Source organism: Marmota flaviventris, chromosome 4 (genome assembly GCF_047511675.1).
Source record: "Marmota flaviventris isolate mMarFla1 chromosome 4, mMarFla1.hap1, whole genome shotgun sequence".
Classification (NCBI taxonomy): Eukaryota; Metazoa; Chordata; class Mammalia; order Rodentia; family Sciuridae; genus Marmota; species Marmota flaviventris.
The window spans coordinates 151,868,075-151,940,163 of record NC_092501.1 but is presented as its reverse complement, the minus strand read 5'-3'; the positions used below and the strand labels follow the sequence as shown (position 1 = coordinate 151,940,163).

Sequence of the window (72,089 nt, the reverse complement as noted above, 5' to 3'; positions counted from 1 at the left end):
AAGATCTCAGGCAGTCACTCCATAACTGGGCCACCAAATTAGGAAGTGTTTCTTAATGGTAGCTAAATCGGGTCTCTGTAAACTTCCACCTGGTGGTCTCCAGCCTTCCTTCTCAAAACACCCAATCCTAACTCCCACCCTTCAAACAGCCCTTCTCGTTTGGAAGAAAGTCTTCTTGTTTCTCCTGAGTTTTTCTCCTCCATTTTGAAATTAATTTAAAACACATCAAGCTGTTCCATTTTTGTTACAACACTGAGATTCTTGATACAATTTAAGGTATTTCATTCCTTCTTTGCTTTTTTCTTTCTCCCTTTTCCCTCCTTCCTTCCATTCCCCAATTCTTTTCCCAATGCTGGATAAAAGGATTTCAAATACATAATAGAATGGAATCGATCAATAGTGTCCACATTGCTGAGACAAGTTGGTTACTTGTTCACCTTCCCCAGGGCTCCATGGAACCCACTCAGCTCTTTCTCTGAAGCCAGATAGTACTAGTGAATGCATTTGCTGACTCATCTCTTCATAGAGCTATTGAAGGAATGAAATAAATAATCCATAAAGTGTTCTGCTTGGTGCCAGGTGTGTAGTCAGAATAACATTGTAGTTATTACGACAAATAATTAGGGCAACAATAGACAGTTTTTACCACCAAGATACTACATAATGATTAACAGTAATCACTTTTTCCTAATGTCACGAATTGCAGCATGTTTTGTATGCCATGGACATATTTGCCGATAAGTGAGGTTTGACTGTCTGTCATGTGAAAACATTAAAATGTGACAGAAGAGAAGTAGGGCCCTTGATGAGCCCATTTATTCTTTGTTTATGATTCAGATGAGCATTCCTTCACTTAGGATGTGAAGGACAGACACTAAAATTTGTAGATTCTTGACTCTGTAAACTAGAAGGGATTAATTACAACTGAGTTAATGTCTTACAGAAGTTTAAATAAAAATAGTCAATGTGGCAGAGATGCAAACTCCACTTTTCAAAAGCAGGAAGTCTTTTGATATGGGTTGATAGATCTCTACTAAGGAGGGACTTTTCTGTAGCTTATATCAAAGGAAAGGTAAAGTTCAAAGGCCACCAGGATTCCATTCTTAGAATATCAGATTTTTCTTATTTTTAATAACTTTAGACTTGCAGAATAGTAACAAAAATGTAGAGACTTCCTATCTACTCTTCATCCCAAGCTTCCACTTCAGTTAATACTTTACATGATCATAGTATAATCACCAAAGCTAGGAATTATACTGATACAATGATATAAGCTAATCTGGAGATTTTACCTGAGTTTCACCAGTTTTCCATCAATGTCCCTCTTCTGATCCCAGATGACAGTGAATTTTCATGTTTCTATAGTCTCCTCTGATTCTTGCAGCCCTTAATCTTTCTTTGTCTTCCATGACTTTGACACTTTTAAAGAATGCTGGCAGTCCAACCCCCACTTTTTTCTACGTAAAGAAACCCAGACTCAGAGAGTCCCATACACTAAGATCATAGGAGCACACTTAATGTGTATCTGATGTCTTTTTTTTTCATAAGATAGAAGTTAAGCATTTTTGCAAAAACACTAACTACCAAAATGATGCTGTGCTCCTCTTAGCGCATGATATCAGGAGGTACGTGATGTTGGTATATTCTGTGTTATCATTGGTTACGTTAAATTTAATCACTTGCTCAAGGTAGTATCTTACAGTTTTTTCTACTTTTTAGAAATGATTTCTCTCTTTGTAATTAATAAGTATCTTCTAAGAAAATATTTTGGAACTATGCAAAAGCACTCTTTCATCATGCAAAAATGATAACTGTGGGATTTGTCTAATGGTTGTTTTTTATTTGCATGGTGTGTTTATTAATTAAATTCTGGAGTCTCAGATCTCCCCCTTACTTATCTATTTAGTTATTTCTTAATGGTAGTATGGACTCATAATTATTTATTTTATTCTGATGGGTTATAATCCTTGACTATCATTATTTATTTTCTTGCTGAAATTATTTCAGATTTGACCACTGGGGTTTCCCTCAAGTTGGTTCCTGTGTCCCTTTATTTCGGGGAGCATTTCCTTACTCTCTGGCACCATAAAATGTTGCAGGCTCTTCTTCTCTTTTTTTTTTTTTTTTCACTAACCCTGGATTCAACGATTTCCTCAAGAGCCCTGGTTTGTTTTAAAGGAGAATGGAATTTGGAAATAAAGATTTGGATGCTAGGTGACCAGATGGAGTTTAAATCCATAAAGTAAACACCAGAAGGGAGACAAAAGGCAGTCACTTGTGTTTAGACTCTGTGATGGCAGATAACAGATGGTCTGTGAATTTCTTAGTACCAAGTGTATTAGTTATCTATTGCTGTGTAATAATGCACCCCCACATCTAGCAGCTTAAAACACCACACATTCATGATCTCACGGTGTCTATAAGCAAGGAATCCAAGTATGGCTGAGCTGGATTCTCTACTTCAGGGTCTAACAGGCAGCAGTCAGGTTGGCTGGGCTGTATCATCTTAAGGCTCAATTGGGAATGGTTTGCTTTCAAGCTCACATGACTGTTGGCAAAATTTGGCTCCTTCTGGGCTACTGGACTGAGGGTCTTAGTTCCTTGTTGGCTGACAATTGAATTCTGCTCTCAATTTTTTGCCACCAGGGTCTCTTCCACAAGTCAAATTGTTCCAACCTAGAAGGCGATAGAGAGAGTTGGCTAGCAACTAGAAACCATAGCCTTTTTTGTAGAAATCACAGTGACATTCCACCCTGACATCTCTTCTTCCACTCTTTGTCATGCCGAGTCTCTTTCTACTCTCATTATAAGAACAGACCTTGCTGTCCTCACTTTCTTCCTACAGCCAACAAGAAAAATATGCTACCATGGAAACCAAGATGCACAGCTCACATAGCTTATGTTCTTGAGTTAGGTACATGCATTTTTCTGTAACGCAGTTTCCACAAATCGATGTTAGACCAATTCTAGATTCTGATATTGAATGAGATAATAACTGCTGTTAGAGCATTAATCAAAAATTCAGAAATTGTTTGCACTTGACAATAGGGTGATGATGTCTAAATCTTGTTGTACTATTATTTCCATTTTTCAAGAAAGTAGAATTTTCAAAGCTGAAAGAGACCTTAGGATAATGCAGCTTAAAACCTAACTCCTTCCACCTTCCAGATGAAGAACCCAAGACCTGGTAAGATAATGATAGATCCTAAGTCAAGAACCCTAGGCCAGGATACCAAATCCTGTGTTCTCTCAGCAAGATTATACCAAAGCCCACAGGACAACAAAAGGGATAATTTTGTGTGAACTTTTCTAAACTTCTTGGCTTACCATGCTTTCCTTCACTCATCAAACCTAATAGAGCTCACACTGTGTTCCTACACTATGCCACAATGAATGAAGTGTCTTCCCTGTTCTAATATAATATGGGAAGATGCACATAGGAGCACACATATCCTGATGAAAACAAGATACAAGAGACTTACGCATAAGGTGCCTCAGATACAGAGAGAATACCAGTCACTTTTTTAATATTTATTTTTTAGTGTAGCTGACACAATACCTTTATTTTTATTTATTTATTTTTATGTGGTGCTGAGGATTGAACCCAGGCCCTCGCGCATGCCAAGCCAGCGCTCTACTGCTGAGCCACAACCTTAGCCCTACAAGTCACTTTTGATTGTTTTTCAATCACCTAGTGGCAAATGGTATCACCTTGCCATGTCACAAATGTTGCAATGGAAGGCCTTACCACCATTTTTCACAGTGGTGCTTTGGGGCATTTTGGGTGGGACCATTCTGGCTCCTGTCTGTTGAATGCCAGGAGCAAGTACCTTGCTGGATCAAAAGCCATACCCCAGCTCTGCCCAGGCAGGGCTCTGCATTGGTTGAGAAGCTCTATCTGTGCTCATAGACAGCAAGAATCTCCCTGCAGTCAAGCTGCTGAGCTCACCCTGAGAAGCAAATAGAAGCAGTATGCAGCTTTCCAAACATTTTGAAGCATTCAGAAAATAGCATGAATTTGGAACATATGATTTTAGCTGAAGATTAATTACATCTCGCTTATCAAACATGAGCATCACATTCTGTAAAATAGTTAGGATTGCGCCATTTTACAGCAGCATCTTATTAATTTCGCTTCTTGCAGATTTGGCTTTGGATTAGGATGGACTAATGTTTATTTTATCCTTGACTATGATAAATGAGCTCACCAAGCAAAGACCATTACCAAGAGAGAAAGAAAATGTTTACCTCACTTATGCACAACCAACACGTTTCATTTTATAGGTAAACAACAAACAGGTTGTTCATCAATAACTCTAATTGTTTTGAAAGCCAGGGCCTCTGCTTGATAATTATATGAACAATTTTTAAAAAGAGAATAATGGATTTTTTTCTGTATTCGTTTCCTAGGACTGCTGTAGCAAATTACCATACACTACATGGTTCAGAACAATGAGAATTTTTCTCTCACATTGTGGAGGTCAGAAGCCTGAAGTCAACGTGCAGGCCGACCTCACTGTCTCCAGAGACTCCAGGGAGAATCGTTCCTTCTCTCTTCCAGTTTCTGCTGGCTCCATGTTTTTGTTCGCTTGTGGTAGCATCACTTCAGTCTCCATCTTCACATGGTCTTCTTCCTGCGTCCCTCTTGTTTTTTTAAGGTACCAGGGCTTGAACTCAGGGGTACTCAGCCACTGAGCCACATCCCCAGCACCATTTTGTATTTTATTTAGAGACAGGCTTTCACTGAGTTGCTTAAAGCCTTGCTAAATTGCTGAGGCTGGCTTTGAACTCATGATCCTCTGCCTCAGCCTCCAGAGCTGCTGGGGTTACAGGCATGCGCCACTGCGCCCAGCCTGTTCTTCTTATTGAAGGATGCTAGTCATTGGCTTTAGGCCCATCCATATCCATCATCTCAAGATCCTCAGTTACATCTATAAATACCCTGTTTCCAAATAAGGTCACATTCAGAGGGAACAGGGCTTAAGACTTGGGCATATTTATTTGGCGGACACTATTTGACCCACTTCAGTGTTTTTTAAAAGTCTTCAAGGAATCAATCTTTTCATTAATTAAGCTAAGCTTTCCTTCCTGTAAGCCTAACTTTGGGAGGTCTCACTGGATCTCTATGGCAGTGGGAATTTGAGGAAACTGGTCTTTGCGGCAGCTGGTTCACCACAGTTGGAAGTTGGATCATTGGTCTGCAAGAGCAGAGATGGGCTGGGACTCAGGTTTAGGGGACAGTGCAATGAGGACAGGAAAGGACAGACACAGCGAAGGGTTGGTAGATGAGAAAGGACTATAAAGATGACTGAGGAATATTAAAACAGAAGGGGGAAGGGAGAAGAACGAGGTAGCCAGTGACCCAGGAAGGAGGGTACATTAAGAAGGGTAAGACGGGTCAAGAAACTGCAAAGCGAAGGGTGGCCAAGTCCTCTGTGTTCCATCACAATGAGTGTGTCGGCCTCTGGCAGTTGAGTGTTGAGGATGGAGGCCTGAGCCCAGAGGCAGGAGGTTAAGGAGTGAATGGAAAGGAAGTGGAGGCTGGGAGTGTAGACACTCTCTCAAGAAGTCTGGCTGGGAAAGGGCGTGAGGGACATGACAGTACTCATTGGAGGAAGTCAGTCCCTGTCCTTCCCCATGGTAAAGTAAAATGAAAATGGCAGAGATAAGACATAGTGTCAAGAGAAAGATTTCCCAACGTCAAACTAAAGAGCATTTATGAGACACAAGTTGGTTCCATTCTCAACAGGTTCCTCATGGGTCTCAAAGGAGGCCCCAGCCTTGGGTAGCGATGGTGGCAGCACTGAGATGTGCATCTCCCCTGGTTCTGGTCCTGGTACAGAAGCAGATTGCCAGCTGCTATTGTGGGTTTCCTGCAGTGAACATGCAGGCGGGTGCCCCTGGGTCTGCACAATGCACAGATCTACTTCTGAGGCTCATGTGTGTTTATGTGAGGTATAGGGTCTCTTATGGCAGGAGTGGGCTATGGAAAGTGGACATTGTTGTCTGAAGGGAGTGGCATTTGCCCCAAAGTGCTACAGGGAAACCAAAATAGAATCTCACCAAACTGAGGAAAGCAAAGAGATGGAAATCAATCTACAATCTCAGGGTTAGATATTTTACTGGGGTCCCTCAATAATTGTGCTTTTCATATGGAAAAAAGAATGAAAAACCTCAATATCACAAACGCAAAGACTAGAAGTACCACCCGGATGGGCTCAAGAAAGCAATCTGCATAGAAATCACATGACTAACAATTTAGAGGAAAAGAGTGTCTCCCAGCAAAGAGCCACGCGTTGTTTGTCAAGGACTCCAAGAGCCCCGTGCTTCATGAGACTGGAACACGTCCTCAAAACAATAGTATATTACTTGACAGTCTTAGAAATAAAGCCACAAGACATGCATTTAAAAAGACCAACTCCTTAGTTTCTTGTAGAAGAAAATGTTGTACTTTATATGAGTATAGATAAGGAATTCAGCTGACTAGGTTTAGAAAATCTAAATAAGAACTTCCTAAATGATGTTTTGATTCTAAATTTTATCAATCTAGCTTAAGATGTCAGCTTATAGTAGGGGACAGTAATTTTTACTCAACTAACCTGGTTTATTGTTCACTTTTTTTTTTTTTTGAATACCAAGGATTGAACAGGGACACTCAACTACTGAGCCACATGCCCAGCCCTATTTTGTATTTTATTTAGAGACAGGGTCTCCCTGAGTTGCTTAGCACCTCACTGTTGCTGAGGCTGGCTTTGAACTCTCAGTCCTCCTGCCTCAGCCTCCAGAGCTGCTGGGATTACAGGTATGCACCACTGTGCCTGGCTAATATTCACTTTTGACAGAGACTGTTTCAAGCTAAACAAATATTCCACAAACAGGAAACAGACACAAAGAGAGGAATGGAAAATGTAGGGAGATCAATACCTTCTTCTCTGGGCTCCCATGGAACTTTCCCAGGTGCCTCTTCTTTAGGATTTTGCTATCTCACTTTCGTAGTGTTTGTGTGTTTTGGTCGGTCCTCAGACTTCACACAGTGTGTAGCCCATAGCAGACTCTCAGAATATGTTTGTTAAATGAATAACCAGGAAGAAAGCCAAATTGTGATCAAAACAGGACAAAGCTCTGCTGAATCCTGAGAAAGAAGCCAATAGATGATCTTTACTTTTCTTCTAGCTTAGCAGTAGGACTTTGGTTCTATATAGATAATTGTCAACCAGATATTCATACATTTTGCAATCTTGGTGCTTTAGCAGTTAAAAGGGAAAGCTCAGCATATTGAGCCTAAAATACACCTCACATAAATATCTTCTCTCCTCCACACCTCATGTTTCTCTGCCTTAGCACATCCAAATTATATGCCTTACCATCAGCCTATATTTGAAGAAGATCAACATGCCACTGTGAAGTCTCTGAGATGGGTGGACATGTTGGTAACCTGCCAGAATCTGTTCCAAAAACAACTTGTATAGAAAGTTCCTTTTAAGCTCTGAGTTGATTAATCTGGATTGTAAAGTACAGGGTTCAGAATGAGGTCAGAAGGGTGGGTAGGGTAACAGCAACGTGCCCTGAAGATAAGTGGATGTTGATGTCAGAGTGAATAGGGTATGGAAAGGCAGAGAGAAGCGCCACTTGTCAGTGACTGGAGGCATGCAGGTGTAATGCTTCTTGCTGGGAAGGGCCATCCTGGACTGTCATTTATACAACAGCCTTCACATGCAGCTTCCCTAGTCCTGTAGGGTCATCTTTGCAGGAATTCTGAGATGGTGCCATGTCAAATTATTTATAACCAGATTTAAAATAAAGACCTCATAATTGAAATATGTTACACTCACTGCTCCAGAAAGTTTCATACAGTTAAACCTTGTCTCCTTCTCCCTTATAATATCCTCTGTCATCTACAATTGTGGAGTGATTTACAGAGTTACAGTGGGTGACAATGAACTCTTAACTGAAAGTCTATACAATTAGTGCCATGACCTCTTCCAAAAAGGACCTGTGTTCTAGTCTTAGTTTCTCTTCACATTTTTGCACCTTATATTTTGACAAGTGCTGCCAAACTCACTAAAATGTACACTCTGATGATATGTGGAATGCATGGTTTTTAGAATAGTTTCACTGCCCTAAATCTCCCCTGTGCTCTGCCTATCCACCCTTTCCTTCCCTTCACCCCTGATTCTCCCCACCAGTTCCCAGGCAGCTACTGGTCTCTACTGTCTCCATGGTTGTGACACTTCCAGGATGTCCTTGGAATCATATGGTACCCAGCCTTTTCAGACTGGCTTCTTTTGCTTCGCAATATACATTTAGATCCCTTCATGCCATTTCACACGTGTTAGCTCATTTCTTTTTATCCTGACTTAATATTCCACTGGAGGAATGTAGCACAGTTTATTTACTTGTCTAGTAAAGAATAGCTTGGTTGCTTCTTGCTCCTTTTTGTCCCCCATAATTGATGTACAATAAATTGCACACATTTCAAGTCTACAACTTGGTGACTGTTCACATAGGATTACACAAGTTAAACCATCACCACAATCAAGATAATGAATACACCTACCACGTTCCTCACAGCCCTGCCTGCCACCCTTTCCCCAGGCAAACGCTTGCCAGCTTTCTGTCACTTGAGGTTAATTTGCATTTTTTAGAGTTTTATATCAGTGGAATCATATGGTATATATTCTTTTTGTCTGCCATCTTTCACTCAGCATAAGCATTTCCACTAGATTGCATACACTTGGAGAAGCTGGTAAATCTCCTTGGGATGGTAACGAATAATAAAGGTCAGAGATTCACCCTTGTTGAGAGCCACAGCCGAAGGGGCCACAGCCGAAGAGGCCCCAGCAAACTTCCAGCTGCCAGCAAACTTCCAGCTGCCGGCTGATGATTGGCTCACAGCGGCCCCAGCAACATCTAGCTGATTGGCTCCTCTGCAGTGATGCTCATTGGGCTGTTTCCCTGCCCTTTCAGACCACGGAGCTGCTCATTGGGGGACTTTTTTGGCTCCGCCCACATGACCCAGCCAATCGGCCTCAAGAGCAGGAGGATTGTGGGAGGTGGGGAGAGAGGCTTGGTTTGGAGAGAGAGGCTTGTGGAAAGCCGGTGGTGGCAGTTGGGGCTCTGAGGGTTTTTCCTGAGAGGCTGTTTTGTTTGGCGTGTGTGGTTCTAAAAATAAAGTTCATTTCTTTTGACAAGTGGCTCCTGATTGTGCCCAGCCAGACTGCGGCATTTGGTGGCTCGCACGGGGAGCGACTGAGGGTAAGTGATAAGGTAAACTGCTTGCCCCTGAGGGCAGGGCGAGAGGATGGGTAGCCATTTTAAGATTCCTCTTTTGTTTTGCTTCACTTTTGTTTTAAGTTGCCTGTCCCTGGAGATGAGTGAGATGGAAGAAAAACCGCTCACATCTGAGGAAAAACTATTTGCATCTGAGGAACAGATAGGGAGAAAGGTTATAATGATTTTTTGTTGTTCCATTTTTATTTCATTCTATCTCGGTTTTGTTTGGTGTTATCTTGTTGGGTTGTATTATAGTAGAAATATGGGATCAGAAATTAGTAAAAAACAAACCGAAAGAGTGTTAAGTAAATTGTTAGAGGAAGGAGGCATCCCAGTAAAATCAAGAGCAGTCAGGGCATACGTTGATACAATACAAAAATGTAGCCCATGGCTTTTAAAGGAGGAGTTGTTAAATATATCACAATGGAACCATCATGGTGAAGATTTTAAAAGAATAGAAAAGAAAAGCCCAGGGACTCTGCCAGTTGGCACATTGCCATTGTGGACGTTCATATCTTGGTTGCTTAGTTCAAAGCCTTCAGTTCAGACAATGGTAGAGGAAGGAGAAGACATATTGATTCAAGTAAAAGAGAAGGTCTCTCAAGTTAGTCAGACAGAGGAAAAGATTCAAGTAAAAGAGAAGGTCTCTCAAACTAGTCAGACAGAGGAAAAAATTCAAGTAAAAGAGAAGGCCTCTCAAGCTAGTCAGACAGAGAAAGAAAGTGTAAAACAGAAAAAGCCATCAGGGGGAAAATTACAACAGAAGACTGCTACTAACACCTTTCTATCACCAGAGGACATAAGTGTCCAACTAACAAGGCCACCTCCATATGCTGGGAGGCCCCCAACCCCTGCAGTTGATAGTTGGGATCCTGAGACAAGATCTCAAATATTAACATGCCCTGTATTTGAGGCAGGAGGGCAGCGATTTTACCAAGTTTTAAATTTCAAAACAGTGAAGCAGCTAAAAGAGGCTGTAACAACCTATGGTCCTCAAGCACCCTTCACTGTAAGCATGGTCGAATCCATTAACAACTTGAACATGACGCCAGCAGATTGGGCTAATATGTGTAAAGCTGTGCTAAATGGAGGACAATACCTGTTATGGAAGGTTGCCAATGAGGAATTTTGCAAGGAGACGGCTAGGCGAAATGCAGCAGCTGGTTATCCTCAGAGAAATCTAGATATGTTGTTAGGAAAGGGACCTTATGAGGATCAGCAGCAACAAATTGCATATGATCCTGGTGTGTATGCACAAATTGCTGTAGATGCAATTAAGGCATGGAAGACTTTACAAGGACATGGAGGTTTACAAGGTCAATTATCAAAGGTAATACAAGGAGCTAATGAACCTTATGCTGAATTTGTAGATAGGCTTATTCAAACAGCTACCAGAGTTTTTGGGAATACAGAACAAGCAATGCCATTACTAAAACACCTGGCTTATGAGCAAGCGAATTGTTGGTGCAGAGATATCATTAGACCATGGAAACATGAAGATTTAAACACATATATTAAATTATGTAGAGACATTAATGAACAAGAGCAAGTCGTGGCAGCTGCAGTAAAACAGGCTTTAGATGCCAGAGACATTAATGAACAAGGGCAAATTGTGGCAGCTGCAGTAAAACAGGCTTTAGATGCCAGGCCAAGAACATGCTACAATTGTGAACAAACAGGACATTTTAAAAGGAATTGCCCCATTGGAGGAGGGTTTAACAAAACTAGGTATCAAAGGAGTAGAATACCAGGTATTTGCCCACGATGCCGTAGAGGGAGACATTGGGCTAATGAATGCCGTTCTCAAACCACCATAGAGGGTACTCCATTATCAAAAAATGAACAAGGACCAGGTGTTTATCCACGATATCGTGGAGAAAGGCATCAGGCTCCGTTGCCAAAAAATGGACAGGGGGGCCCAATGCTCCGGGGCCCAAAACCACAAATATACGGAGCACTGGAGGAACCCAGCAACACCATCAGGGTAGTTCCCAGGACACATTGTCCATCAGATCCCTCATCAGACAAACCAGAGGGAGCGCAGGGTTGGACATCTGCGCCTCCGCCAGAGCAGTACTAACTCCAGAGATGGGAGTTCAAATCATTCCCACAGGGGTGAAAGGACCTCTTCCCAAAGGAACAGTAGGCTTATTATTAGGACACAGCTCTTCTACTCTAAAAGGACTTATGATAAGTCCTGGGGTAATTGATCCCGATTATGAAGGTGAAATAAAAATTATAGCCAGTTCTCCAAAGGGTATATCAGTAATTTCACCAGGAGATAGAATAGCACAGTTACTAATAATACCCAGCCTACATGATAAATTTTCCAGTCATACTGTAGAAAGAGTTTCCAAGGGATTAGGCTCCACAGGTGTAGATTGGGCTATGCTTTCTTTAAATTTAGATTCTTGCCCCATGCTAAAACTAAATATTCAAGGACATGAATTTAATGGGCTACTGGATACAGGTGCAGACCTTAGCATCATCTCTCATCAAGAATGGCCAAAACATTGGCCATTACAACAAGCCACTCAAACGCTTCGAGGCCTAGGAGTGGCGACTAATCCCCATAGAAGTGCAATGGTATTAGATTGGAAGGATCCTGAAGGATGTGAAGGAACTATACAGCCATATGTATTGGATCATCTTCCCGTAAATTTATGGGGATGAGATGTCCTAGACCAATTAGGTTTGACATTAACAAATAACATCAACCAAAATGCACCCACTATTATGACTAGACAAGGTTTTAGGAAAGGAAAAAGATTAGAAAAACAAGAACAAGGTATAGCAGCACCAATACAAATAGATCAAGGAACAGACAGACATGGGTTGGATTTTCAGAAAGGGCCACTGAGACAATAAAAATTACTTGGAAATCAGAAAGACCAATATGGGTTCCTCAGTGGCCCCTGACTAAAGAAAAGATACAAGCAGCCCATGACCTGGTCAAACAACAATTAGCAGAAGGACATATACAACCTTCTGTATCTCCCCATAATACTCCCATTTTTGTCATCAAAAAGAAATCTGGTAAATGGAGATTATTGCAAGATTTAAGAGCCATTAATAATGAGATGGTTATTATGGGACCTGTTCAATCAGGGATTCCTCAATTGTCTGCTTTGCCAAAAACCTGGTATGTTTTAGTTATAGATATTAAAGATTTTTTTTTTCAATTCCAATTCATCCTGAGGATAGTCCACGTTTTGCATTTACTATCCCTGCACTGAATCATGAAGGTCCTGATCAGAGATATGAATGGAAAGTACTCCCTCAATAAAACAGCCCAACTATGTGTCAAATTTATGTTAACAAAGTAATCCAGCCACTTAGAAATCAAAATCCTGAACTACAAATATTTCACTATATGGATGATGTATTATTAGCACACAAAGCTAAAAACACATTGCTAGAATGTTATGCCATACTTACAAACTTATTAAAAAATATAATCTAGAGATAGCAATAGATAAAGTACAATTAAATTTTCCAATTAATTATTTAGGAGTTCTATTATCCTCAACCATGGTCCGTCCACCAAAAATTCAAATACGAGTAGATCAACTCAAATCACTTAACGACTTTCAAAAGTTATTAGGAGACATAAATTGGATAAGGCCTTATTTAGGTATACCAACAGGAGAGTTGGGACCTTTATTTGATATCCTAAAAGGTCCATCAGATCCAAATTCACCCCGCATGTTAACGCCTGAAGCAAGAAAGGCATTAAAAATCATTGAAACATATATGGAAAATATGCATTTGGACAGAATTGATATAAGTTTGCCTTTATTATTTATTGTACTACCAACAAAAAATATTCCTACAGGAGTATTTTGGCAAGAAGGTCCATTATTATGGATACATTTATCTTATTCTCCTAATACTATTCTTACTAGGTATCCTGAGGCTGTAGGACAATTAATACTCAAAGGAATAAAAGCAGCAAAGGGAGTGTTTGGAATTTCTCCCAATAAAATTATTACTCCATATACTATGAATCAAATTGATGAGTTAGCTAATGAGTTAAATACTTGGGCAATAATCATGTGCAAATCTAATGTTTCATTTGATAACCACTTACCATCTAATCCTTTATTGTCCTTTTGGTCATCGCATCCTGTAATTTTTCCAAAAATGACAAGAAAAACACCTATCATGAATGCTCCAAATATATTCACTGATGGATCAAATAATGGTACAGCAGCAATAGTTACACCTGATCAAACTTTTACATTTTTAGTACCCAAACAATCAGCTCAAAAGGTAGAGCTTAATGCAGTATTACAAGCTTTTGTGATGTTTAAAGATTCTGTATTTAATTTATTTTCCGATAGTCAGTATATAGTTAACGCTATAGTATCCCTTGAAGATGCTGGTAGGATTTCCCCTTCCTCTACTGTTTTCTATTTGCTTTCCACTATACAAAGTCTAATCTGGGACAGAAAAGATCCATTCTTTATAGGACATATCAGGGCACATACAGGATTGCCTGGAGCCCTTAGTTTGGGCAATGATTTAGCAGATAAAACTACACATGACATACATATTTTCTCTACACTTGAAGAAGCTATAAATTTTCACAAACGGTTCCATGTCAATGCTAATACTTTACAAAAGCATTTTAAAATAACTAAGGAACAAGCTAGACAAATAATAAAACAATGTCAAAATTGTGTGACCTTTTTACCACAAGTTAATCTTGGAGTCAATCCTAGAGGATTGATACCTAACCATATTTGGCAGATGGACGTCACACACTTGCCAGAATTTGGAAAATTAAAATATTTGCATGTTACAGTTGATACTTCTTCTGGATTTTTGATGAGCTCCCTTCATGCCGGAGAAAAAACTAAAGATGTTATAGCTCATTGCTTACAAAATTTTGCCACTGTGGGTGTTCCAAAACAGCTAAAAACAGATAATGCCCCTGGTTATACTTCTACCTCTTTTAAACAATTTTGCTCAACATTTGGCATTACTCATATAACAGGAATCCCATACAATCCACAGGGACAAGGCATAGTTGAAAGAGCTCATCAAACTATTAAAATGTACTTATTAAAGCAAAAAGACGGAATTGGGAAGGGGTACATATTCCCCAAAGATAAACTTAAAATAACGCTTTTTACTCTAAACTTTTTAAATTTGGATTCATCAGGACTTAGTGCTGCGGAAAGGCATATGTGTCCAAAAAATGTGCATAAGCCCAAGGTACTTTGGAAGGATATTCTAACAGGACAATGGAAAGGTCCTTACCCAGTGATTGTCTGGAGTCGGGGGTCTGTTTGTGTGTTTCCACAGGGAGAACAGCAGCCGATTTGGATTCCAGAGAGATTAACCAAGGTCCTGACCCAGTGATTGTCTGGAGTCGGGGGCCTATTTGTGTGTTTCCACAGGGAGAACAGCAGCCGATTTGGATTCCAGAGAGATTAACTAAAGCGATTTCTACAGACCAAAAAGAAGATGATTTGACTCAAGTCCATAACAGCTGATATCCAAAACTCCAGTTTGGCTATCCTTACATCTGCGATAGAACCAGGATGCTTTTTTCAATATCAATTTTATTATTGCCCTTTCCCACATTCTATTTTGTTTTTTGAGCTCATACAGACCTAGGTTAATGTTTTGCTGATCAGTTCTATTTTTTGACTATAGAGTTTTTAAACATTGCAATGGAAATTTCACCTGTAAAAAGTTATAAGGCCTTTACTATTAGGTTATGTGTTGTATGTATTATATGTGTGCACACTTGTGTTTTGTGTTATATGTTTGAATGTACGTATGTCCATATATCATATATGATGAGCGCTCATGAAAAAATGGATCCAAATATATATACTTTTTTATTCACGTGATTTAAATGGTTTAATTTAAATTGGGTAAACAACTGTTGAGGATTGTTTTAATATGTAAACAAAAAAGGAGGTTAACAGATCTGTTTGTTTACTTTCACCTTTCCTTTTCATTATATTTAATAATTCTCTTAAAGACAATGTAAATTGTTAAGAAAATTGTTTTCTTTTAGTGCCTTCTGTAATGTTACATAATTTTTTCTTTAGCCATTATTGCCAGAATTCCTATCTTCATCCCAGTGCTGGTGAAGTCAAAGATAAAACCAATCTACAGCTTCTGCAATAGTCATCACTGAACTGCTTGCAGAACTTGCCTGGACACATTGTGAACTCACCTGTATGCATTGTGAACTATCTGTTGGTGCAGCGAGTTGTGGTAGTGTTGGGGTATTTTTGCTGATGATGTCATCAGTGGTACAATTTTTCCAAAAGGAGCCGTCAATTGGCTTGGTGTATCTTCCTCCCTTCTGCTTGTCATGATCGTCCAGCTAAAATTTGGGGGCCAACAGAGGTGAGGCTAAGAACCTCACCCCCCCGCTGGTACAAAGACCTCTCCACAGGTGTGGCTGTACTGGACCGGTAGTCAGTGACGGGTAAGATCCAATTGCAATGGTACCAACCTAACGGGTAAGGACCATATGTACTATTGGACAACCTAAGGCAGGCACGGTCCCTAAGCCACATGCTTTTTGTTTAAACAGAGAGGGGGAGATGTTGAGAGCCACAGCCGAAGGGGCCACAGCCGAAGGGGCCTCAGCAAACTTCCAGCTGCCAGCAAACTTCCAGCTGCCGGCTGATGATTGGCTCACAGCGGCCCCAGCAACATCTAGCTGATTGGCTCCTCTGCGGTGATGCTCATTGGGCTGTTTCCCTGCCCTTTCAGACCACGGAGCTGCTCATTGGGGGACTTTTTTGGCTCCGCCCACGTGACCCAGCCAATCGGCCTCAAGAGCAGGAGGATTGTGGGAGGTGGAGAGAGAGGCTTGTGGAAAGCCGGTGGTGGCAGTTGGGGCTCTGAGGGTTTTTCCTGAGAGGCTGTTTTGTTTGGCGTGTGTGGTTCTAAAAATAAAGTTAGTTTCTTTTGACAAGTGGCTCCTGATTGTGCCCAGCCAGACTGCGGCATCACCCTGTTATCAAAGACCCCTTTATAAAGTATACTAATTCTGAAAAGAGTCAAAAGTGTTATTTTCTCCAGTGTCATGATGCAAATGGAGTGTCCACTTCTGAGTACAGATATGAAGCATTTTCACAGTTTGATATAATGAACCTCTAAGCATGATGCACCCCTTGGATGCTGCCACCTCTGTGATGGCCGTGTTTTGATATGACTGCCATGGTTTTGATTGAGTGCAGGTTGTAGATTTTCTTTGCTCCGAACTTTGCTGCAAATTATGGACATGCACTTTAAGTATATAATTAAACGGTGAGTTAAAACTAGATTATAAAAATATGTATACGTGATGAGCATCCCTGATATGAACATCTGAAATCTAAAGTGCTCCAAATCTGAAACTTCTTGAGTGCTGACATGATACCGAAAAGTGGAAAATTTTACTCCAAGAATTTTTTTTGGTGGGGGCACAAAATTATTTAAAAATGTATAAAATTATCTTCAAGTATTGTGTATAAGGTGTGTAATATAAATTGTGTAGACTTAGGTTTCATCCTCAGTTATCTCATTGTGCATATGCAAATGTTCCCAAATCTTCTTCTTCTTCTTTTTTTTTTTAAAGTGACTTGAAACTTGGTCCCTCTGAGAGTGGGTTCATTTTTTTAATTGATTTTTTAAAAAAACTAAATGACAGTGGAATGCATTACAAGTCTTATTACATGTATACAGCACAATTTTTCATATCTCTGGTTGTTTATAAAGTATGTTGAAACCAATTCGTGTATTTATACATGTACTTTGGATGATGATGTCTATCATATTACACCATCCTTGCTAACCCCCTGCCTTCTCCCTTTCCCTCCCATCTCTCTGTCTTATCAAATCTAAAAAAAAAAAAATCAGAAATCTGAAACCCTTCTGATTTCAAGCATTTCCAATAAGGGATACACAACTAGATTATAATTGTAAGCTTACATTAAAAAATCTATTGAAGGAATGAATAATGCTATTTACCTGGAATGGGAAACACCAAAAGGACAGGGACAATAGGAGGTGAATGCAGTCCCCAGCTACCACCAATCATGCTGCTCTGGAGGACCAGGAGGTGTCCGTATTTCCTGCAAGAAGAGCAGCTGCCACATGAGACTCTAATATTAGAGTTTGGTTCAAAGTAAGAATCTAAGAAGGAAAAAGGAGAAGGTCTAAGTAGAAAGAACCCAACCCACCTCCAACTCAGAAGGAAGCAAAATATCTCTCTGGACCTTTCTGCAGAGGTGGAGGGGCAAGCAAATCCCTAGTACACCTACCTGTACATTCAGTTGAAGAGTTTATCCTTAAAGGCATACAGCTTCTCTGTTCTCATGTACGAGTTCTTTAATAAATAGATATTGTTGAGCACTTATTATCTGTCCACCCCTAACTACTGAGTTGGCAGAAAAATTAGGTAAGAGGGGCTTTCATACAAGAGATACTTGACACAAAGGTGAGAAGGAAAAATAACATCTATATCAAGGAAGAGATGTTCATATTTTACTTGTCCCTGGTTGGCTGACTGATGGATATTGAGGCTCCGTCACTAACTAGCTCTGTGGTCTTGAGTAAGTTAAATGGGCTTTGGTTTTCTGAACCAAGAGTGACACTCTAAATGATCTTTAGCTTCTCCTTTCGATGTAAAATTTATGAGATGATATGGCTCAAAGGGACCATGCATAATACTTACTGGAGAATGCTGACTTGGGGCTCCTGGTACTGGCTGAAGAATGTTAACCTTTACGGAAGTAGATGCTAACCCTTCACCCTTTGGAATTTCAGTAAGATTAGCAGAATTCCTTGTGTCATTAGAAAGCAGCTAAGACTTTCTTCTGTCTCCTCAGTTTTTCTTCTTCATCAATGTGGCCCATACTAACACTCTTTCTAAACCCCCCAAATTTGCAGATGTGTTATGGGTGACATGATTCTGAAGAGAATGAGCTTATGAGCTTTGATGCCCATTTCTACCACTTATCATCCATTACTGGCTGAATTGTGCCCCCTCAAAGTTATATATTGAAGTTTAAACCTCCAGTACCTCAGAACATGATCTTATTTGGAAATAGCATTGTTGTGGATGTAATTAGCTAAGAGGAGGCAATTGTGGAGCAGGATGGTCTCCTCATCCAGTAAACTGGTGTCTTTATAAAACAGAAAATTGGATAGAAATACAAACACAGGAAGAAAGCCATGTGAAGATTCCCCAAGCCAAGGAGCCAGCAGAAGGTGGGGGAGAGTTGGAACACACTTCTTTAGCACCTTCGGAAGGAGCATGGCCTTGCCAACTTCTTATCTAGGACTTGTAGCCTCCAGAACGGTGAGATGATGAGTGATTATCCTTCAGGCTGCTCAGTGGGGGTACGTTGTTATGGCAACCCAGGAAACTAACACACCATCTGTGAGGTCTATCGAAGACATGTAGGGAGACTTATTTATTTATTTTAAAAATGTAGGCATTTTCCTTTACTCTTTAACTCTTCACCCTCTGTGGTCCCCAGTCCCCAAGTGTACCATGACTTTACTCACTCGCCGGCAGCTTCACATTCACTCTGGTCTTTGGTAAGGACAAAATATTTCCGCAAGAGGATGACTGCCCTCCATGATGACTGCACTCCTCTACTAAGTTCTGATCTGGTCTTCAAACCCAAGGTTAAATCCATTTCCATGATATAAACAGACAGTGGACTTTCATAAATTCAATTAATTTCATGACTATAAAAATATGACATCATTCTAAATTTCAATTGAGGGTGAATCAAAATTTCTAGAAATCATCTCGGTTTGGTTTGTACTTACTACTTTTTTGGTTTGTTTTTCTCTTTCACTAGAATCCTTTTTAGAAATGAAAATTTCATAACAAAAGCATTTGCATTTACTAGGCAGCTGTCTGCCATGATTTGTAAGGACATATTTTCTACTGTTTATAAAATGAATTGAAAGTTTAGAGTTGTGTGTGTGTGTGTGTGTGTGTGTGTGTGTGTGTGTATGCTCCACTAAAAGTAACCGAATTAGTGCAGATGAGATTAAATAAGGACTCATTATCAAAGACAATGTCAGACAGACACCATGGTTAGACGCTTTCTGACAGCAGTTATAAAATAATGAGCTTGGTGTAAAAGCATCAGATGCAGGTCAAGAATTTTTTGAAGAAAATGTTCTCTTCTTTTTAATGATAGAATTCATTTTTGTCAGCTCTTGAAATTAATGATTGGTCTCATATGTAGTTTACCCATAGTCTCTGTAACTTACTTAAAGTTTGTCCTCACATATACTTGTTATAACTACTGGTAGAAATTTCTAAGTTCTAAGCCAAATAGAATAGCATCCTTGTAAACATACTGTCATTCAATTAATTCAGCAGAATCTAAGAAAGAAGAATTACTTTCATTTCTGTGTAGAAGTACCATGCTATGGGCAAGAATATTTGAATTATGCTGGAGTTAGAAATAATGATTTAGTTTCCAGAAAGAAAAATATTATAAAAAGTTCTTACAAGTAGATTATAGGATTAGATGTATATATGTGTGTATAAGTGTGTGTGTGTGTGTGTGTGTGTGTGTGTGTGTAAAAGTAAGTTTTCATAGTGGGCGGATTTTTTGATATGCTAGTAGGATTTCCCCACTTCCTGGTTGTCCATTGAAGAGGCAGTTGCTTAAATTGCCTAGAAGGTAATTGTTTCCCATAGGACAAAAATGGTTCGCCAGTGCAGAAATCTGAATAGATTATTAAATGTCTAGAGACCGGTGTAGCCTCTTGAACAGATTATTACCATAGAGTATGGCCATAAGAGTAATTACAGTCACCGTTTGCTGGGTGCCAGTGCTGACTGTCCCACTGTGCCACACGTTCAGCTGGAGAACATAAAAGGTGCCATATTTCATCCTTACCATTAAGCTTTATGAAGCAGAGATTATACTGTGGGGGTTGTAGATGAAGAAACTGAGGATGAGTTTGGCTCCAGGTCATTTGTCTCTCCTTATATACTTTAGAATGAATTTGTCCTTGATTTGGGGTTTCGATCAAAATATACTTTTTTTAGCACTTATATTAACTTTCTCTATTTATGTAATGTTATCTTCACAAATACTCATCATCATAAATTTTTAAAAAATATTTTTAGTTGTAAATGGACACAATACCTTTATTTATTTATGTGGTTCCGAGAATCGAACCCAGGGCCTCACATGTGCTAGGCAAGCTACAGCCCCAGTCCTTGAATTTCTTTTATTAATTTTTTGAGTAACTTCTATACGAACATGGTTCAAAACCAAAAAGTATGAAAGCATGAATTAAAAATGTTTCCCTTCCTTTCTTGTTCCCCATCTTTAAGCCCTCTTCCCAGGAACAGCCACACAACACATTTCTTGTGTTTCTTCTATATATTTACGCATGCAGACAGGCACCAACAGACAGACATGGATATGTTCCCCATCCTATCTCTGTACCAGCAAATGTTAGCATAGTGATCTCATAGTCACATGCCCTATGACAATCTTAATGGCACACTTGGAATCCCTGGCATCTGTGCTAGTACCAAAGTCTAGAGAAAGGTATAGCCTCTTGCAAATGTGTAGGTGGTATGTGCTGGGTTTGACCAGAAGTGGGCAGGAAGGGGAGTTGTTCCCTCCCACAGATCTGTATTCTGAAGGAGGAGCAGCTCTATTACTTATCTCAGGCAGTCATTAAATTATAGGGGGACACATAACAAAAATACAAACTGGATGCCCATGTGCCAGGATGGAGGATAAAAACCAAGAAAATAAAATGGGCACTGGAGGGCACAAGTGTGCTCAACAAAGAACTGAGAGGAATACAAAGACGAGCGATGCAAAATGTGAAATTAAAGGTGCGTTTGATGTATACACACAGTCAGAAGGATCCACTACCCATAAAGTCGTGCAAAAGGGAGAAAATGCACTCGATTGACAAAACGGAAACCACACAGCCCATTCCTAACCCTTAATTCCTCTGAAGAACAATTCACACCACAAGGAAAAGAAAAGCTCTTAGATGTAGAAAGCAAAAGCTTATCAGGACAGACGCCCGGCATTTAGAAAACAATTTGGACACAGGAAAAAAATAATCTCATTTCCCCATGATGTGGCAGCGGAGAATAGATCAAAAAGCATCCGACAGAGTCCAGCAGGGGGCTAAAAAATGGGGAGGATTTTCACATTCAGAGGCATGGGAGAAAAGAGCAGGCGACTTGCTGTCAAGCAGAAGAAAGATGCGCACGCTTTCTCATATTAATCTTAGCAACGGCCCTAAGACATTTACCATCCGATTCAATAGCTCACCAGATTTGGAGCCATTTTTTTCCTTTGAATGTAGGGAAGGCGGGGGCTATCATCCTGCTCCAAAGTTTTGCATGCCCAACCTGCATCACCCACTCTTAATTCTCTAAAGTACCTAATTCAATTCGTTTCCATCAACATGCATTGAGTCTTTCTTATGGGCAAGATGGAGCTACATGCTGAAATGCAAAATGAAAATGTGCAGGTCATCTTTTTTTTTTTTTTTAAGTATTTAGAGTCTTGCCTCAATTTTTAAAAGAGAGGGTAAAAGGAATAGTGAAAAGGGTACTTTTCTATTCAGTTTATTTAGTTCCATAAAATGCAGCTGCCTTTCTTTACTGGGTTTCAAAATTCTAACAATCCTTGATTTTATGGCTTTTCTTGGCAACAAAAAGTCTCAATACACCCTGAACTACCTCCTGTTGGATTCTGATATTCAATTCCCATCAGAGTCTCCATTATGTAAATAAGGCAATGCTTAATTGCAACCACAACTATGATCTGGGATCTTCTTGGCTTACGTCCTTAGATCTGAGTTTATGGACATCAATTTCTCAAGGATTCTCCTTGAATTCTTTTCTAAGTTGTGTCTTGCTTACCAACAATGATTTGGCTGGATGTTTATTACTTTTAGATTCACATAGAAATATACGTGTGCATGCATGTACCACTCTGCCTCATTTCTCAAAGGATTTGAGACAGCTGGAGAAATACATAAATTTTCAAAAAGATAAAATAAGAATCCCAGAACTCAGGAACACAAGGGAGGGAAAATATCCAACTAAATACTGCAGAAATACTGCATGATGTGGGGGCTGCAGGTTTGGCATTACACCTCCTAAGTGGCCAAGGCAAAGAAAGAAACTCGAGATTGACAGTCCCTGAATGCTCAGGACAAGCTGGTTGCTATGAGGATATGCAGCTTTTCTGGATACTGAGTGCTGAGAGAAATCTGTCCACTGTAAGGTGTATCAGATGACATAAAAAATACCTTACAAGCTTCCCATATTTTCTCACCCTTCATAAAGGCTGACAGCTTGATATCCAAAGGTAATTCAGTTAATGCCAAGCTAGTAAGGACCCCACCCTCTCTCAAGTACCATCAATCTCGTCTATCAAAATGAGGATTTCTTAGTAATAATCCGATCTGCTGAGGGCTTCTGTAGTGATATTAAAACAATTCATTTAAATTAGAAGCATTTAAATTTAAATAGTTCCTTATAATTTAAATGAGATCACGGAAGGCAAGGAAGGAAATTCATCCCTGTACATTGCATAGAGTAGGAGATGAAGAATTTTGGGGTCAGGTAAAACTGTTCTAAGTTTGCTAACTAAGGTCTTGCAGCCTTGGTTTCCTCAACTGTAAAATCAACATAATAAATGAATAACTAAGTGTTATGCAAAAAATAAAACAATGCAATATGGAAGAAAGCGGGTGGTTAGATGTAGGTGTAGATGTGCTTAGATGAGCTGTAAGGGAAGGCCGTGCTTAAGAGCGAAACCCGAATGACAAGGAGGGACAAGGAGGTTTCTTCTGAGCAGGAATATTCCAGGCACAAGGAACAGCAGTATAAAGGTCAAGGTGGAAACAGGAGGGATGCGTGTGAGTAACAGAGTGATGGCACTATTCTGCCAGTGCAGAGCAAGAGGCAGGGGCAAGGGGCAGATCACGGAGGATCTTATAAGTCAGATCTCAAACGGTCTGTGGTAAGGAATTTTTAAAAAAACTATTTTTAATCACAGACCAACCTGGAATCCAAATGCACGTGACCATCTACAGCTCATGCCACATGATCATCACTGTGCAAATTTGACAACGCACTAGCTGTCTTCTGCCCTCTTTAATAAGACTACTGATCATGTGCTCAGTGTGTGCCGCTAATCGCTATGGAAGTTTCTAAAGGCTGGCTCTCACTTTTGGTCCTCCTTGTATTTGATGCAGACCAGTAACACACTATTCATGTGATCTACAGACCACAATTAGAGCAATGCATGGAAAGAACCCTGGATCATATGGTAAGTACATTGGAAAGCATATGTGAGGAAGGGGGTAAGGTAAGAGTCAAAGATTCAAGGGCTGTGATGATTCGAATGTTTACTAAGATGGAGAAGACCAAGGGAGGACAAACAGAAGGAGGAAAAAGTCCTGCTTTGAACATTCTAAATGAGAGATGTCTAGACCTCCAAGGGGTCAAATAGGAAGTTGGATAGGCAAATCTGGGGTTCACATCTGAGGTCAGGCCAGAGATGCAATTTGGGGGAGTCATGACACCCTGCATTTAGAGCCTCAGATGAACTGAGTGATCTAGCATGTGTCATAATGAAAGAAAAGAGGTCCCAGGACCTAGACCTTGAAGGGGGTGGGGCATTCTGATGTGACGTTGCTGCCTCTATCAGTCGGTATTCAAGAAATTTGATTCTCACTTTTCTGGAACTCCAAAGCTTCATACAATGTAAAATAAAATTCCGAAGTGTTACAGTACTGGCAGGAACTAGTCAGAACGAGATCCAGAATGTCCTTCCTACTCTGAGATGTTATGATTATGTGTCATTCAAGTTCTTTTTTTCCCCCAGTCTTGACATCATGAATTGAATGGTGGTCCCTCCATGTCCCAGAATCTGTGAATGTGGCCCTATTTGGAAAGAGTCTTCTTTGCAGATGTAATTGAGTTAAGATTCTTAAGATGAGATCATCCTGGATTATCCAAGTGGGCCCTAAATCCAGTGACAAGTGCCCTTATAAGATACAGACACAGAGGGAAGAGACACAGACAGGGGAGGGGATGCCCTGAGATCAGAGTGCTGCAGACTCCAGCCAGGGAAGCCGAGGCCCACGGGCAGCCACCAGAAACTGGAAGGGGCGAGGGTGCTAGAGGGAACGCAGAGTGCTGACACACACCAGCCCTTGCCAACACCTGGGTTGCAGACTTCTGGCTCCAGAATTGTGGGAAAACAAATTTCTGTGGTTTTAAGCCACCCAGTTTGTGAACATCTGTTACAGGAGCCCGAGGAGACTAACTACTCTCAGGCTTCGGGGCTATACCTCATTCTCACTCAGTGGCCTGAAACTTTGGCTGTAGAGTAGGATTGCCTAGAGGATGTATAAAACTGCTCAGATTATGATTCCATGGGACTGGGCTACAGGCAAGCATTGACATTGAGCCTGACGTGAGAACTGCTATTTAATTGGTCACAACAACTCAATATCAATGGTGAGGGACATGGATGTCCAGGTGGTGGATACCTGTATCTTTTTTTTTTCCTACCTTCAGAATTTGCTCTGAAATCTAACCTCAGTTCTCTTTCTGTCCAGATATAAAGTGTTTTTATGAACACTGAGGCAGTGTCAGTCAGCGGTCTGTACAGACCCTAGGACACTAATACAGTCCTGTTTCTCCATGAAGGAATCCTCAGATGCTCTGATAGGTGGCCACCTCTGTCCCTCTGGTGCTTCGCTTGCGTCCTCCAGGAGCACCGGGGAGGTGCTTTCTAGACTGGTGCTTGATAATGCCTAGCTTTAATATAAATTAGCAGATTCACCTGGGAGCCTTCCCTCCCAATTCTTCCCTGGCCTTTTCTTTGTAACTAGATAATGGCCATCATGGATTTCTGAGGTGGGCTAGATCACGTAAATGTTTTAAAAAGTCTGCTTCACATTTGCACCGAACAGAGAAGAACAAATTATTATTTGGAAGGAAGAGAATTCATAATTTTGAAACAAAGCAACTCATTGTACACCAGTCCTAAATAAATATTTCTTTATTTTCCAAAGTGTGTGACCTCCCGTGGTGATCTCTCTTGCACATCATGAGCAGTCATGAGGGCGATGTAGTTAGCAATGCGTGCTTGTCTGCAAAGAGCCTTTGACTGAAGAGCTCACTGCATCTATTGACTCCCTGGGAAGTCTGAGGTCACAAGCTTGGCTGGAGCACATGGGTCCAATAAAGAGGATGGTTTTGCCCTCCTGAAACCAAGCCAGAAACTTTATCTCCTTCATTGTGCGCTTTGGGTCATGTGCTAACGATGAGGATTTCTCTAATACTAATCCCCCTAATGATGGCTTCTCCCAGCCCTTACACAAACCCCACCAGGCCCCGTGGCGTGGCGGGCCAGAAAGAATAAAGGCAGCACGGTGTTTGGCTTTTGAACTGAGTTCAAGGCAATTAAAGTCAAGGACTAAGGAGGAAAGAGGGAGGCTTAGAAATACCAGCATAATAAGTAGTATGACTAGGGCGCTCTGTAAATTAACTCAATTAGACAAAGCCTGATTTAACGGGGTAAGGATGGTGAGAAGTGCTACCCTCATTAAATTGGGCTGTTAGAGGTGCCTCTAATGAAATTAAATTTGTGTTAGTTGTTTGAATCATAAAATAACATGTGCGTGTGCACGTACACACGGGCACACACATAGCTTCTGATTTTTGTGGGTACTTTTTTTTTTTTTTAGAGGAGAGGAATAGAATGCAAAAACGATAAATACCAAAAAAGAGAAAGACTTGACAAGTGGATGTTCAAGGATTCCAGAGTGGAAGGAGGAGAAAGGCAAGACAGGAGGAGTGTGCCGGGTCCTCCCAGTTCTCAGCCATGAGCCCCATGCAGTGGGGGCTTCTGCTGGGGTGCCTGGGCTGCAGAATCCTGCCTGGAGCCTGGGCCCAGTTCCCCCGGGTCTGCATGACCTTGGACAACCTGGTGAACAAGGAGTGCTGCCCACCACTGGGTGCCAATCCGGCCAACGTCTGTGGCTTACAGGAGGGCCGCGGGCAGTGTGCAGAGGTGCAAGCTGACACCAGGCCCTGGAGTGGCCCATACGTCCTGCGAAACCAGGATGACCGTGAGCAGTGGCCAAGGAAGTTCTTCAACCGGACCTGCAAGTGCACAGGTGAGGCCCCTCTGGGCAGGTCTGGGCCATGCTCAGAGCTTGGTGGAGAGGGTCTCCGCTGAGACGAGACAGTTAACACAGACTGTCAGACCAGGCCTCGGGAGGCAAACGTGTATGTGTTTTGTAGCTCAGTAAGTCCTGGTTATATCATATCCTCCAGTGTATCCAGTTATGGAAACGAAATAAATATCACACGGGCCAAGCCTGGTTTTGAATGCACGCCAACATACCTTTGGCTTGTTTGTTGGAGGGGAAGTTAAAGAGCTGGAGAGTAGGCTTTGAAATTCAGAACAAGTCCTTTCAGGATGGATTCGGTGCCCTCTCCTGAAATGGGTTCCCACATGCTAAATGGGGTGTGTGTGTGTGCAGCTTGGCATGTGGACAGGGGCAAGAGTGGCAGGCAGGTATTCCGCAGGCCTGGCCTCAGCGTTCCTCAAGATCTGAACGGCTCAAATAGGCTCCGTCTTTCTCACTACAGCTATGCCTGGGCTGTGACCTTGCCAGCTCTGGGGAGACGAGGCAAGACGGCGTCCTCAGTGAGCAGGGGGGGAGGGTTGTTAGTAGGTGACAATGGCTTTTTTTTTTCCACTCTTGTCCAGATTTTGAACTGTGCCCATTACCAAATCTGCTCAGTGTCCCTCCTTTAGATGCTGGTCTCTGTCACAGCTGTTTCTTTGGAATCTCTGTATTGCTCTTTCCTCTGGCTCTTCTGGACCTTCTCAAGTCCTCCTCGTGGTGTGTCCCCTCAGTTTCTAGCAGCCATGCACCATTCAGAGGCTGGTGGGGCATTTCAAATACAAAATGCAGTGAAGTCCTTGGATGCTGTGCTTTGGTGGCCGCTGCATCAGACGTTTTCCTTCTGAGAACACCTTATCCTTGTCTTCTCACATGATGCTGGAACATAGGAGAATGATCAAGCTACATGAGGGTCTGAGGAGGATTCACTAAGGGAAGGTAGCCGTGATGTGGGTGTAGGCTGTCTTTGTCCAAATCCCTAAAATACTTTTATAGTATTACATGACAGAATTCCCATGACAAGATTCCCACTTTCAAAAGTTGGGAATCTCCATTTTATAGACTCCTGGGGCAGATTTTAGTAATCAGATATAATTGTTGACTCTTCTTATCAATATCTCCCTCATATTTTTGACCTGGCTAGCAAATTTATTTTTAAAAGGTGGAGGTGGAAAGAATAGAGCATGCAGGATGGAAGGAACAACTGCAGTTTCCCTTTGCTGGGGACTGTTTATAAATATTCCTCTAGAGGTGACAGGGACGTAGGGTCACAGTGACCTACTCTCAGAACAAAAGGGACCCCCTTCTCCAAAAGACAATGAGCCAGAATTAAGTCCAGCCTGTAAGTCCAGGCTGCAAGGACATCACATGTGCACAGGCCTGTCTGAAGGAGCAGAGCTTTCTCAGGGTACGTGGTCTCCATTCCCAGCCACTGTCAAGGCCATGGCCGCCCCAGGGCCCCATCCTTAGGCTCTGGCTCACCTCTTCTCCGTGATTTACTTTTTCTTGACTCACTCAGGACCGTCACGCTTTCCCATAGCAAGTTCATGTTTTGTTTTCTTAGATAACAAGGTTTGCTGTATCTATTAATTTATGGGCTGGGGTTGTAGCTCAGCGGTAGAGTGCTCACCTAGCACGTGCGAGGCCCTGGGTTCGATCCTCAGCACCACATAAAAAAAATAAAGGTGTTGTGTCCAACTACAACTAAAAAATAAATATTAAAAAATTAATTTATTAGACTTTTCCTTTATTACCAGCATTAGTGAGGCAGAATTGGCATACAAAACATTGCACATCCATACAAGTTGGTGCATTTGGACATATGGATAGCTATGTTACAGTCACCACAATCAAGGTAACAAACATATTTATCACTTTCAAAAGTTTTCTTCTGCCTCTTAGCTTTTTGCTTTTGTAAGACAGCTTAACACAATTGCTTCCCTGATAGCACATTTGAAAGTGCACGGTACCTTGTTAACTACAGGCACAGTGCTGTACAGAAGAGCTTTGGTACTTCCTCACTTTATATTGTTGCAACTTGATATTCATTGTGTATCAGCTTCCTGCCATTCATTGTCTACTTCTGTACCTTTGACTACTTTTGATGCCTCATCAGAAGGAATCATGCAGTATTTGTCTTTCTGTGACTGGTTCATTTCACTTAGTACAATGCTTTCCAGGTCCATCCCCGTCGTGGCAAATGGTAGCATCTCTTCTTTTTCAAGGCTGAATAATATTCCATTCTGCTTGCATCCCAACCTTGAATGGCTTTGGTTATGTTGGCTAGATGGACTTTTTCTTTGAGTCTTAGGGCACCAGACTAAGTCCTTAGAGCCTGAGCTGAAAAGTGTTCAGTAATTATCATTCTGTGATGGGTCAATTGTCCCAAAGCAGGACATATGTCCTCCAGTTGTTTGGAGTGAGGTACTCACCTTCAGGGATAATTTTTTTTCATGGTTTGAGGGGAGTCTTTAGAGTTTAAACCCGATCTCGTGCTTCCCAAAGACTTTCCTTTCTGGTAGCCTCATAGTGGAGCCCCTGAAATTCTCTTAGCATCCTCCAAAAGTTATTAAGGAAGAAATGCTGATTAGCTTTGGCAGTCAACTAATAAGTTAGCTTTTGTTGATGTTTTTGAATTTTTAAAGTTTACTTGGAAAATAAATATCCCATAGTTTCCACAAGCATAAAGCTAGCCAAAGTAATATTGCATAATAAGTAAAAACAAATCCAAATTCTGAGATTAAAAAAAAATCCCCTAAATTCTAATGGTCAAATTCCCCTTAGAGAACTTCATTATTCTCTGCAGGAATAAATTGTAACACAGTGTAATTACTGAACTTAATTGTCAGGAAGAGCCGAATCTCAGTAAATTTTGGCATTAGCCATTCACCTTATAAGGTTTGCTTGCCAGTTGGCATTTAAGAGGACATGTCAGTTGCAGCTGTGTCTCTGGGCTTTTGAAAAGCTTGGGTACCAAATAGTTTTGGAGCAGTTGGCTGAGCACTTCTTGTTTGTACAAGTGACTAAGTGCCTCCATTTTCCAATCTCTGAAATGGGGATAATGATGAAACCGCAGTTGTAAAATCCTTTTGAGCTCTATAGATGAAAGGACCTAGGTAAGTATAAAGTATTGTTATTAAAATAATAGAATCTCTAATTAAAAGGAATAGGCTATTTAGGGTTCCTTGTAAACTCACTAATCGGGGGTCGTTAAGCCTATTTAGCCTAATAGCTTTCTGAGGTTGAGCTGATGCGGTGCGTGTAGGAACGTGTGGGGTTCAGACAATCTAGTCCTAAGTAGGCAGACAACTTTGACTCTTTAAATTTAATTTTTGCTCAAGGACATACTCAATGGTAGATTGGTATCATCTATCCCCACCCCCTCTATTTCCCAGCAAGAACATGATCATTCTAAAATGTCCCTCTTTTTTTTTTTTTTTTTTTTTTAACTACTGGTGGCTTAAGGGAAGAAAATTAATCATGTTAAATTGACCTAAGAGCCTACCAGGAACCAGAATGAAAGAAGCGAATATTTCTGGTGCTGGGTTTTCACGTCCTTACATTTTCCTATCGACTTCATCATCTCCACAAGTTCTTTAGGCAGGATCTGTAAGCTCAACAACGAAAGAGACCCGGCTGCAGAGATCTGGTGGTTTTTCTCTGAGACCTGTTGAAACGGAATTGTTCTCTTTTAATTGAGTAAATCTCTGGGTCACAGATGAGCTCAGATGCAGAGAAACGCCTTCTCGTTAGTATTTAGCTGGTAGCTGATCACCACGGTAGGGAGGCAGCTGTGATCTCCTGAGTCAGGCTAATCGTGTGGTCTTCGTCATCCCACGGAGTGTGGTTTCTTCCCATTTCACTTTTCCCACAGACGTGAGGGATGCTTCAATGGGCATAAGCCCTTCATCTCCATCAGGCACCAGCACTGTGCCTTATTTGTGTTTGTACCCCCTGGTGGCACAGCCTTATATTTAGCTTTTCACTGATTCTTCCAGTGCCAGCCCAGCCAGCACACAGAGAGGGGGATGAACCCAATGTCATTCTTAAGATGTGCTTGGTGTAGTGATAAGTGAGACAGATGCAAAAAACAAAAACTTGCTATTCTTTTTGATTAGTGGCATCTAAAAATACTAGGGATGCTACCAGACATCTGGTATAAGACAGACTCTGTACCAGGCACCAAGCTGTGCACTCTGTGTATTAATGTACTTGTTTTTCAGAAGAGCTGGGTGAGATAGAACTCTTGTACCTGACCACAGGCTCTGAGAGGTTAAGTTCAAAGTTGCCAACTCATCTGAATCAAAGTACAAAAAGTTATAGGAGCACAGAGGAAGGCGTGCTGAGATTTTTTTTCTTTCAGACTTTACTTTTAGAACAATTTTAGTTTCACTGTAAAGTTAGCCATTAGCTAACTTTAGGAATTGCCCATACCCCCTGTGCCCAATCCTCCCCTATGCACAGCCTCGTTCACGATCAAGGCATGTCTAGTTTGACTGCTCCACAAGTAGTGATGGTCAGGGAATTATTTCCTTCATAAATTATCAGTTATTGATAATTTCATTTCTATCAACCAAGAGCAATCACAATAAAGAAAGTGTATAGTTGCAAAATTCACCAAATAAAGTTGCAAATTACTCAACTTCAACAACACGACCCCCAAGATTCAAAAACAATTTTTGCACCTTTATCTATTGGTATGTATTGAATTTACTATTATAAACCTTCAGTGTGTTATTTCTTAGCATTTAAAAAAATATTTTTAGAGTGGTTTTAGATTAAAAAAAATTGAACAGAGAGGACATATACCCTGCACCCCTCCGAGGTCCCCCGCATCCTTCACTGTCCACATCCTTCCTGCACTAGTATGACTGTGTGGTCAGTGACACATCAATATCACCAGGTTTCTTAGCATTTTGCAGCAAGGAACGACTCTCCAATTGTAGAGCAGTGACTGTACATTTACCTCCCATCATCTAACCCAACTCCAGGAAGACAGCTGGAAGTTTGACCAAATTCTCCTCTGGATAGTTAATATTCTTCAGGCACAGAATTTTGCTCAATCACATGTTGAAAAATTTCCTTTTACTGTAAAATCTGCCAGTCTAGGTTTAATCAAATTTGTTTTTAAAAATAGAGATTGTAGAATTTTAGTAAGGTTGCCTGAGGGAAAATGAATAGATTTCAAGTTCCATGAAGCTGGAAGTATCCTGTAAATCGAATAGTATTATGGTATCTGCTCAATAAATACTTACTAATAAATACCATGTATTTAATAGCCTTATTCCAGTCATCCACATACATTTCATTATTTGACTCACACTATTAAAAAACATGATTTTCAACCTGGAAAAATAATTTTTAAGTATTTTTGCCTATTTTTACTTATGTTCTTGCAGGGTACTGAAACGGGAAAATACAAAAATATAAGAGTAGCTAAAATATTTTTGTATGTAACAAGGGAGCATAGGACCCAAATAATTAACTATTTTTGTATTTAGTTCTCCCTACCTATTGTATTTTTAATGAAATTTTCTTTTCTATCAAAAAAAAAATCTAATGAAAAGGGAAGCCTCTGCATTTTCTTTGCAGGGTACAAGCGCGAATGATTTTGTGTTCATGCTGTTTCCTTTAAAGGATCATACAGGAGGACTTGCCCAGCTAAGCCTGTGTGAGGCCCTGGGTTCAAGGCCACCATTAAAACAAAACAAAACAAGCAAACCAAGAGAGAGAGAGAGAGAGAGAGAGAGAGAGGAATGACAGTGTGGAGAACCCCTTGTGAAGCTGCAGGGACCGGCTGGTAGCCAGGGCAGGGAGGAATTTAGCAGGACAGGCAAAAGTGTTGCAGGCACAGGGAGGGGCACAGAAGCGCATCTGGAGGCCTGTGGCAGAGGGAGAGGGTCAGCGCAAGTGGGTGGTCTTCAGCCAGAGGAGCATCTGGGCCTTTCCACCCACAGGAGTTAAATCTTCTCTCTGGCTCCTCACCTCCTGAGGATGTCCACAAGCAGAAGGGCGAGAGGGAAATCAGAGGCAGGCTAAAAGAATGTAGCCCGAGGCGCCTCTCAGAGACCTGCCTGGGGCTCGGTACCACTGGTGACAAAGCGGGGACAGCGCTGCTGGCCGGAAACCTGCCCGTCAGGGCTGCCAACTCACCTTTACCACCTGCCGGCCACCCTCGATTTCGTCTCAAGGCCGGCTCCTTGGTGAAGTAAACAGCATTTAAATGTCAGATTTCACCCCAATTCCTGGCGGGCAGCTTGTCTCTTTCTATCTTATGGGTCCACTTTTGCTCGGGTGCATTCTCTTCACTCTCAATGTCGCTGCACAGCTCTGAGCCAGCCCTGTGGTGTACGCCACGTGGTCAGCCGGCTCCTTGAGGACATCCCGAGGCGGCATGGGGGGACATCAGAAGGGACATGTCCAATTTATGCACCATGGGTGTGTGCATTTGTAAGGAACAGGTTAGAACACGTTGTACGGTATGCAAGAGGCCGTGCAGCACGCATCGGTTTGCTGGGGCTATGGGAACCAAGTACCATGGTGGGGACAGGGTGACCCGGGTGGCCGGAGTGGCGGGGGAGCTTAAACGGTGGCAACTTGCTTTCTCCTAGTTCTGGAGGCTGGAAGCCAAGGTCGAAATGCCAGCAGGGTTGGTTTTTCGGAAGGTCTCTTGTTGGCTCATGGATGGCGGTCCTCTCCTGGGTCTTCACAGCTCTTTCAACCATGCATGAGTCTTTATTTCCTCTTATAAGGACACCTATCATGGCGAATTAGGTCCCACTCCAATGACCCAATTTTGTTTTAATTACCTTTTAATGTTATTTTTAAAATTCTTATTCTTATTTTGTGTGGAACTTGGGATTGAGCCCAGGGCCTTGAACTTGCTAGGCAAGCGCTTCACTGAGCTTCAGCTCCGGCCCTTGATTTCCTCTGTAAGAACCTGAGCTCTAAGTACTGTTACAGGCTGAGGTACTGGGGATCAGTACTTGTGCATTTTGAGGGGACACAGTTCAGCTTATAACAGTGCTCATGCATTTCATACCCTGTTTCTTTGCTGGGAATATTTCTAGCTAACTTTCTGATGCTCAGTTCACTTGGATTTTGAGAGGAGACTAAGGGAAGTCAATTGACTATTATTTGTTTTGGACTTTATTTCTTCACATTTGTTAAAGCTGGAAGTCCAAGATCAAGGTGTCAACAGCAAGGTTGGTTTCTTCTAAGGCCTCTCTCACTGGCTTGCTTCACTGCCAGGCTTCACCTGGTCTTCAGTGTGTGTGTGTGTGTGTGTGTGTGTGTGTGTGTGTCTGTGTGCACGCTACACATACAAGTTGACTTGTCTTTACCCTTTTCTAAGCACCTTCATGTTCCCTTCAATTCTACTCCAAGATTCCAATTCAGAAATTTCTTCCAAACTATATAACCTACTTTTTCTTTCATCTTTCCCTTTTTATACTAGGAAACTTTGCTGGCTACAACTGTGGAGACTGCAAATTTGGCTGGTCGGGCCCCAACTGCAATCAGAGGAAGCCACCAGTTGTTCGACGGAACATTCACTCCTTGACCCCTCAGGAAAGGGAGCAGTTCTTGGGTGCCTTAGACCTTGCCAAGAAGAGGACCCACCCTGACTACGTGATCACTACCCAGCACTGGCTGGGCCTGCTTGGGCCCAGTAGGACTGAGCCACAGATCGCCAACTGCAGCATTTATGATTTTTTTGTGTGGCTGCATTATTATTCTGTTAGAGATACACTATTAGGTGGGTTTTCCCCTTGGCTTAAGGTTTATTACAGGTTTGTGTTTGCTGGGGAGAAGGGGTAGGGATTTTTTTGACACTAGTTAATTAACAAGAGAGCAACCTCAAGGCAGGGCTAGGTTTATCAGAGTCACAGAATCACCAAATGCTACCTGAAGGCAGAAGGCAGCAGTTTCTTCTTGTATGTTGGCTACAGACATTTCAAAGGGTTCTCTCCTCTAGTTTGTTTGGTTCAAAGTCTAAGCTGTTCTCCATGAAGCCCTTAATCTTCAAAGGCATGAGTCGGTGAAGTGAGAGCAAGTTCCTTTCCATTCCAGAAAAAAAAAAAAATTACAAATCTGGCTATGGAAGCCCTCTCTGACCTCTTCTTCCAATTAGAGGAATTAACTGAACAAGTGCCAAAGCACATGACACTCCTTTGTGCAGAACTGGAGTTCTCCTGTGGGAGGTGGGCAGTGCTTTAACCTCCCGGGTCTTTAGACTGTAGTTATATCATCACTCATGGTTCCCAGGCTGTGTTAGAAATGCCCAGGCTTTTTGGAGTTGTATTGTCAAGGAAAAATACAAGCTGGGTCACAACAATGTTAGAGTTCCTCCTGTATGGCCTTGCAGGCCACGGTTACGTTGGATGCTTGAGAAAACGTGAAATGCAAATGATACTTGAGAAATATCAAGGACCCTTCCTGGTCCTGGACAGGAGTTGGACTGGAAGACTGTCTTCTGTGAACCTCATTAACCAAATAGGTGTAGCTTCATCCTGAGTTATGTATCAGTTGAGAGAAGCCATCAGTTTGTTCCAGGAGAATGGATGCATTCTAGATTCTTCTCATGGCAGCTGTACACGCTTAGCTATACCTGCAACTGGTCCTACTTTGGAGTTCCCTCACTGGGATGAGGGTGAATAGAGACATTGAACTCACTTGAAATGGTGCACTTCTCACTTGGTATTGCCCACCTGTGGGCATTCTTTATTCCTTGTCTCTTATGCCTCCTCATTATTACTTTTGGAGGACTTGAAACTTTGTGCTAGATTAAAACACTTAAAAAAATAAAAAAGACTTTGTAATTTTGTAGCCAATGGCAGCAATAGCAGTTTGCTTTTGGTATAAATAAGTCTTTTTAAAACCTGCCTTTCAGGTAAGCATCTGTCTTTCTTTATCGATAGGGAAGGTGGCTCTTCCAGCTATCAACCTTTATAGTTTTCCTGTCATCACTCTGAGGAATTTTTGCTTTATGAGAGGGTAGTCTCTCAAGAGGAAAAGAAAACTTTAGTTTCTGGTCATATCTAGGAATTAAATTTATATTCATGTCTGTTCAGCTCTCTGAAGTTATTATAGGTACTTTGAAAAAGAACTAAAGTTAGCTAAAGTTTCTACATAACCATCAAAAGCTGTTATGAAAGAGGGAAGAAGGATGGAACAGGCAGCCAGGAAGGCATTAAATTGCCCAAAGCGTTTCACTGAATTGGCAGTTCCAGTGGCCAGCCAAATTGGTTTGGATGTAGTTTTCTCTCTCTGGTCTCGGCAACCATGCTTGTCAGCTAGCTGTTGTAGCTGATTGATGGACAAGGATGAATCCACGAAAGTTCTCTTTGGTTATACAAAAGCTGCATTAGGACTAAGTGTGGTTGAAGTTGCTATATTATTAATTAATCCTTCCCTTATCAATTTATGCATTTGCAAGGAATGGGTTAGAAGATGTCTTTTTAAAAAGTATATATTTCATTTTGCCTGAATGGTCTACACTTTGGATACTCTCTTTCTTCTTAATGAATTGCTGTTGTGTAATGGGGCTCTTGATGCTGAGCATGACTTGAATTTCCTGGCTTTCTGCTTAAAATTAGGCTTTTAGGAAATGAAAGGGATTTTAACTTAAAAGTGCTAGTGGCTTCTGAAATTCCTTTGTCATTATTGCTACTGTTGCCTTTGAAGAAATAAAAACCATATATAGAAAAAATATAGATATTTTAGAAAAAATATATTTTATCTTTTATAAACATATTTTATAAGCATATAAACATAAATATATTTTATATTTTATAAACATAATTATATATATATATATATATGTATATATTTTCTAAAGTATTGTGGCTGTATAGACACATCCAAGATAAGGGTTAACATTTTAAATATCCTATTCTGTGATCTCTAATATGTTTCCCAATTATTTTAGGACCAGGGCGCCCCTACAAGGCCATAGATTTCTCACACCAAGGGCCTGCCTTTGTTACCTGGCACCGGTACCACTTGTTGTGGCTGGAAAGAGATCTGCAGGTTGGTTAAAACTTATATGTTTGATACTTCTAATTAGAAAAAAATATATATATATGTGTATGTATTTAATGAGTACTGTACAACATGATGCTTTTTTAAAAAATATGTTTTAGTTGTCAGTGGCTCTTTTATTTTATATGTGGTGCTGGGGATCAAACCCAGGGCATTACTTACATGCCAGGCAAGCTGTCTACCACTGAGACACAACCCTAGCCCTGCAACATGATGTTTTGACATGCTTATCTTGGTATCCATGGTTAAGTGATAACTACAGACAATAAAATTAACATATTCAGGATCTTATATAGCTAACTTTCTTTTTAGTGAGTGTTACGAGAATCTAAGGTCTGTATAGGCAAGTTGCAAGTACATAGTACAATATTATGAGGCACAGTCCTCAGGTTGTACCTTAGACCTCTAGACTGATTCATCCTGCACAATTGCAACTTTGTACCTTTAGACCTGCATCTTCCCTTCTGCCTCCCACTGCCCCATCCCTGGTAACCACCAGTTTCTATGTATTTGATTTTTTTTTTTTTTTTAGTAAGTGAGATCATGCAGAATTTTTCTTTCTCTATCTGGCTTACTTCACTTAGCATAATGTTCTCTATGTTCATTTTTATGGTTGCAAATGGTGGGGTTTTCTTTTTTATAAAGGCTGAGCAACATTGCATTAATGTATTTCTTTATTCAGCCACCTGTCATACCTTTAATCTCACAATGCATTTGGTCAAGACACCTGCCGGTCTTTACCTTGTATGCCTTCCCATTGCATCTGAAGAAATTTAATGACTGGACCTGACCTTTGCTTTTAGCGACTCACTGGAAATGCGTCGTTTGCTTTGCCGTACTGGAACTTTGCCACTGGCAAGAACGAGTGTGATGTGTGCACAGACCAGCTGCTGGGGGCAGCAAGACAAGATGATCCCACTCTGATCAGTGAGAACTCAAGATTTTCCAGCTGGAAAATTGTCTGTGACAGGTAATGACATATGCATTGCAGTAGAGAGCCCAAGACTGTCTTATGTGGCTGAGAGATGGATGTTGTTTCATTAGAATGATTTCTTCCTCCCTCCCTCTCTTTCTTTCTTCCTTTTTTGGTACCAGAGATTGAATCCTGGGGTGCTTAACCACTGAGCAATATCCCCAGCCCTTTTTTTATATTTTATTTAGAGACAAGGTCTCACTGAGTTCTTTGGGACTTGCTAAGTTTCTGAGGCTGGCCTTGAACTTGTAATCCTCCTACGTCAGCCTCCTGAGTTGCTGGGATTATAGGTATGCAAACTACACCTGGTTAGATTTCTGTTTTTAATGTACTCTGCATAGGATTCTGTTAATGTTTCTGAAAATAACTTTCCCTTGGGAGGTGGAATTTTTAAAATTCTAAGCTCTTTAGTAAAAAAAAAAAAAGTACACGTATCAAAATTACACTGTGAATTGAATATGCTTGGCCATCACTTTGAGATCAACTGTTTTAAAATTAGGAGTAGTTCCTGCATTCAGTCAACCTTTGCTAAGTACCAATCATGTTCTAGGGATGCGATACTGCTAGGAATGCAAGATGACTAAAGTACTGCCTCCCTTTTTATATACTTTTGTATTTAGCAAGATAGATTTCTTGTAATGAATTGCCATTTAGTCTGAGAAGTACTATAACCAGTGCACATGCAAAGCCAGGAAGAGAGTCAGGACAAGTCCCCAGCGAGTGGAGATGATTGTTCTGAGACTCAAGAAGGCACAGACGTCAGTCAGGTATCAGGGAGGGTGAGGAGAGTGTGGGAGGGTGGCAGGTGTGTCCTTGGTGGAAGGAACATCATGTGTGAAACTAGGAAAGTCTCTGGAAGCAGCCTGCTGTGTCTGGACCATAAGATGCAGTTGAGGGGGATGGGAGCATGTCCTATGAACCCCTAAAGACCACATTATAAGGTAAGTGACCTGCAGCCTAGGAATCATTCTTTCCTCAAAGACTCCCTGAACCCATTTCTGTCTCTGGGCACAGTACAGTTATCTGACTTCAGCGGGGGATGTGTACTGAGACCCCAGTGGATGCCTGAAACCTTGGCTAGTACTAAATCTTATATGCATCATGTTTTTTCCTAGACAGACATTCTTTTGGTAAAGTTTATAAACTAGACATAGTAAGAGATTAACCATAAGTAATAATAAAATACAAGTATAAAAACACTATAATAAAAGTTATGTGAATGTGTTCTTTCTCTCAGAATATCTTAATTCCTTAGTGTATCACAGTTATATTTTCAGATTGGAGTTGACCTCAGGTAACTGAATCCATGGAAAACAAAATTGCAGATAAGGGCGGACAATTGTATCTCAGAAAACAATTTTCCAAGAGGATCCTCTGCCTGCCTTTATTCATTTCTTTTCTTCCAAACCCCCTTTTATTTTTAGTTGTAGTTGAACACGATATTTTTATTTTATTTATTTATTTTTATGTGGGGCTGAGGATGGAACCCAGGGCCTCAAGCAAGCAAGGCAAGCGCTCTACCACTGAGCCACAACCCCAGTCCCCCCGCATGCTTTTAACCCCACTACTCTGCCTCTCCATCTTTAGATTGCACCTGGGCACTGAGCTCAGCACACCTCCTGGCCCATGGCTAGTACTGAGCCTGGACAGGCATGTGTTCTTAGGAGCCCATGCCCCATGCCCCTCGACAGGGACCTCATCTTCCACATCTCCCACATGTCCTGCAGCAGGACAGGGCTCCAGGCTCCATGATAAGTGGAATAACCCATCTGTTTTTATCTGAATTTCTTAATTCTATAAAGTGCCATTTCCCATAGTGTCTTGGATATTAATAGGTGATGTGTCAAGAGGTGTTTGTGATCATGTGTTTAGAGAAAGCTGAATTTAAGAGTTTTTTTTTTTTTAATTTTAGAACATCTCTGAGCCTTAGCTATCCTTAGATAAATGTACTATTATTCTTCAAGAGGAACCTCAGTTGACCAGATCCCAAGACTCTTATTTCACAGCCCATCTCCCTGTAACACACTTTGGGAAATGCTGATTTGGAGGCCTTTCTTGCTTAGTGTTTGGGTTCTGGCTGCTTCTGTCCGTGTGTGTGCTCATTCCATTCTCCACAGCAGACATGATCCCTTAGCTTTTAAAATTCACATTCGACGTCCTGGATTTGATCCTCAGCACCACATAAAAATAAATAAATAAAACAAAGGTATTATGTCTATCTACAACTAAAACAAACAAACAAGCAAACAACAAAAATCCTTTAAAAACCCTCACACAGTAACCTCTTTAAAGCTCTGTCAGTGAACCAGTGGTCTGAAGGTGGAATTCCAGGTCACCATGGCTGGGCAGAATGTGTTTTATGGGACCTTGTCAGCCCCTTGCTTGTCATGTAGCCATCGCACGTTTCTGGAGATGGTGTTCCTTCTTTTAAAAATGTTAATTATTATTTTAATTGTATAAATTATGGGGTACAGTGTGATAATTTGATATATGTATGCAGTGTGTAATAATCCAATTGAGGTAATTAACATTTCCGTCTCCTTTAACATTAAAATAATTTTTTGACAGGGTACCGGGCGTTGAACTCAGGGGCACTCAGCCACTGAGCCACATCCCCAGCCTTATTTTGAATTTTATTTAGAGATGGGGTCTCACTGAGTTGCTTAGCCCCTTGATGTTGCTGAGGCTGGCTTTGAACATAGATCCTCCTGTCTCAGCTTCCCAGGCTTCTGGGATTACAGGTGTGTGCCACCGCACCTGGCTTAAAATAATTTTTTGATTAACCTTTCCTCTGTAGAGTTGCATCTGCTTTTATGCTGTTCATCTCTTGTTTGCCTGCAATTTGCCTGAAATGCTTTCCTAGATCTACATAGTCACTTCCACCAAAACTGGCTTGGCTCACTGTAATGTGGCTCCTCCTGATCTCAACTGTGCTGTCCCAGATCCAGATGCCCATCATAGGAGTTGCCATTTTGCTTAAAGGGCCTCTTACTCTCTTTTCAATGGAACAGTAATTATTATCACATTATCCTTGTATTCATATTTTGTGCCTCTTACATTCTTAAACTTCTTGATCCGTAGTTATTTTCAGGGGTAGTATTTTTAGCAGCTAACAAAATTTTTACCATAACTATGAATATGATTGTTTGACCCAAATTTATATTCATGAGTTAAAATATATTATTTTTTAATCTTCTAAATCTTAGTCTGGATGACTACAACCGCCGGGTCACCCTGTGCAATGGCACTTATGAAGGTTTGCTGAGAAGAAACCGAGTGGGAAGAAACAGTGAGAAACTGCCCACCTTAAAAAATGTACAAGATTGTCTGTCTCTCCCCAAGTTTGACAGTCCTCCTTTCTTCCAGAACTCCACCTTCAGCTTCAGGTTGGTGCTCAAGCTGTTTTACAACACCTTTAGATTTTCAGTTTGGAGCTGAGGTAGCCTGGAAGGAAATCCAGGGACTGGGATACTTCTCCGAGTTGAGTAACGAGAGGGGCTTAATAAGAGGAAGTAAGGCATCCGCATCAGGGAAGTCTTCATCCACACACTGGAGCCAATTGTAGAGTTTCTTCCCTTTGAACTCAGCTGTCCAAAAGCACCTTTTTTATTTCTAATTTTTCTCTTTATCTAGGTATAGTCTCTGGGACCATGGCATCTTGTTAATTATAGTGCTTTAAAAATGCCTGTGCTGCTTGTTTTTCTTTTCTTCGGTTTTAATGGTCACATTAGAAATTTATCAGCCACAGACCTTAATATTGGAGTCTAAATTATCAATTCAACTCAAATTATGGCACAGCAATGGCATTCCAGTGCTCAAAATGTGAAGACCAGCTATTGCTTTTCTTCCACCCCCAAAAGACTTAGGAAGAATTATGAGAAGTAGTACAGAAATAAGATTTTAATGAAGAGGAAGAGGACTTCCAAAAGGGATGGTGGATATATTTATCGTCTTCTCCAAAACTAGAGTCTCTCTCTCTTAACTTCATGGAAATTGTACAACTTGTCTGGGGCCAAAGGCATAGTAGGCTGAACTGAAGTGCAGAAGCTGTGTAGGTGTAGCAGGGCCCAGTTTCTGTGCGGGAGTTGGATACAGCAGAGTAGTGTCAAAGATAGGTAAAGGGCAACATTTAATATTGTTTTTAAAAGGAACATGCATGTTTTTTATTATGACAAAAATACTATTAAATTAGCTTGCATTTCCTATGGATTAGAGTTAGGAGAGTGCTCCCCCCAAAATGTGGTAGCACTTGGGAATTGGTTAGAAAAATGCAAATTATTGGGACCCAGCCCACACCTCCTGAATCAGATACTCTAGGAGTAGGGGGTGATTTTCTCTCCAGTGATTCTCAGGTGTGCTTAGATTTAATAAGGATCACTGAGTTAGGATATGGACAATTAAAATTCCTGAGAAATTCTTTCCTAAGGCATAAAGAAAGATACTGGGAATACTGGGATATGTTTAGGATATTATGTGTTACAGTCAAGGTGAAGATCTGTTTAGTTGAGAAATATGCATAGGTAAGATTAGATATTAATTTATCAGTCACACACCATCATGGCAGGATATTTGACTTCGGCTATTAAAAAAAGAGGGGAAACTCAGACCCTGACCTTCAAGAGCATGAGAGGCAGGTATGAAGGTAAATAATTGTCATGGAGTATGAAGATAAATTTTAACTGGACAGAGGCAGAAGTAGTGTGGATTAAGAATTCCTTCCCTATGGAAGATTAACATCACGGGTCTGGGCTTACTCAAGTAGCCTTGACAGAGCCTCTCATATGCCCTGGATTAGAAGTGGCCTTCTAGGCTGGAAACCATGAGCAGAGGCCTTTCTCCATCTTTGCCTCTATCTCTGATGTTCTGGTTTCTCTCAGGAATGCCCTGGAAGGATTTGATAAAGCAGATGGGACGATCGACTCTCAAGTGGCCAACCTTCACAATTTGGTCCACGCCTTCCTGAATGGGACAAATGCTCAGCCACATTCAGCTGCCAATGACCCTGTTTTTGTGGTATGTTCCAAGACTCTGAGAATAAGATGGAGAAGTTTCTAGAGAACATGTCAGGTTTACTTATTTTTCAATAACATTAAGGTTTGGTGGGGTTTCATTCTCTGTGGGAACAAGGTGACGTAGGCTTATATAATCCACACCCTTGGGTTGGCGAGCTGGTATTTGAAGCCCCTAATCAGAACCTCATGCTTCTGGGATGAGTAGCTTTTGGATGACCTTGGCCAGAAATTTACAGTCCAGAGTTGAGTTCATAAATTAATGGAGTTATAAATGGTTTCTTGTTGGTTAAATGAGTGGTTTTGAAGTGGGTTAACCACCTTCAATGAGTTAATTACCTGCAGGAAAGAAAGGGTCTGGTAACCTAAAGAGGGAAGGAAAATGGAGATGGGATGCTGGGCAAATCAATTTGACAAACACCTTCAACAGTGGCAAAAAGACAGAAGCTCACATTTGTGGTACTTTGTTTCTTGGCTTTATACCTCTGAGTTGGAAGACAACCAGTAGAGAGATTTGCGCTTAACCAGGAGGGGCTTCATGGTTCTTTAACACCCCACGTGTGGTAAACTCCCTCAATACACTTGAGTCTAATTTCTGACTCCCTCTAAAACAAGAGGAAAAAAAATTGGTAAAACTTGACCATGGGATGTAAAGTTTAGAATTTTAAGCTTCTATTTGTCTGTAAGATATGTTCACCAATGGTTTCTCCAGAGACAAACAAAATTAGGGAGTGCCAGTCAGGGCCACGTTATTCAGCTGCTGAGTAATCAATGCCCTGTAGCCAAAGCCTTCTGGGAGCACAGCTGTACGTTAGCCCCTTGCCCACAGGTTAGTTAGCCATGGCCAAGCATGGTTTGAAAGAAGGGCTAGTACAGTACGAGATACTTCAAGAGGCCACAATCATATGACCTTTCTTTCTTATTGTTATACTTTCTGTATTGTTAATTCTTGCTAATCTTCTACTGTGCCTCCTTTATAAGTTAAACTTTATCATAGGTACATATGTATAGGAAAAAACACTGTGTCTAGGGTTTGTTACTCTCTGTGGTTTCAGTCGTCCATTGGGGACTTGGAATGGATGGAGCCTCTGTTTCTCACTACTGTAGTTGAGCACAGTGGGTTTATTACTCCTCATGTGGAGAGAATGGAAGATGGTGGAGAGTCTCAGGTAGCCGATGTTAGAAAGGACGGATGGGACTTGGGCATGTGATAGGTGATTTGGGGGAAAAGATAGAGTTTTGCTCTGGATCAGATGATGTCAGGAAGCAGGGGTAGTTCTATGATCGAAGACCTCAATAGTTCTTTTGCACAGGGAGGAAGGACTAGACTTAGGTTACCAATAAATCAGTGGTCAGGAAGGTAAGAGTTGGGTATTTTGTGGCTTGGGTCATGTTCACATTTTGTCTAGGTTCAGATGTGGCTATGGAGTTGACTGGTTTTTGTCCTGGTTCATCACAGAGTGCCATGTCTGATGTTCTATGGAATTATTTACATCTGACTAGAGGACATCGAGGCTTGGGCGATGGTAGCAGGCCACCTCCTAGATGTTGGGGTCTGCTTTGATCCTCTCAGGTACAGATCAGTAAATTTGGCTTAGGAGGTTTACATAACATAACCTCTCATGTTTAAGCCACTGAACCCCAACAAAGGCTCTGCTTTACAGGCATTCATTTTACCATCATCTATTTTAACATTGTTTTCTGCTTTACATGTCTTAGACGGCTTGGGAGGAATTGCAAGAAGAAATTTCACCTCTTGTCCTTTTTGTTGTTTTGTTTGGGTAGTAGGGATTGAACACAGGCATGCTTTACCACTGAGCTGTATCCCACCCCTTTTTACTTTTTTATTTTTAATTTTTGAGACAGGGTTGTGCTAAGTTGCTGATGCTGGCCTCAAACTTGGGATCCCCCTGTTTTAGCCTCCTGTAATCCTTGGGATTACAGGCGTGTGCCACTTTGCCCGGCTTCTGAGTTTATATTGGACTATGGCCAAAAACACCATTCCTTTTTCCAGAATTTACTTCACCTCAACGTTAATCTTAGTAATGTGTCTTAGTCTTCTCAGTCTGCCCTAATAAAATACTATGGACTAGAGAAATTAAATGACTGACATTTATACCCATCATTCTGGAGAGTCTGGGGTCTAGGATCAGGGTGCTCACTAACCTGGTTTTTGTGAAGGATTCCTGGGGTTCTTCACTGTGACTTCATATGATGGAGAGAGAGGGAGTGAGCTTTGCAGTGTCTTTTCTGATAAAGGCACTAATCCTAACATATCAGGGCCTCACCCCTGTGACCTTAGTTAACCTTGGTTACTTCCATGTTTGGTGGTTCAGGCTTCAACATATGAATTTGGTCTACTGCACAACACATCCTCAAACTATCAGGTAATAGCACTTTATTTTTCTGGGTTCCTGGGAGGCTACGTGTCATAGTAAAAAGAACGCTGGGTTATGAGCCAATTTGATTTTTTTTAGTCCTTACTTGTGCAACCTTAGGAATGTCACTGAATGATGCGGAGCTGCTATTTGACCTGATCTTGTGGTGATAAAAAGTGTTGTGCTTATTAAAGCAACTCTTGTAGATTAGGATAATATGATGATGCTGTAGAAACTGTTAAGGACAATGCAAATGTTATCATAAAAATAATAATGTGTTTTATGGTGGTCAGTGGGAAGGAATGGGAACTATGAGTTGGGTTTGCATTTCCAAACCTTAATTAGGGTTCCTTATCTTGTTCTCCATAGTAGACAGTTGTACCCTGAGGCGGTTGACTGACAGCACAAAATGAGAGGTATTTCAAAAGTGATTTATTATTTTTGCTGAACCCAGGGTACAAAAAGAGGAGATCTTCTGAAGAGTTAAAGTGCAGTTTCCAATGACTAAGCTTGCCTGATGACATGAAGAATGGAGTTGGTCAGGTCTGAGCATCTTTCTGGGGCTCCCCAATGAGATCCAGGAAATCCTGCAATAGAAGCTGTTGGTAGAGCTGGTTCTTCCTTCTAACATATGTTTCTCTGCTCAGCTTTGTGTGGTAGCAGTAAATGAAGGGGTTGTCAGAAGTGCGGCATCTTGGTCCCACCTGCAGCCAGGCCAGGGGCTTCTCTGCAAGGGCTCCACAGCCATTTTTCCCGTCTTGTGGCCTGCCTTGTCCAATGGTTCTGACTTGATCTTTCAGATCACTTTCTGGGCTACCATCTCAGCCCTTAGTGCTCAGCATGAGCACTTCTGGTGTCTGCCTTCTCTGCTATTTATCTAACTATATGTCTCGAAATATGTTTTTTATTAAAACATACATTTTCAACTACATAATTTATACAAATGATCATACACATAAGGAAAATGTCACAATACTTCTCATCCAGAATTCAAAAATATTAAGAATGGAACCATGGACTCCTGTGACAAATTGAGAATGACACCCTAAACCTTTCTCTACTCCTACAAGAAATAATGGTGGTGCCAGTAATTTGGTTTTCAGCATCCCACCTCTCTAGAACTGCTAGCTCCTTCTTTGGAAGAAGCCAACCAGGTGCACAGGGGAAGGCAACATTTTTCTGCAAGTGGCCAAACAGCAAATATCCTTGGCTTTTGGGACCAGATGGTCCCTATTGCCACTCCTTAGCTCTGCCACTGTAGTATGAAAGAAGGCATGGACGATGCATAAGCAAACAAGTGTGGTGTTCCAATAAAACTTTATTTAAAAAAATAGGGGGCGGGCCCATATGGTATTTTTCTGTGATTGGAGTATTTCATTTAACATAACGTCCCGGGCTTTACTTTGCTGCCCCTTACTCTGGGGAAATCAATGCCCTTTCTATGCAATCAGACTATCTCTAATATTACTCTTTTCCTATGTGAGGTGAAAACCCATATTAAAACTTTATGGGTAAGTAATCCCATGACTACATGTAGTTCAAAGATATTAGTTGTTTAATCATGTTGTTCTTCATTACGTTTAATATCTTTGATACTTAAAATTGTGCTTTCTTTGGAGACATGCTATCATATACACATAAATAAACCAAAGCCACAGACTTTCTTTGAAGACTCAGAAGGAATAATGACACTGGTTTTAGAAAGACACCCCTTACCTTAGGCTATTTACAAACAGTTTTATGTAGAAGCCAATTCAGCCTTAAATTGTATTTTGCGTATTAAGATTTAAGTTAAAGCGTGTCAGTTTACAGAGTTATAGCTTCTGGAATTTCAAATTCAGGAGGTAATTCTTGCAAAATATATTGCATATGACATTTATTAAAATGATTTTTCCTGAAATATCTTCAAGCAGGAGATGTACAACATTGTGTATGATCATAATCATGAGAAAAAGAAGGCAGAACATTAGAATACAGGAAAAGCTCTGAACCAATCTCTGAAATTCTAATAATTTTTAAGATAATTGAAAGAAATGCACATGTCATCATGGAAAATAAGATTAAGCCACAGAAATGCTGAGTTGTGCTGCCTTCAATATTAAATTTAGATATAATCCAAAAAAGAAAAAAAATAAAGGAAACCAGTAGATCATACAGTTAAATATTTTAACTGCCAAGAGGGAAACTGTGTTAGAGGTTAGTAACATTCTTCCCAATTCCTTAAAAGTACATTTGGATGTGACCGTGAGGTGTTTGTCTTTCTGTGCTTGGCTTATTTCTCTTAACATACTATCCTTCAGGTTCATCTATGCTGTTGCAAATGTCAAAAATTGTCTTTTTGATAACCGTATAGTATTCCATTATGTGTATGTACCACATTTTTCTTACTTATTTATCAGTTGGATACTTACAGAGATTCCATTTTATTTTGGGTATTGTGAATAGTGCTGAATAAACATGTGAGTGCAGATTTCTCTCTGACATACTGAGCTTATTTCCTTTGGATATATACCCAGGTGGGTTGGATCATATGGTGGTTTTATATTAACTTTTTGAGGAACCTCTGTACTGTTGTCCATAATGGTGTTACTAATTTTACACCAACAGTGTGCAAGCATTCCCCTTTCCCAGGTCCTCAGCAGTGCTTGCTATCTTCTATCTTTTTGATAGCAGTCATTCTGATGGAATTGGGGTGACATCTTATCACCATTGTCCTTTTTAGTGAGATTGTTTGGTGAGCTCTAAGTTCTTTCGATTCCTCAGTGTCTGGAAGGAACCAGTTAATAGTTGCTACTCACTAAAAAACTCATGTATTTGTTTTTCAGTTTATATACTGAAATTCTACCTGGACTAAGTTACACAAGTCTTATTACCATTTTTTATTTCATAGCAATAATAATCAATTGGGTAAGATAGATTCATTAATTCAGGAATATAAAACAAGAGAAAATAAATTTCTAAAAACAAATACCTAATAGATTTCCGAGAGTTAACCCTGTAAGACCACTTCTGATTCTACTGTCCTAGGCTACAATACAGGAAAATGAAAAGTTCTCAATAACAAGCATGAAATACTTCTGAGTTTAGCTGAAGTTTTTATTTTTATTTTTTTTAGTTGTATATGGACACAATACCTTTATTTCATTTTTATTTATTTTTATGAGGTGCTGAGGATCTAACCCAGTGCCTCATACTTGCGAGGCAAGCACTCTGCTGAGCCACAATCCCAGTTCCTAGCTGAAGTTTTTTTTTTAAAAGAAGTAAAGTATATTGCTTTATTCTCCCCAAGAGTGAAGAACTTAAAAAGTATCTACTTTTTCTTCAAATAACAAAAATCATAATTTGACTGATAGCTTTCAAAATCAGAATAGCATTATTTCATGTCAAATTTTTATTTTGAGTAGGTTAATGCCTTTTTCATTATTTATAATTACAGAAAAGTTGGTTTAAAAATTTTTAAAAGTCCATAATTCATCTCAATTTTTCTTATTATTTTCTCAAGTTTTATACAGTTGCAGCTATAATGCACACATTTCATATAATATCTCATCTTCATTTAGTTTATCTAATTTTAAGGTTGTTGCATAGTTCCCCGAATTCTTTATTCATTCATTTATTTATTTTTTAGATGTTATGGGCCTTTATTTTATTCATGTATTTGTATGTGGTGCTGAGAATCGAACCCAGGACCTCACACATGCTAGGCAAGTGCTCTTACCACTAAGCCACAACCCCAGCCCCTTCCCTGAATTCTTTATTTTATTCACTTTTGGTGCTGAGGACCGAACCCAGGTGCTCATGCATGCTAAGGAAGCCTTTTTATCACTGAGATACACTTCCAATCTTCCCTAAGTTTTTTAATCTCAAAATTTTTAAATAGATAATTCACATGAGAATTCAAAAAATGAAGTCCTTGTATCACTACTATCTTCCAGCGACCCATTATAATTTTTTCCTCTAATCTTCCAGATGTATTTTATATATACAGAAGCAAAGAGGTTTACATACTTATTAAAATGGAACATACCATAGATACTTCTGTGCCTCCCTTATCTATTTATTTATAATTATAGATCCCTGTAACAGTTCATTAAGGGTTTTCTTTTTGCCTCCCCCCTGCCCCCCAGCTGTATGACATTCTGTTGTATGGATTTATCCTGAAATTTTTAAATGGTCTCCTATTGCTGGGCATTGTCTTTGCCTATTTTGTATTGCTTTAACAAAATCCCTGAGGCTTGGTCAGTTAACAGGAAAGAGATTTTTTAGTGCACAGTTCTGGAGATCTAGAACATGGCATTGACATCTGCTTGGCTTTTGATGAGGGCCTCATACAGAGTCAACTCATGGCAAAAAATGAAAGGCAAGTTGGTAGATGTGAAAGAAGTATGTTTTAAGAGAGCTGAGGCGGGGGAAAACACACTCTCACAATAAATAATCCAGCCTCCCTGAGAGTAAGAACAAACTCACGGCTATGAGTAAAGCATGGTCCACTCATGAGGGTGGATCTCTTATGACCTAATTACCTCTTGAAGTCCCAACACCTCTAGCTTGCATTTAGTGGCTTCTGATTTTTTTACTTTACAAATGATGTTCCAACAAATAACCTTGGACTTTAAAATAATGCAGTCCCTGGGTTGAGGGGCAAATAAATACGCCTGATATTGGATGGATGTTCTAGAATTGCCTCCCAAAGGCAAAGGACCTACCCTCTGCACACATGTACATCAGAGTCACAGCTCCCTCACTCTTAGGATCTTTGTTAATAGTTATCCTATTTTTTCATCTTTGCAAGGTAAAATGGTACTTCTGTGAGTTTTAATGTGCATTCCTCTCCTTCTAAGTGAAGTTCAACATCATTTTATCCATTTCAAATTCTGTTTGCGGCCAGGCGTGGTAATGCACACTGGTAATCCTAGTGGCTCAGGAGGCTGAGAAAGGACGATTGTGAGTTCAAAGCCAGCCTCAGCAAAAGTGAGGCCCTAAGCAACTCAGTGAGATCCTGTCCCTAAGTAAAATACAAAATAGAGCTGGAGATGTGGTTCAGTGGTTGAGTGCCCCTGAGTTCAATCCCTAGTACCAGAAAAAGAAAAAATTCTGTTTGCATTCCCTTTCTTGTGGTCTGTCTGTTCATGTAGGATCAGGACTTCTGGAAAAAGAAAAAACAAAACAAAAATCTATTTAATAGAGTCAGAATTAGTGGAAATGGTTTGTTCCCCATGTAAGTAAATAACAAAATACAACATTCTCTTTAGATATCTTATTTCCTGGAAAACCTAAAAATCTGGTCATAATAAAAGATGTATTTTCTGGGTTTCATGAGTTTGTGGGAAGTGAGTGGGATCATTGACAACATATCCAACCTCTAGAAATGTTCCCGGCAGGTAGTGGATGCTCAGTGAATTTCTGTTAGGGGTTGGGGGTGTAGACAGTGGAAAGTGTGTGTTTAGTATGTGTGAGGCTCAGGGTTAGGAGAATGTTATATATATTATTAAGCCTTTGTTCTGTGACAGCCACTGTGCAAATTTAATGCAAATTTAATCTCTCAACTTCACAAAGCTGTGTATGGTGAAGTACTCTTCTTGTTTTTTACATATGGGGAAAATAGAATCCAGAGAGGCTAAGAAATGTGCTCAAGTGCACACCATCCAGTAAGAGGCTGAGCAGAGACTGTAAGAAGTTTCCTACTCATACATTTCCCCTTGTCCAGCCTTCTCACAGCAATTTTGTCTCTTGTCAGTTTAAACAATTCTTAACTTGATCTCTTCACAATTGCTTTCATTATAGCTGGGATAATTTAGTCCTGTTAGATCATGTTAATCAGAATTAACACTAATTGGAGAAGGGTAGGTCTGAATAATTTTTCATGGCTTTTGAAAAGATGAGGCCACTGGTTTTATTATATGTAGTTACATTTCTTAAATGCTTTATTTACTTTTTAAAAAATATGCAGTTTTAAAGTAACAGACAGGCAGCCACTCTCTCCTGAGCAGCAAACACCTTGGTGAGTTTTAGAAGAGCTGAGGTATCAGAGAGGATGGCTGACCACCTGTTTGGAAAGGACTCCAGGTGGCAGGATTTCTGTGGGCTCAGTCTGGGATGTTTTTGTTTTTTAATTTGGCAGGTGCTAAATGTCATCTGAAGATGTCCTTTCCAACTCTAGGCTTTATAATCTTCCTTACATGTACTCTACTGAGAAGAACTAAGCTTGGGCTAAGAGATGCATTATGTACACTTCATTATCTATGAAATAAGGCATGAACAAGTGGCAAGCCACAACTCATATACAAATCTAAGAGTTCTAGCACTGATCCTTTCTAAAGTTTTGATGATCTAGTGGCCAAGTGTGGCTTGGGGACAGTTCTGCCTCCAGGTAGATTCTCCTCTCACATTATTTTGCTTCTGTCTCCTCAACCTGCCACGTTGCTTATGGATGTATATTGAAGGGGTCCCTTTTTCTAAAGTTGACCCACTCTCAGAAGAACCATGTGGAGTCTTCTGTTTGTATCTGTTCAGGGTTTAATCCATAAAGCAAAGGCTTTCTTTTTCAAGTGACTAACAACTGAATTTCTAGTGCTCTGGCTATTTTTCTTCTACATGATAATATATCTTGGGCAATGTATGTTGTATACACTTCATGCATTTGTATGTATATCTGGATACAGTGCTATTATACACATCTAAGAAGAAGTGAGGGTTTCAGATGTAACTCCTTCAAAATGCTGGAAAAATACTTTCTATTCTTTCTGCTCAGGGTCCAGTGAGTGTAGATAGGGACTAGAGAAAATTAGAGCAAAATGGCAAACAAACCATCTTTGCCGAGCTCTGCCTAGAAGACACTGTTACTGCTCAAATGTCCTTTCCCCCCACAATTGTGTCTTAGTCCACACAGGCTGCTATAACACAAATACCATAGACTGTGTGGCTTATTAAATGTTCATTTCTCACAGTTCTGGAGGCTGGTAAGTCCGAGCTCAAGGTATCAGCAGGCTCGATGTGTGGTAAGGACCCTCTTCTTTCCGTGTCCTCATATCACTGAAAGCAAGGGCTCCATTTTCATGACCTTCACCTTTCGAAGGCCTCACCTCCTGACACCATTACACTGGGGTTAGGATTTCAACATATGAATTGGAGAGGTCCCCTGCTTTCAGTCTAGGCTGGAGATAATTTCTCATGCCTCACTAAAATGTTCCCAGTAAAAGAACTTAGCCAGCTAAGTAGAAGCCTGTGTGCTGTTGAACTATTTCCTGCCTATTACATATGGCTTATTTAGGAAAATGAGAAAGCCACCTTCTGATTATATATTGCTTCAAATCCTTGGTAGAGCAAAGGAAGGATAAATAAATATTTTCATAAAATAACAAGTTTGATAACATTTTTCAAAATTGCCATCGGGAATTGTCTCATTTAGAAAGACTGACCTACCTTCTTATTTTTACCATCTACCTTAAGTTTGAACTTGGGAATTTCCGTGCGCACCTGTGTCTGTGTCTACCATGTGACTTAAGTGATCACCTCTGAATTCCCATTTTGGTTCTGATTCCTAGAGGACTGGAGGAGTCTTGCTTCTTCTCCTTGGGGACCTAGAAACCTTTCCCTGCACATGCTAGAGTGAGCTGGAGCCTGAGACTGTATCCAGGCCTTTCCCCACAGTTCTCGTTACTTAAGAGGTCATCACAACACTTAGTGGCTCGAAGCATCAAGAATCATTCCATTTCTCATGATTTCTATGGGTCAGAAGTTCTAGCAAGGCTTGGCCAGGCGGTGCCAGTTCTGGGATTACGGTGAGACAAGTTATGGGATGCGCCTGGGTCTGTCTGTGTACTTGCACCAGGTGGTGGCAGATGATACAGAAGTCTCAGGACTTTTTGCATGGGGTTTCTCACGGGGGATGGTTTGGGCTTCCTCACAGCATGGTTGTTTTAGAACCGTTGGACTTCTGTGGTGGCCCTGGGGTGTCAATCCCTGGGGCACAGGAGGAAAGAGAAGCAGCCACCTTCCCTCAGCTCCATGAACTTGCAGTCTGCCAACTCTAATCACCAGATACAGAGTCTTGCATTTACATCCTGTTGTAGAGTCAGGGATGCACAAGTGGAGATTTTGCTGTTAATATTTTAAAACACGTTAATCATTGCTGTATTTGAAAAGGACTTTAAGAGCTTCTCTTAGAAAATAAAAATGAGCACTATCTGCATTACAACATCTTTAGATTCCCTATTGCTTTCAGAGTACCAAGAATCCAAGTGAGGGATTTATAAAATAAATGAAGGGGTGTTCCTGATGAGGCAAATTTAAAAGTTCATTTCAAAAACATGAAGATTTTCTTTTTTTGCTTGTTACTATCTTTTTATATTACAAAACTGTAATATTGTCACCTGTTCCTCTTTCCTATTAAACCAAAACATTTGAATATTTACTAGCGTATAGATCTCATCATACTTGACATTTTTTTTCTGAAATTAAAAATCAACACACCCAGGGTGAAGGCCTCAAATATTCACAAACCAATATTAAATCTGCAACACACTTTCATTTGTTTACTTGACGAAGGGTCTACAATCCTGTTTGGAGAGAGATGTCCACCATCCCTGAAAACTCAGTAAGAGATGTCAGCGTGTATGTTGTCGTTAAGGGTGAATTGGGCACACAGCAGCTCCTCGGGTCAACAAGAGCTCTATTCCATTTGGAGAAAGCTCCAGTCGGTTGGTTGGTTGGTTGGAATGGGCCCTTCCATGTTAAACGCCATGCTGTGCTGTCTTGCAGGTTCTCCATTCCTTTACTGACGCCATCTTTGATGAGTGGATGAGAAGATACAACCCTCCTGTGGATGCCTGGCCTCAGGAGCTGGCACCCATTGGCCACAATCGGATGTATAACTTGGTTCCTTTCTTTCCTCCGGTCACCAACGAGGAACTCTTTTTACCTGCAGAACAACTTGGCTACAGTTACACCATTGATCTGCCAGGTAGCTAATACAGCTTCTACACGGGTGATTCATTCAACTTCTAAAAGAGCTTACTTTCTTTCTTTCTTTTTAATGTAATGTAAACCAAGACCTTTAATTGAAGCATTCAGGCCTAGTTAAGTTTATTGGCTATTTTCTGAAATATATGTATTTAACAAGATGAGTCGTTAAACTGCCAATTAAACATCAGAAAGGCACTAGTTGGCACCCTGTTGTTCTAGGAAACCGAAAGTTATTAAGGGACCTTATTTCACAGAGGAACTATTGACTCCTCTGCCTGATTTGACAATTCTATCAGAATTAATCAAATGAATCGAAAACTGCTTTATGGCTGTTTCAAAAGCCCAACCAATGAAGTCTAAATGAACTAGCCACATGTGACCTGGACTAGCAGGATGTAGGGATCCTTGCCTGAAGGTGGGGCTGGGGTTATGGTGAGACAAGTTATGGGATTTGCCTGGAGCCCAAAATTCAAAGGGAGGCCCAAAGCCCAGTAATTGTGGTAAGAAATAATATCAGGCAGTATTTTAAAAGACCAAAATGAATGTAAAAATTTGATGATGAGTAACAACCATCACACTTTTGAATGCAGACAGACTGTTGTGTGGGTCTTTTACACACTTATGTTCTTTGAAACTGGATTAGTCCTTTTCATCTGCCTGTACTGTTCACCCTGCGGGGGTAGGTTTATGATGGTTGACATTGGCCTGCCAGCAGATTGGACTACGTGGGGCTTTATGTGATGTTTATAAGTTAATGTTTTCTGAGTCATGGTTTTAAATCATAGAACGTTTATTGACTCATCTCATTTGGTTCAAAATTGGAGAATATTTTTGTCAGCATATACCGGGAAATACTATGTTCTTTTTGCCCAGACCTTAATATGGCTTCACATGCCATTTCAAGAATTTTAGGAAAGTTTGAGAAAGGAAAGATAAAAAACAAAAAACAAAACAAAACAAAAAAACCACCACAAAAATATCTGAATTTTCAAGAAATATGCACAACAACAATCTTCTGATCACTTTTTCCCATTTGTATCTATTTCATTTTCCCCAAATCTCAGTCTACAAAGAGATCAAGATGATTTCTGTGCTCCCCCATCTCTCTCTGACCTTGGAGTCTTTCAGGCACTAGAATCTGTCCCCTGTTTTTCTATCTAGCTCTGCATCTCCTTATTCTTCTTTGAAGTAACTTTGAATAATTGAGGATATGTCTTTTCAATTTCTCTGTCTTTCCTCTGGGATGAAACAAAATAATAATTGAAAATTTGGAATGTACACTCTGACCTGTTTCGATTTCCTCTGATGACAGTTGATCAACATGTATCATCTGGGTCCAAAATATGCCCATAATGTGCTAACTCATCAGAAGATGCAAATTCATATTCACTTACTGGCTCGACAATGAAATCTACAATCCTGCCTGGGCAGATTTAACTGTAAATAGTAGGGGACTCCTCTGTAGCTCTCACATTTACTGAGTGGTGCCCAGCAAATGAGCAGGACAGAAAGATGATCAACAGCACATGAATTTAATTTGATGTTAGTTTGGATGTGCCCTGGGGGAGCTTTCTAGAAAGGAAGTGAAGAGCCAAAGAAGTAGATAGGCCTGAGAACTTCCATACTGTTTTGTGCAAAGAACCAGCAGATGTGAAAGACAAAGGAAGAAGGGGTTTGGACTTCCAAACGTGGCACTCTGTAGGAAGGTAAATGTGTGGAGGAAACTACCAGAGGGGAGGGCTGTCTGAGCAAGGTCTGTGTAGGCTCTGGGAAGGCTTCTTTCTGCATCTACTGAATCTTAATTGCCTTCATTTCTACGTCACCCTCATGCCCAAGGGGTCTGTTCTGGGGAGGCATGTTCTGGGGTGAGGGACTGGGGAATGGCTCCTTAAAGGAGGTGGGCATTGAACGAGATTTTAAGAGACATGCAGAGGAGAGGAAGGTGAGGGTATATGTCAGACTCAAGAAGGAGGGGGACAGACAGGGAAAGGCACATGTGGTCTAACGTGTTTTCTGCATGGGGTCAGAAAAGGGTCTCTCAAAGTGAGACACATGGGCAGGCCAAATGCTTTGAGCTAAAGGAGAACCGAGGTCTCTCTGTCCTTCTCCTGCCCCCTCCCTGCCAGCTCCACCCCTTTTCCTCCCAAATTGCTGAAGGACTGTCTCTGAAGTTCCCCATTCTACCTGAAGGCAGGTCCTCCAGAAGATGAACTCGCAGAACAAAGACTAGAGGTGACGCCCAGTCAGAGCCAGGAGAACTTTGTCCCAGATTACTCTATGTTCTTGGGAGTAGGAATCTCTCTTAAAATCATTCACTCTTTCCCCAAAGTTACCTATAGCCCCAGTTCCCTTTCTCCTGAAAAGAGGGTATGTGAGCATCAAGATGCCCTTCTTTCAGCATGCCTCCTGCGACTCTCTTGCACATATATGTTCATGCTTGTGTGCTGAATCTTTTGTTAATCTCTTCCTTGTTAGTTTCTTTTATAAACTCAAATTATCAAACCTTCATAGAGTGGAAAGAAAGTTCCTTTCCCTCTACACCTGGCTGTAGTGAAAGGCCCGGGCAGGGGATTACTGTGAATTAAGGTCTGACCTGTAAAAAGTCTGATTACAGAGGCCCTCAAGAGCCAGGCAGAACCCCAGCGAGATACCATCTCATACCTATTAGGGTGGCTACTATTAAAAAAGCAGTATATAGTTAGTGTTGGCAAGGATGTGGAGAAATTGGAACCCTTGTGCATTGCCGATGGGAATATAAAATGGCACACCACTATGGGGAATTTCTCAGAAAACTGAATGCAGAATTACCTTATAATCTAACAATTGTACTTGTTGGTATACATCCAAAAAAATCAAAAGAAGGGTTTTGAAAAGATATTTGTCCATTTATGTTCATAACATTATTTTTCTCAATGACCAAAGGTGGAAGCAACCCAGGTGCCCGTTAATAGATGAATGGATAAACAAACTGTGCTATATAAATACAATGGAAAATTATTTAGCCTTTAAAAGGAAGAAAATTCTGTTATGTGCTGCAACAAGAATAAACCTTGAGGACATTAATGTGAAATAAGCTAGACATAGTAGTACAAATATTCCATAATTCCAGTTATTCAAGAATATAAAATAGTCAAATTCATGGAGACAGAGACTGGTTTTCAGAGGTTGGAGGGTGGGGTGAATGGGGAGTTACTGTTTAATGGATACAACATTTCAGTTTTACAAGATAAGAGTTCTGGGGACAGTTGATGGAAATGATGATAATGGCCTCGCAACAATGTAACTGTCCTTAATGCCAACGAGCTGTGGTAAAAAGTGGTTAACATGGTAAAATTTTATGTGTGTATTCCAACACAATTAAAAAAAAGATCACTATAAAAGCTAGGCAGAGGATTTGGACAATACTAAAAGGCAATCATTTTGGGTGCCTTAATAAAGAAATGGCAGAATAAAAATCTGTTTTAAGAAGATGTAACTAGTCGCGCATGGTGATGCTCACCTATAATCCCAGTAACTTGGGAGGCTGAGGCAGGAGGATTGAGTTTGAAACCAACCTCAGCAATTCAGCAAGGCCCTAAGGACTTAGAAAGACCGTGTCTCAAAATAAAACTGAAAAAAAGGACTGGGGATGTGGCTCAGTGGTTCAGCAACCCTTGGTTCAGTCCCCAGTACAAAAAAAATGGTGTGGGGGGGAAGAAGAGGAAGAGGAGGAGGGGGAGGAGGAATGGAATAATAATAATAATAATAACAACAACAACAACAGAGGAATCTGGTCAGGATGGGTCTTGGCCTCTATGAAAAGAACAGGGAAGGTAATATTATGTTTATAAGGGTGTAGGGTATAGAACAAGGGACAGAATTTTTAGAAGAGCTGATAGTGGAAAGGATATTTTTTTGAAGAAATGACAAATAGTTCTAAATATATTAAAAATAAAATCACTAATTTTGTGGAAGGGTGCTTATACAATATATGTGAGTAGAGGGTTATATTTACCATGTGGAACATTCAGATTTTACAACTATTTTAATGGGTTACAGATCTATCTAATTCTGCTATTGAATGTCTCTTGTTTTAAGAGCCAGTCTGATCCCTTTCACATTTATCATCTATAAAAAAGGCAGAGACAAAAGCAGATAGTCCTACCTGATGGTTGCATAATTAGGGGTTGTAATTCCCCAGATACCATTTTAGCATGCATTTTTACAAATAAGTTTCTAACTTATAAAATAGTTATATACTTCCTTAGAGGGTTTATCTGCACAAAAGCACTTATTGTAACAATTTTTAAAAATGTAGTAAGTTGTATTTAAATAATGAGGTGCCCTTTCCAACTTCCTGGAGAAAACAACTGTGGCTATGATGAACAGTTGGTGAGGAAAGAGAACATAAATTCCATTCTGCAAGGGTAGTTTTGCTTTATCAATGAAAATGCATGTGATAGACAAATAAGTTTATTCTTCCCTTTTCTGAGAATATTCAGCTGATGGAAATCCTGATTGTGGAACTTTCTCTTCTGCTTTAATTTCAGTGGAAGAAATTCCAGGTTGGAGCCCAACACTCTTAGTGGTTTCAGGGCTGCTGCTGGCTATGGTGGGTCTTTTTGTGCTGCTGATGTACCTTCAATACCGAAGGCTTCGAAAAGGATACACACCCCTGATGGAGACTCATCTAAGCAACAAGAGATACACAGAAGGCGCTTAGGAGGCTCAGACTCTATCCTAAAGAAGAATTGGCATTCTGACCTTTAAAATAATAGGACAAGTCTTCACTGTTCTTTAGTTGAAGATCTCTGGCATAGCTTCCCCTCTAGTGATATCATCCCCAGTACAGAAGATGTTTAGCTAAAGATTCTGGTTTGCTTTATTTAACAAACTGCAGCTAAAGTGCTTGGGTCCTATCTCTATTGTCAAATTGAGGTAGAGTTGACAGTTTGTGGTATCTGATAAGAATTCTCCAAATAGAAAGCCCCCCAAAATAAATAAGTGAAATCATTAAGCGGATTTATTGAAATATGCAGTGTAATTTGAGACCTGGACAAGATCGTAGTTACATTTTGCTTAGATCAAGTGTCTTTGGCATGGAGGTGAGAAGTGTGTATCAATTAGCTTTTCATTATTATCCTAGAAAACCCAAGGCAGGCTAACTTTATAGAGAAAAGAGTTTTATTTGGCTCACAGTTCTCTAGGTGCAAGATTCAGGGGCTACATTTGGTGAGGGCCTTATTGTTGGTGGAGTCCCCTGGAAGTGCATGGCAAGAGACAAGGAACACACCTGTGTGAGCGTGTCTATGTATTCTCTCTCCCTCCTTTTAGAATCTCTAGGACTCAATCATGGGGTGCCCCCGTGGTCACATCTAATTCTAATTGCTTCCCAAGGGCTCTACTTCTAAACATCAGACTTGAATTGTTTCCACTTTCTTAATACCTCACAATAGGGACTGCATGTCAACATGAAGCCTTGTGGGGACACTCCAACCACATTCAAAGCATAGCGGGGCTGCAGGTACGAGATGAATCTCCAAGGTCCCATTTAATTCAAGCGATGCTTTAGATTTCCTCCCGTCTGTCTTCCTTGGGCATCTTTTTTTTTTTTTTCTTTTCTCTCTCTTTTCCTCTCCAGTGCTAAAGATGAAAATAGATCTTATTTTCCAAAGAATGAATAATGATTAAGTCAGTTTTCTTTATACATTAGACTTCACAGAATGTATTAAAAATGTGCATTTCTTAATCATGGACTTACTATAAGATTCTATAGCTGGATAAACATCGATGCTATAGTGATAAGTAAACAGATAAGGGAATAAAATTATAGTTCTTCCTTGTTAATTAGCATGCTGTTCTAAACCTATTAACAAGGATGGAATCACTCTTTCCAGGGAAGGCTGACTGGAGAAGCCTGGTGAGGCTATAATCCCAAGAGTGAGACAATTTGATTGGTGTCCCATTACTCTCAGGTCTCCTTTGTCTTATCCTCAACCAATTCCTTTGCTAGGTAACTTCCAATGAAATTTTTTTTTTTTTTTACATGTAATGCATTAGGCTTATTTTTTAGGAGTTGACTCTAGATTCATTAATGTTGCGCTGTACTGATAGTAACTCATGAATACTAATCAATGAAGTCTTATTGTTCAGAAGCAAACCATCTGTTTTAAATACAACAATTCAGAATTAAGTGACTATGTTCTAAGTAATTATCAGATCATGAGAAATAAGAATGAGGCCTTTTTTTCTATGATGTTCAGACTTATCCTGATGTTCCCCACTTCTTAGAAGTTAATGGTTATTGAGATTTCAAAGCAAATTCATCTGCTCTTGGTGTCTGTGCCTCCTCAGGAGTGGGGCTGAAGTTCTAGAGCCTGGCTCTTCTGTTGGCTTGTTGCCCCTCTGTTACAATGACCGTGAAGCTGTCTTCCACATATTGGGGGACCAAGAAGGGACAAGATTCAAAGAACCAGCATTTTACTCTGGAGTGAATTCTAAAGCCAGAGAAATGGACAATACTCCGTTGCTACCGAATTTGAAGGTGAATCTCATAAAGTTACAGGTGTATCTGAGAGTAGGCTCAGCAATAACAACCCAGGTAACCTGGTGTCCTTTGTGGATTGAGCTTTTTAGTCACAGTGCCACATGTGTAGATCCGATTTCTGCTATTAACAGTATTCATGGAAAACATGGCCATGCATTGTTCATATGGTCCTTTCTGGAAAGTTTATGCTCTGACTCAGGATTGTTGGGGAACACATTTTTACCTCCTGCTTTTAAACAACAAAAAAAGGAAATACATTAAATAAAGATATAATTGTACATGGAAGATATGTTCCTGAAAAGTTCTATATAAATCAATTATATGTTAAAAACACCCAGGAAAATCACATTTTTATAGATGAACTAGTATGAATAATTCTATAAAGCAAATAACCATCTCTAGTTTATCTTTCAGGTATATCAGAATTTTCATACATCATATTTTCATAAGATTCAATTAAAGAAAGACCTACTTGAGGTAGAGATAAATAGTAATCAAATTACACTTGTGCAACTTTCTATAAATATTATGTTTTATAAAGTCTTCCTGAAAGAAATAATTTCCTAATTTTGTAGTTCATAGAAGAGGAATAAAATTTTGTAACATTTTCTAATCTTACAGCAAATCAGTTAAGAATGCATTTTAACTACTCTAAAGGTAGGATAAACTTACAGAATAAAAAGTTGGGGTTAACTTACATTGAATATTATGCAAATAAACTCAGAAAATGTCACTGGGCATTGCAGGAATGTACTTTTCAATGAGGGAGAAAAATATTTAACCTTGAAGAAAATGAACAAATCACTTTATATGCTTATCCTGAGTACTGGGAAAATTATATGTATATAAATTATGATTTTAATAGAAATGCTTTTATAAAGGTGATATTCAGAAGTGAAATGCAATCCTGTAACATCTTTCCTTTATGAATTTTGAATTATCTTCTAAGTCTAAAATTTTGACGTTTATTTGTATCTTGCTTAAGATATAACATTATTAGTTATAATACTTCAAATGAATAATTTTAATCTCACATTAACAAGTATTAGAAGACTTATTAAAGAGGAAAATAAAAATAAATGCTGTTTTGCACATTGTGTTTGTTGTTTGGAAGTTTTTTTTTAGTTTAATTTTTAAATTTTGATTAATTTCCATCTTTTGGGCACTTGTCATACATATATTGAAATACAAATATGTAGAAAATAGAAAATAATGACTTCACGTCTGAAAATTAGTTCCCAAACTGATATGCTGCTTCTTGGGTGAGTTTCTGAGCAATGGCTGCTTTCTGGATGTCAACTGTTCATGTCAAAAAAGGAGACTGCAGCCTTTCCCAGGTGAGGGGTTTTGCTCAATATCCCCCGTTTGAATGACTGATCCTGAGGTGGGCAGCTGCTTCAAGTCACTGGTGAAGGAGGATGGGTGCAGGAGCAGCTCACTGCTGATCCTCCAGGTGAGCCTTATCCATCGATCCATCTGTTGGAGACCTCCAGAAAAGGGAAGGTGAGGCCAGTGGGTGATGGTTGTACAGTGTTCACTTGCACATCTCCATGTGAACTTGGAGGTCAGTGGCACACTTCACTGTACAGCTCCAATAACCAATTGATACAGGGTGCATAAGAGTTACCTCCCCTGCCCAGTGACAGGTAATCATCTAGCCCAATGCAATGGCAAATCCCAAGGTTTAAGTCTTCCTATTTCTACACTGCCTTGCACATCCTGAGTACTCTATAAGTATTTTTGAATGAATGAATGGATACCTGAGCCAGTCACAAAGTAGAACATTTCATTGAGGGTCTCTGGCATGTGTTTTAATGTGTACTGGGTAAAACATGAGAGTGGAGTCTTATTTCCCAGCTATGAAATTAACAACCACTTATCCTTCAGATTTTGAGTTGTACTTCCATTGGGTGGCATTTCACTCCATGCGACCTAACACAAGGGGACACTTTGGCCTCATTCTCTCTCTGGATGCATCTCCTTCCCACCACTGGCAGGTCTTGATTTTTCCATTGAGAGGGACTAGAGTAGAACATTAAGATCTTCACTAACTTCTCCCCAAATTTCTTACGCATGTCACTTTAGGGCCCACCGTTGTCTGATGTCCTTCAGGTGGAGAGAGTTAATGGGTGAATCATTTACTCAGGCAAACCAGGGCCTCTCTCACACTGATGGACCCCAGCAGCATCACTCTGGAAAACTTGGTTCTAAGAACACTTGGGACAGCTTTCCCTGGGTATGTGGGTGGGGATTCGTTCTAGGATCCTTTCCACCATGATACTCAAACCTGAGGATGCTCAAGTCCTTTATACAAAATGGCATAGCATTTGCATATAAACTTCTGGTATCCTGCTGTATACTGGAGATCATTTCTGGGTTACTTGTCCAGTGTAAATGCTACAGAAATAGTTATTACACTGTATTGTTTAGGGAATGATGACAACAAGAAAAAAGAACTCTGCATGTTCTGTACAGATGCAATTTTTCCCCAAATAGTTTCCATCCTTAGGGAATGCTGAAGTGTAACCCACAGATGCAGAGGGCCCAGTGTACTTGGACTTCAGCTGTAATAGCAATTCAAGCTGAAAATAACCTCTGTGAATTTAATTATGTTTTGGCAGGTAGTTTACAGAAATCTTGAAAATGACACACTAGAAAATTGTAAGCTCTGGAATGTGTTAAAGTTTCCTTAAACAAAATGAAGCAGATGAAAACATAAAGTGCCTATTCAAGGCCTATAGGCTGTGAATATTTTCACCTGTACTACACCTTTCTGGTAGAAACCAATAGCCCACTTGTGTTCTTTGCCACATCCATTGAAGTCAGACTTCTTGGATATAACATGATGGAATTTGGCCCTTCCTTGTTTTAGCCATTCTATTCTCCCATGGCAGTTTATAAACATACACTAAAACTATTACAGTGTCTTCTAAGTGTAATTGTTCTCTGTCTTGTAAATAAGGCTAAAGAGAAAGGCTTCAGCATGGCTTTATTAAAACAATAGAGTTTTCATTGCCAAAGTTACCCAGCATGAATACTCATTCACTTTGTATGTTATTGAGTGTTTCTGAATTTGCAATTAGCACAATGACCACCTTGATTGCTAGCAGATGGAATTAGGCTTACCATAAAGCAAAACCTGCCCTCTTGTGTTTGATTAGAAAATTGCACAATGTGGTCAAGTTCTTATTGCTCTCTTCCACAATGGTTAATTGCCCAACCAAATAGGGATAAGGGAGGACTGGAAGATTTGCCCTAAATTCAGAAATCAGAACAGACAAAGCATAATGTTTAGAAGGAAGAAATTTCCAGTGCTGGCTCTCAGAATTTCATTTGTCATTTATCTTGAAATGGTAAATGTTTGCAGCAAGCCATAAAAGCTGGGGTAACCTTTCAACCTGCTGGACAAAGCTCTTTTATTCTTGGCAAATACTCAGAAGGTATAATTTATTTAACTATTATTTACATCACCGTATTGTAGCTGGAAATTTGGAAAACGTCTTTCCTAAAAACTTATGGAGAAGCCAAATTTTTGAAAAGTTTTTAGAACAAATATTGGATCAGTGAATTGGGAATGATATATATATATATATATATATATATATATATATATATATATATATATGGTTAAATCAGATACACACACACACACACACATATTCAGTTTGGTGTGAGTGTGTGCAGTATCAGAAAACATTCTTCACTGAGGAAATTCACTCTTCCAATCTGGATTACTGTCACGATGGTGGTAAAAGCAAATATTTATTGGGTGCCAATTGTGAGTTAGGTTAGGTGGACAAAAGAGGGATTTGGATGATAAGGAAAACATGGCCTCTATTTGGTTTTTGTAAAGCTTTCCTTTCTAGGACACATTTATGGGTAAAGATTGAAGGGGAAACCCAGGGGCAGATCATTTATTTGCCAATTCTGAGAAATTTTGCGTAAGAGGAGAAAGCAGGGGGCCAAATTCAAAACACGCGGCTGCCTGCAGAGGCAATCTTCCCTCGGGGAGAACCACTGACTTCCTCCCTGTTGCTACTTAAGGAATTATGGGACACATTTTGCTGAAGACTCCATTTGGAAAGCAGCAAATTTATTATTGGCATTCTTATTTTAAGTTTCATTTCTAATATTTTCATCTGCTTCTTTAAATGCTAAGCTTTGTCTTGATTATTGGCAGTTTTTTTTTTCTTAAAAAATATCTTTGTGTCCCAGAAATCTTCCATTTTGAATCAAGGAGCCAAGTTTGCTGCAACCTACATGTTGGCGTATTGTCACTTGATCTATTTATACAAGGAAATGATTAACCTTGAAAACAGAAATGTAATCTCAATCTTTTTTTTTTCCCCCTTCTTTTCTGGTACCAGGATCGAACCCAGGAGCACTCAATCCCTGAGCCACATTCTCAGGCCTTTTTATGTTTTATTTTAAGACAGGGTCTAGCTAAATTGCTTATTGCTGAGGCTGGCTTTGAACTCACTAACCTCCTATTTCAGCCTCTTGAGCCACTGGGATTACAGGCATGTGCCACCATGCCAGGCGGTGATCTCAATCTTAATCTGTGCCTTTAGCTCTCTGTGTAGTGGTGACTCTCTTCTTCAGCTCACAGCTCCTGCCTTTGCCAGCTCCAAAACTTGTATGTGAGCTGCACATTTCCTCTCCTTCATCATCTTGGGGTTCTGAGTGTGGGAAAGTTTGTAGACTCAAGGTCACTGTCTTTCTTTCTGTGCATTTCTGTGCCTTGTGTTTTAGCATTTTTACTTGAGATATTCTCAACTCTTTGATCCCGTGCTGCCTGCACCCTTTGCTGTCAGCCACTCTGAGGGAAGATCTTGTGCATTTCAGGTGCCGCTCAGGCTGCCAGGCTTTTGACAGCATTATCAGGCCTCTCCAACCATCAAAGGTCTCTTACAACCCAGTAACATGCAAATTTGTTCCTTTTCTGCCTGACTGTCACCATCTACATTTTCCAGCTTAGCTGCACAAAAGCAGGCACGATAAAAATCATCCTGAGGTCGACTGCTGGGCATAAAGGATGTAAATTCACTGTTTTTAGACAACTCCCACTCAGACTCCAATTACCACGAACTCGCCTTGCAGCTAGATGGCTGCCTCGGACTTGGTTTTCCCCTGGTTGGAGAAAAGATGCAATTGAGGGGCTTTTATCCCAGAGCAATCTGCTGGCCTTTGTTGTAGCTGTCCGAAAGTAAGCCCCTGGTGCCTTCCAGGTTTGCTGAGGCTTCTGGGTATGTGCCTCATGGTGCATAGTCACAGGAGAAGGCTGACTCTTCTAGGTGCAGCTGTTGTATCTCTCAGCCTCCCCACTGTCCCCCAACTCATTCCCTCCATAGAACACTGAAATGCCACTAGGAAATATCAGGTAAGCACTGGGCACTTTTCCCCCCATTTAAGCCACCAAAAAGGAATTTGACCTTAATCATTTCCCTGTATGAAATCTCTGGGAGTCCAAGATAAGGGTCTTCAGCTCCCATGAATAACTTCATGTTTCCTGAGCCCCGTCACAAGTTGCTGTTCAATACGCTGTGGAGGTCATTCTCTCGGTTGACATTTGGCAGGTTGCTTTCCCTGCCCCGGGGGCCCTGGCACTGCTTCAGTGGTCAGGAAGGGCTCCTGAGGGTGCCTTCCAGAGCAAGGGGGCACTTCAGGGGGTGAGATACCAACTGGCTTCAGCTGCTGAAATGCATTTGGAGAATTTTTTCTTTTACTCTTTAATTCCTTTTTTTGTGTGTGTGGCAAAATAACTATCACATAAAATCTGACATTTGAAACAGCCTACAATTTAGTGGCATTCAGTAGACGTTCTACAACCAGCACCGCCACTTGTTTCCAGAAGTTTATCATCCCAAATCGGAACTCTGTGCCCATTAGATGCTAACTCCTCATTCTCTCTCTCCCGGCCACAGACAGCCTCTAACAAGGGGTGGAAATGTCCCCCCACCTCCACCCAGAGACCCTCAGCTCTTTGATTTGGGTGTAAACCGAATTGCGGCAAACCAGTCACTCTGCTCCTTACCGTTGGTCACAGTGATGAGGTCATGAATGTGAAACAGAAAGCCAAGCGATGGGTTCTTTGCTGAGAATTCTGGGAGATAAAGCCAAAAGCCATGGTCTCACCTCCGAATCACATGTATGAAGATGTGAGCTCTGGTGTTGCAGCAGCCATTTTGCCTGCTTGAGAGAGGAAATGCGTACTGCGTCCAATCTCAAAAAAACCCCAAATAAATAAATAGATAAATAAATAAGAAAGAGAGGGAGAAACAGTGGTGCTCGCTTATTTGTGTATTTATTTATTATTTCCAGATACCATAAACCCTGACTTTAACTAAATAATTTTTTTTTTTTTAAGCACACAGAGAGAGAGAGCAATGCCTTAACACACAGTGAAGAATGCCTCAGAATATACAGGCAGAGCAGTGTTCAGTGGTTCAGCTTATGGCCTCTGGAGGCAGACAGAGTACAAGCAATTAAATTCTAGCTCAATTGCTTATTTACCATGTAATCTTTTCCAAACTTTTATTTTTTTAACCGCTCTAGGCTTTAATTTCCTTATCTGCAAAAGGATATTAATAATGCTCTTCTTGTTAACACACACACACACACACACAAGTTATTTGAATAAATTGAGTTAATATATGTAGCTTCTTTAAAACAGTGCCTGCATATTAGGTGAGGTAGTATAAACAGTAGAAATGTATTTTCTCACTTCTGGGAAGCTGGAAATGCAAAAGGTAGGCGCTACCAGCAGAATTGCTTTCTCCTGGGTTAGCAGATTTCCATCCTTCTGCTGCCCCCTTCCCCAGTGTGTGTTGTGTGTGTCTGCATCCCTGCTGTGTCTTTGTGTGCAAATTTCCTCGTATAAGGGCTCTGGTCAGAGTGCATTAGGATTCACCCTAATGGCCTCATTTTCAATCACATCTTTACAAGGCCCTGTCTCCAAATGTGGTTACAGTCTGAAGTACTTTAACATAGGAATTTGAGGGAACAGAATGCATCCTATAATAGCCTGGAAAAGAGAAGTTTGCTCGGTGAATGTTGATTTGTCAGATCTTTTTGGAGTGCTTGGAGTGGAAGCAACACTGCCAGCTAAATTCCACTGATCAGGGCAGGAAATCCTGGCTCTAGAACTTGAACATGGGCTCTGCTGTAGAACCTGAGCTCGTGTCTCTATTTGTGGTGGAAGGACCTGTGTGATTTCTTGCTGCTCACTTGGGTCACTGGGGATGCATCTCATTGCCAGGTGAGGAGGAAGAGAGAGACAGAGAGACGTGCTTCAAGAAGAGCCAACCATCCAGCTAAGCCCCAGAGGGCACCGTTACCTTTTTCACTTGGTGGAGAGAGAACTGGAATGTAAATGGTGTGTGAAATGTTAAATGTGAGTGAACTTTAAGCAATTGACATGGTGCTTCTGCTTCATTACCGATTACATTTTTTTCCTGCTAGTGAAGTCAGAGAAAAGGTTCCTGGTTTCTAGTCCTTTCCCAACGATGAAGAACTTCAACGTTGAACTCAGGTTGCATTTAACACGGATGCGCCTTGGATAATTCGAGCTTGCCCTTTTCTTGGTTTGTTTCTCTTGGCTTGGATTTGGGGTGAGAGAGCAACAGAAACCATGTGGGACAGGGAGGAAAAGGACTGACTGGCCCCCACCTCACTCACAGGAAGCAGAGTCCCCTCTCTGCTTAGCCATGTGCCCAGATACTTGCTAACTATGATTTGCGGTGTTCACTTTCCAGGGGTCCTGTACTTGATTTCACTGTTTTGTCGGCTGCCTTTCACACATCCGAGTGTTGTAGACGAACATATTCTTCCAGAAATCGTTCATTGACACTCTCAGGCTGCCTTTACAGTTGCTTGTTGGGTTTTATCATTGAACCCAAAGCAGCAGTCACCATCTGCCTGCCGCACAGCACCTGTTCCCACAGAATCTGAGGTTCTCCCTTCCTGTAGTATTTGTGCACCTATTTGAATATTTAATTTCATGTTTACTCCTCAATATTCTTAAAAAGCAAATAAAAATGGAGCAAAACCAAAACAAATAAATCAATCAGGAAAAGGGGGGGGGGCGTTAATTCCAATAAGTTTCATGAACTTAATACATTTAGAACAAAAATGGAAATCAAATGGGGGAAGTTTAGCCTCAGGAGATAGAATATAAGCTGGTTAACTGTGGGTTTAATTGTAAAGGAAAAGAGTGGTCAATACAACACAAACCCTGAAAATACATCATCAGCAAGTATATCAAAATGGTGGAGTGTAGTTGTTATGGTTTAGACATAAGGTGTCCCCTCCAAAACTCATGTGTGACACAACTCAGGAATGTACACAGGTGAGATGATCAGATTATGGGAATTGTAACCTAATCAGTGAATTAATTCACTGATGGATTAACTGGGAGGTAATGTAGGCAGATAGGGTGTACCTGGAGGACATAGATCTTGGGGATGTGCCTTTAGGGTTTATATTTTGCCCCTGGTGAATGAGCCTTGGCTCTCTGCTTTCTGGTTGCCATGTCCTGAGCTGTTTTTCTCCACGCCCTTCTGCCATGATGTTCTGCCTTACCCCAGAGCAATGGAGTTGGCCCACCATGGACTAATCTTCTGAAACAGCGATCCAAAATAAACTTTTCCTCCTCTACATTGTTCTTGTCAGGTCTTTTGGTCAAAGAAATGTAAAATCTGTCTACAATAGTAGTTAAGAATTTTAGTTTTTCTTAAACTCTCTGGGAATTTATATTTATTTATCTCCAACTTCTTTGGTTATTTATTATCACTAGAATTAAAATGGCTACTTTCAGACCCATGGTATTTGGCTGAGGCTAATTTTAACCTATAACCCCAATCTGAACTTTTCTTTTGCAGTCTGTGAGAAATCATCAAAATAATGTGCATTTATTTAAACTGTTAAATCTAGGTAAATTAAACTGAATTTTCTCCCTCTTTGCCAAACAAAATTTTAAAAAATCAAAAGCAGGTGTAACTGGGTCATTTTACCAGTCATGGATGTTACCAACTCAACACTTGAAAGTTGAATTCCTAACCCTAATTAAAAAGTATTTTTCCAAAAATACCAGGCACAACTGGGATTGTAATCTTGGGGTCCAGAAATGATCATATCTCCTTTTTTCCTATTAATTGCTATGTGACCCACTTGCTAAATTAATAAAAAATCTAGAATTTCTTTCTTAGCTTTTCCCTTCTTGAGTTACTAAAAAATCACCTTGGGATTATGTGACTCTGTCTGACTTTCACCCCTAAAAAAAGCACTAGTAATTTCTCAATCTATTCTTGCTGTAATTCTTATTATCCTGTGGTATGGATTTTGAAAGTGGTGGTACCCAGCTACTTGGGAGACTGAGTCAGGAGGATTGCAAATTCAAGGCCAGACTAGTAATTTAGGAAGATTTTGTCTGAAAATAAAAACATAAAAAGGGCTGCAGAGGTAGCTTAGTAGCAGAGTGCCCCTGGTCCAATGGTTCAATCCACAGTGACACACACACACACACACACACACACAGAATTGATTTTAAAAAAAAAGAAAAAGAAAAATGGTAAATGGTTCAATAGATAGCTCTCTTTCACTGTTCTGGAAGGATCCATGCACAGTTGGTTACCATTGCCCTTTGAGATGGGAGAAGAAAAAAAATGGTGTAAGCTTCATGAAGACACAGATGTTTGTTCATATGCAGTGCCCAGAATGGTGTTTAGAACAAAGAAGTCTCTTAGTAAATATTGGTTGAATAACAGAATGAATACATAATAACAGCTTTATTTGATTTAATGACCTATAGGAATTACAGATACAAAGTTGCACTTAGGAAGAAATTCAGAGCTGGAACTACCATGGTAGTTTGGGAATAATTTATAGGTGGTGATCACCAAACCTTGTTAAATGTGAAGAAATCAGCAACATGGCCCTAGAAGTCAGGAAGATGGGAACAATTAAACCACAAGGGGGCAGTAGACTGTAGTCTGGACCCAGGGATTGACTGCAGAAATCTAATTTTAATTTTTTTGTTTTCTGGTAGAGTAATCTTGAGTAACCAAGTTGGCCTCTCTGAGCTCATTTTGCCTATCTGTAAAATTGGGGATTTGGGATTAAATAATCTTCAAGACCCCTTCAAAGCTTAAAAGGAGAAACAACATGCTTAACAGCAGAGACCCTGAACTAAGAAGCAGAAGGATGTGTCTAAATTTCTTTACTAACCTTTTAGTTTTAACCTTGGACAAATCTTGTATGCTCTCTGAACCTCAAGTTTCTACTATTGCAGAGTTGCAAGCATCAATTTAGGCAACGTGTATAAGGAGACTTAAAAAGAACAAATGTCAAGCAGAAGGAAAGAAGAATTGATGATCCCTTATCCCTGATGTAATTCAGTTACATTTGGACACCACTTCTAGCTCTGAGTTTCTTAGTGGCTAAATGAAACCTAGGAATACTTTGGCTTTTATAATTAGCAACAGAACCTTCAGGAAAGCACACACACTTGTTTATAGAGGGGTTTCTGTGTGTGGCGGGTGTGTAGCTGGTCATGCCAGTCATTACATCATTGTGCAGGGAACACAGGCAATCTTGGGCAGTGTCTTCAACTGTGATTTGATAATTGTTGGGAACCAAAAAACCCACAAAGATGGAGTAAAGCTTTTTATTTATTGTTTGTCAGGTTTGGTGTTCTGAGACTCGGAAGATGCAAGTGATTTCAAAAAGGAACAATAGTAAACTAGCCTGGGCTTCAAGGCATAGAAAAAAGAATGAAATAAAAACTGAACTCCATAGCCCCCCTTCCCTCCCCTTAGTTTTCAATAACTCTTGATGTTACCTTTGAACACAGAACAGACTCTCCTATTTAGCACACAATTTTTATTTTTATTTGATACCGGGGATTAAACTCAGAGGCACTCAACCACTGAGCCACATCCGCCGCCTTATTTTGTATTTTATTTAGAGACAGGATCTCACTGAGTTGCTAAGCGCTTCACCACTGCTGAGGCTGGCTTTGAACTCGCAATCCTCCTGTCTCAGCCTCCCGAGCTTCTGGGATTACAGGACAATTTATATTTTTAAACAAACAAACAAGATTTTTCTACACTGTTTTAGATTGTGAGAATTTCATTTGTTGTGTGAAAACAGAAACAATTTACCTAAGGAATAAAGATTGTATATAACTTGAACACTTTAGACACAGTGTGAGTTGTCTCCATTTTTGTCCATGAAAAAATTTAACAGGGCTCTTGCCTTCCCCTCCACACTGTACTTCATACATTTTTTTTTAAATGCAGAAAAACATATTATGATTATGTTTCGAGCATTAAGAAAAGATGTCACAGCAGGTTCTTACTAGACTCTTGAGTTAGGACTTCGTTATCCTTGCAAGGAATAAAAGCAAAATGTGAAGAAAAGATAAAATCAGGAGGAAAATGAAATGACCCAAAAGTCAACTTCAACTTTATAAACTTCTGTACACACGTACTAGTTATATACACTGCATTACAAGTGAGCAAAACAGGGAGGCTTCATTATCTCATAGTTCTTGTGGGTCTGGAGTTCAGGCGCAGCAGTCTGGTTCCCTGCCCAGGGTCTCACCAAGGTGTGATGAAGGCCTTGGCGGGGGCTGGGGTCTCACCTGAGGTTGGACACAGGGAGAATCTACTTCCCAATCCACGTGGTCATTGGCAGCTTTCAGGTCCTCCTGGCCTGTCCAACTGGGGGCCTCAGTT

The 72,089-nt window shown here is 40.4% G+C and overlaps 1 protein-coding gene across 1 annotated transcript; it reads left to right on the top strand.

Annotated features, from left to right (window-relative positions):
- Nucleotides 1-26,153: 26,153 nt before the first annotated feature.
- On the top strand, nt 26,154-58,530 carry Dct (dopachrome tautomerase). The gene is made up of 9 exons (XM_027938922.2): nt 26,154-26,448; nt 33,920-34,219; nt 36,392-36,492; nt 37,308-37,474; nt 40,684-40,863; nt 42,355-42,490; nt 53,625-53,826; nt 58,126-58,131; nt 58,358-58,530. The coding sequence occupies exons 1-9, from the start codon at nt 26,154-26,156 to the stop codon at nt 58,528-58,530; spliced, it is 1,560 nt and encodes a 519-aa protein (XP_027794723.2).
- The last annotated feature ends 13,559 nt before the right edge of the window (nt 58,531-72,089 follow it).

What these genes read in the sequence shown, in the direction of transcription:
- Dct (XM_027938922.2), top strand. Translation starts at nt 26,154, where the DNA reads ATGAGCCCCATGCAGTGGGGGCTTCTGCTGGGGTGCCTGGGCTGCAGA. An exon ending in CCGGACCTGCAAGTGCACAG is followed by an intron (nt 26,449 to 33,919) that starts GTGAGGCCCCTC and finishes TTTTTATACTAG; the next exon opens with GAAACTTTGCTGGCTACAAC. An exon ending in CCAATGACCCTGTTTTTGTG is followed by an intron (nt 42,491 to 53,624) that starts GTATGTTCCAAG and finishes GCTGTCTTGCAG; the next exon opens with GTTCTCCATTCCTTTACTGA.